Here is a 72,089-nt window from a genome sequence, read left to right as displayed (position 1 = left end):
TGTATTTGCGTAATACGGAAGAGCATGTTTCTCACTTGCGGTTGGTACTGCAGACTCTTTGAGATGAGCAATTGTACGCCAAGCTGAGCAAGTGTGAGTTCTGGATGGATAGAGTGGTTTTTCTTGGCCATATCATATCCAGGGAGGGGATTTCTGTTGATCCAAGCAAGATTGAAGCGGTACTTAATTGGTCGCGTCCGACGACAGTTGCTGAGATCCGTAGTTTTCTGGGTCTAGCAGGGTATTATCGTCGCTTCATTCTGAACTTCTCTCAGTTAGCTCGACCGTTGACGCAGCTTACCCGCAAGGGTGTGGATTTTGAGTGGTCCTCCGAGTGTGAGGAGAATTTCCGTGAGCTTCGACGGCGGTTGACTTCTGCGCCGGTGTTAGCATTACCGTCAGGATCTGGAGGGTATGTAGTTTACATGGATGCTTCTCTTCAGTGGTTAGGTTGTGTCCTGACTCAGAATGGGCATGTGATTGCATACGCTTCTAGACAGCTGAAGCTTCACGAGGACAACTACCCAGTCCATGATTTGGAATTAGCAGCCATTGTGTTCGCTTTGAAGATCTGGCGTCATTATCTTTTATGGCGAGAAATTTGAGATCTTCACCGACCATAAGAGTCTCAAGTATTTGTTCACTCAGGCAGAATTGAACATGAGACAAAGACGTTGGATGGACTTGCTTAAGGACTATGATTGCGAGATTAAGTACCATCCGGGAGCTGCTAATCTCACCGCTGATGCTTTGAGTCGCAAGGTGCGACTATCCGCACTTCAGACTTGTTCGATGTCTAGTGCGATCAGTGACTGTTGTACTTCAGGTTATACCTTCAAGCATAAGAAAGGTATGCAGAGTATCCAGATGTTTGCGATATTATCTGAGTCAGCCTTGTATTCGCGGATCCGAGATGCTCAGATGTCTGATTCAAAGACCCAGCGTTTAGCTCGTCTAGCTAACGAGGGTAGCTCGTCTGGATTTCATTATCAGTCAGACGGCTTTCTGTGTTTGTCTGGTAGGCTTGTGATTCCACAGGATGAAGAGTTGCGAGAGGAGATTTTATCTCAGGCACATCGCACTAAGTTGAGTATTCATCCTGGGAGCAACAAGATGTACAAGGATCTACGTACTCGTTTCTGGTGGAAGGGAATGAAACGCAGTGTTTATCAGTTTGTTTCGAGATGTTTGGTGTGCCAACAGGTCAAGGCAGAGCACCGACGACCTGGAGGATTGCTTCACAGTCTGCCTATTCCTGAATGAAAATGGGAGTTTATCACTATGGACTTTGTGACCCATTTGCCGGTATCCCCGAGGAACTGTGATGCTATCTGGGTGGTGGTGGACCGACTCACCAAGTCAGCGCATTTCATTGCCTATAGCCGAGAGTACTCTGTGGATCGCATGGCACGGATGTACATTCAGGAGATCGTCCGACTTCATGGAGTGCCTGTGAGCATTGTCAGCGATCGGGACCCCAGGTTTACTTCTAGATTTTGGGGGAGTGTTCAGCGTGCGATGGGTACTACTCTCAGTTTGAGTACAGCCTATCATCCGGAGACTGATGGTCAGTCAGAGCGCACTATCCGTACGTTAGAGGATATGCTTAGAGCGTGCGTCTTGGATTTTGGTTCAGCCTGGCAGGATCATTTGCCGTTGATCGAGTTCGCTTACAACAACAGCTATCACACTAATATTGGGATGGCACCTTTTGAAGCGTTGTATGGGCGACGTTGTCGTACTCCACTCTTCTGGGAAGAAGTGGGGGAGAGACAGGCTGAAGGACCGGAGTTTATCCAGCAGGCGATAGACATTGTTGATCAGATCAAGAAACGGATTAAGACTGCCCAGGATCGTCAGGCCAGTTATGCTAATATCAAGCGTAGGCCTTTGCAGTTCGAGGTCGGGGAGAAAGTGTTTCTGAGAGTGTCACCTTTCCGCAAGATTCTCAGATTTGGCCTTAAGGGCAAGTTATCTCCCAGATTTATCAGTCCGTTTGAGATCTTGGAGAGTATTGGCGATTTGGCTTATCGACTAGCATTGCCACCGCATCTATCTAGTATTCACGATGTGTTCCATGTATCTCTGTTGCGACGGTATGTGGCGGATGAATCTCATATTCTGCAGCGGTCTGAGGTTCAGGTAGACAAGGATTTGACTTATGTTGAGAAACCTCTTCGTATCCTGGATTATAAGGATAAGGTTTTACGGAACAAAGTCATTCCTTTGGTTTTAGTTCAGTGGCAGCGCCGAGGCACTGAAGAAGCTACTTGGGAGCTAGAGGACAGGATGCGTAAAGACCATCCTGAGTTGTTTTGATTTCATTCTTTAAGTTGTATTCAGTTGCAAACTCTGTAAACGTTTGATTTGAATAAAGAATGTTTCTGATTTCTGTATTTGCATTCGGTACTTAAGATCTGATTTCGAGGACGAAATATCTTAAGTGGGGGAGAATGTAGTAGCCCGTGCCCTAATTGAGTAATTAAAGGATTAATGCTAATTAATTGAATTAGGTATCGGACGGATCGGAAGCTCCGAAGGCACGATCGGAAGCTCCGAACAGGATCGGAAGCTCCGATGAGCGATCGGAGGCACCGATGTTATTACGTCAGGCATGACGTGTGGTTGGATCGGAAGCTCCGATCAGGACCGGAAGCTCCGATCACCCCTATATGGAGTCATCAAGTGATATTTTGACACATGGCAGATCAGGATCTTCGGAAGCTCCGATGACAGGATCGGACGTTCCGATCGAGGTTCGAACGTTCCGATCAAGGATCGGAAGTTCCGATCGTTGTCTATAAATAGAAGGCCGAGACTTCACTTTCATTTGCCAATTCCGAGTTCTCCTTTCCTTTCTAGTCCTTTTGGAGTTGTTCTAGTCTTCTTAGGCTGGGTCCGGAGGTCGGAGAGGCGTTCGGAAGTCGTAGCGGAGTTGTGCCCAAGTTCTGGAGGCATCGACATCAAAGGGCTAACGACGGACGAAGGTATAGCTTTTGCTTCCTATAAATATTTAGGAGTATGCAATAGCTTAGTTAAGGCTTTTAGAGCACTTTAATGATAGTAGTATCATTTGGCAGTGTAGAGCAGACTATAGGCGTGGACCTAGAGTTGGTAGAGCTTGCACTGTTTTGAGGTACGAAAGTACTGTTCGAGATATCCTGACTGAGTATGCATGTATTATGTGACCGCATGATTTATATGCCATGATATTATGCTGCATTCATTTGCATCTTGCTGTATCTCCTTCGAGATGTCTGTTAGTAGGGTTGTACCCTATCCTGTTAGTGGATGGACTTCCATCGATTTGGGTCCGGCGTTTCCACGGTTATCTCGGTATGGGAGCCACCTCCTGAAGCGACGGCACAGCGTGCTACATACCAGGGCCCGGTCTGTCTCTGTTATCTGATCCTTGACCTCGAGTCTATAGGGAGTTCACTTTGCATGCATGTATACTCATACTCTCGCACTGAGCGTTTTATGCTCACGTCTCGTACTCTGTATTTTCTGGACACCCTATTCCATGGGGCAGGTTTGCGATTGGACGAGGAGGGTGGATCCAGGAGGGGCTAGTCAGTGGTTGGCCAGCTGGAGCTTCGTCTAGGTTTTATTACTGTTGTTTGGGTTTATACAGCTATTCGATTTGGTTGTATAATGTTATTGGATTCCGCAGTTTTATTCTGATATCTGTTTAATTAAGTTAATTGCATGCCTAAGTTCTGTTTAGTAGGTGATCCGGGTAAGGGTCACTACACTGATGTTTGCCGCTCTTGAAGCTGGAAAATATTTCTCTAAGAAAATCCTCTTCAGTGCCGTCCAAGTGGTGATGGATCCAAAAGGTAGGTAGTATAGCCAATCCTTTGCAGTGCTCTTTAAAGAGAAAGGAAAGGCTCTGAGTTGGATTTGCTCCTCTGTCACTCCATGTGGTTTCATGCTGGTGCATACGACATGGAATTCCATCAAGTGCTTGTGCGGATCCTCACCTGTAAGACCAAGAAAAGCATGCAATAGATGTATCAGTCCAGATTTTAATTCAAAATTAGCATTATTTTTTAGAGTAGGAAAAGTAATACATAAAGGTTGCTGAGTGAGATCAAAAGTGCCAAGTTTTCGAAGACTCAGATTTGCATTAGCAGCCATCTCTTCTTCTTTTGGAAAAGCAGCTCGAGCAGCGGCTTCTTGTTGTTGCCTACGGAGTTCTCTCCTTCACCTGTGCAAAGTTCTTTCAATCTCCATGTCGTAGGGGAATTCTTCTTCAGAAGATTCTCCTGTAAGCATTAACAAACCCGAAAACCACTGGGGAAAGAATATAAAATAAAAAATAAAAACAAGAACACAAATAAACTAAACGTCTTCTCCGGCAACGGCGCCAAAATTTGGTAACGCTTAATCGTGTCACTTCCAAATTACCCAACTCAATCAGAAAATCACTAAAAATGTAGTAGTGTGAGTAGAGATCGTTCCCACGAGGAAAGGGAAATTTAATGCGTTCTAAATAAATAAAAAGGGGTTTTGAAGTTTGGAGTAACTACTAAAAATTTAAGCAATTAAATATTTAAATTATCACTATCATGCAAGATTGAAAATTAAACTGAAGAAATCAATAAGAGACGAGACTTGGTATCGGTTGACTACACCCTTGATATTCATTCATTCAATCATCGATTCCCTAAAAATAATTAATCCTATTAAATATTCTCCATTGAAAATCAAATTTCTGTCTCACCTTAATTTTAGTTAATTAGAAAACAGCATTCTAGATTAACCCTTACCCATAGATTAACCCAGATAACAGCAATCTAGATTTAAATCTACGGTAGCATTCAAACTAGTAAAACTGACGAACCTAGACAACATAAACACCAGCGGTTATATTTAGCCTAGTCAATAATTGATCCTACAATTTAATAAATTCAACAGCAGAAAATATCAAACGTAGTTGCTTCGCAAATTAGTTCATTCAAACAATTACGGATTTGAATTCTAATTTAGCTATAGCTTGCAAAACAAAATCCTAAGATGGCCAATCCTAAAATCTCGCATACAAACATGAAATAAACCAGATCAAATATTGATACTTAACAAGAATTAAACACTACGAATCGAATCTCATGAATAAAATATATCAAGGTTTCGTCTCCCTCAACCAAGTTCTAAAGTTTAGCCAACAATACTCATGAATTCTCTACAAAAATTCATGAGAGAAAATAAATTTAAGAAAAGATAGATGAAAACCTAGCCGTCCAGAGAGAGTTCTTCGCGTTCTAAGCATGTAGAATAATCTGATAATCTCTCCAAAACCGAATTAAAAGTCTAATAAAAGTCTAGAGCCTTAATTAAAAGAGTTTTCAAAATTACAAATTTCTTCCCGCAACAGACCCGCGCGCTCGATCCGGGAAATTTCTAGGATCGAGCGGGCGATACTGGGCAACTTTTTGCCTTGAAAATTCCTTGGGCGCACTCGATCCGGGAAGAATGTGCGATCGAGCGGGAGAGTTGAGGCAGCCTACTGTCTTGAAAATCTCATGACCGCGCTCGATCTGGGAAAATGCCAGGATCGAGAGCATGCTTCTGTGATGAAAAATCTGCTCTGCTGCTTTCTTTGGATGCATGGACGCACTTCGATTTTTTTAATCAAAACATGGTAATTCCTACACAATAAATCAAAACTAAGTTAAGAAGGTCAATGCATGACATAAAATAAAACTAGAATAAAACATGAACAATGACACAAAATGCATGCAAAACACTTAACAAAATGACACTAAAAATGCAAACAAAATAATACTATCATTTTGGTTTTATTTGAATTCAGTTATGAACTAAATTTTTATAGTCTAGAGGTCGGATGGAACCTGGAATAAACGCTTTTATGAATTTTTGATTTGATTGAATTGAGTTTCTTCTAGATTTATTGTTTTTTCTGGAATTGATTGTCTTTTCAATTACCTGATCAATAACTGATTTGTTATATTTATTTGAAATCTGGCACTCGAGAGATGAGATTTTGAATAGGACCAGTAGAAAATACACTGTTAATTATTTATATTGTTCGGGAGAGTGTATAATTTTAACAGAGCTTTTAAAGGAGAACATTGTTTTGAATTGATCACTACAAGTAGATTCTTAATAGGGATATTGGAATTGAATTGTAGTTGATATATTTTATTCGGCACTCGGGAGAGTGAATAATACACTTAAGTGTTCTTGGCTATTAATTGACTGGAATTCATGAAGATAAATTAATTAGGATTGATTGTTGTTAAAACCAGGTGAAATCTATACCTCTAGACCATTTTTCTCTGATTGATATTTATCTGAAAGTTGTGTGCTGCTATTAAAAACTCATTTAATTATTTTATTATGCAAAATTCTCTGTTATTGATTTTTCTAGATAAAGTTTAGACTATTTTAATTACGAGTACTGAATATTTTCATTTTACTCTCTGTAGGAACGATACTTGGTTTTTCACTATATTAAAACTTGACACTCGTACGCTTGAGAGTATTTTTCACAACAGTTTATGATTCTCATGGTTTATCACGAAATTGACAACGTAAAGAAGAAGTGTAAATGGATTTTCTTTTCATATGTTTTAAGGGGAGTTAATGCTTTCAAATTTGATAACTTTCGCATATGCATTGTTCATTATGTAATTCTTTATGTAGAAAACATACATAAATTTTATTTTCAAATTATTTACTTTCAATTGAAAAATCAACTATTTCAGACATTTTTTAAAGCTTCGTGAGTTGTTTTTATGGGTTGTTGGTTTTTACTAGTTCTATCAATTTGAGTTTGGCTCATCGATCCATCTCGCACCGTCATTAAAAAATGGCGGGTTGAGCTATGTTTTTACCGGCCTGTCAGAAGGCGGGCGGGCCAAAACGGGTTGACCCGTTTGGACCGTGGGCGGGGCGGGGCGGGGCGGCGCGTCAATTTTTTAGATTTAAAAAGTTTTTATTATAATTGATATTATAAATATTTTATGTATGATTGACAAGTTTTAAATAATTTATATTATTTAAAATATTTTATAGATGATTATAAGCTCTAAATGATTTATATCATTTATGATAATTTATGTTTAATTGATTATTTTTAAAATATATATTATTTATAATGAATACTTTATTGTTAATGGGTTTTTAAATATTTATATCATTTATAATAATTTATGTATGATTTTTTTTAATTTTTTCATATTTTTTAAAAAAATTTTGAATTTTTTTTATTTTATGGCCGGTTGGCCCACCTAACCCGCAACCCATGGGCGAGGCAGATCGGTCCAAATTGACAGCCCTAGTTTTGACCCGCAATTATTTTGGAATCACATAACTGAGATCACCACTAGACTGCCTGACTGCTTGCACCGCCAGTAGTGAACCCGAAGAAATACTCGTCCGTTTGAAATCTTTTTCTTGAACGATCCTAAGCCCTTCTTTGATTGCAATAACTGCCCTAGAACTAGGGGTGTTATCGAGCCGAGCCGAGCTCGAGTAGCACACTACTCGAGCTCGAGCTCGAGCTCGGTTGTAGTTTGAGTACTCGAGCTCGAGCTTTTATATTATATATATATAAAAATTAAAAATATATAAATAAATAAATAAATAAAATATTATATTATATATATTATAAAATAAATATATATATAAATATAATAAATAAAATAAAATTAATTAAATATTATAAATATTATAAATAAATTAATATATAAATATTATATTATATTATATATATTATATTTATATTTATATATATTTATATTATTTTTTAACATATATATATGTGGCTTATCGAGTAGCTCGCGAGCTACTCGATCACATAGTTTCAAAGCTCGACTCGAGCTCGATTGTATGCTCGAGCTCGAGCTCGAGCTCGAGATCGGTCAAATCGAACTCGAGTCGAGCTTTGACCGAGCTTTTCGCGAGTTGCTCACGAGTAGCTCGGCTCGTTTACACCCCTACCCAGAACAACTGAATTCGCCATCGGAATAAATTTTTCAAAAACCACAATAGGTTGACTCTCATGATTACGCACTACCCCTCCAATGCCACAACAGTTATCACCCTCATTTATGATGCTTATTTATTATACATGAGCATTTCATAGCGACTATTTTGGTGTGTCATAGTGAAACCAAAATTTCCTTACGGTTTTACTCTTGCAAAATGTTTGATACATAATTTGATATTGTGGCCTTATTATTAATCTTAATTCTTATTTTTTTTTTCCAATTTCTCCCTATTTTATCTCAAAGTTTAAATGCTTTTTCCTTTCTTATATATATTTTTAAAAATATTTATTTATTCAAAAAATTAAATTGTGTGAGTGGGTAAACCACGTGAGATGATTTCTACTACTAAACAAGATCATGTATAATACATGAGATTATAAATAAAGATAATTAAAGCTCTCTACTATAATAAGATAGTAAGATAAGTGAAAAGTATAAATAATAGTAAGTGAAAAGATTGTGGGGCTCATAAAAAACTTGTTGGAGGTTTATGAGTGCAATAGTGCATATGCATAATATATTAGTAGTTGGGAAAATTCGACCCTACCCCATGGGGTAGGTGTTCCACATGATATGCACCAATTAAATATTGTCACCTACCCTATGGGATAATACCCATGGGGTAGGGTCGAATCAATCCTAATAGGAGATAATGTTATACAGGATGCGTGTATTCCCTTCAAAAATCAAAGAATGAATTCGCTTTTTATTTTGGGTTTAAAAATGAAATTTATTGATTTTTTAAATGGAAATGGGAGGTGAGAAAATTAAATGCAAAAAAAAAAAAAAAAGTTGGTATATGGAAATGGATGGTTAGATTTCGGATTATAAAAACTTTCACCATTGTACCAAATTTAATTACTAAAGGGATTTAACTTTAATAAACATCAACGGTCGCACGTGATTTTACGTTCTCGATAGTTTTATTATTTTTTTTATTTTTAAAAAACGTAAAAAAATTATCACGGTGAAAAAATATGGGAGTTTTGATATAAAGCAGAGATAAATTGTAAAAAAATATTTAGATAATTTAATAAGAATTGATGATGAAATTTGAAAAAAAAAATATAGAGATAAAATAAAATAATGATGTTAAAATTGATGATAATTTAGTAATTAAGATTTAAAATAAAAAAGAGGTGTGTTAAATTTAGTGGTGAGTTTTCGGTATACCGTATAAAAAATATTGGTATGAAAAAATTCATACTGGTACCGATATCGAAATTTCGAAATTCTGGTATAAAAAAAATCCATACTGATACCGTGCAGATAACGAAAAAAAATTCGATATACCAAAAAATGTCTATATATCAAAAATATTTCGGTACGGTATCCCGAAAAGTCGATATTTTGGTTTGGTATCCCAGCCCTAGTTAAATTTAGAGGTAAAATGAGAAGAATTTTTGGTGTGATTTGACACACAAAAAATGGTTAGTATAATTGATGGAACTATTATATTATAATAATATTATAATATAAGAAAAATGTTATTTGCACTCCAAAAATTGTTAAAAACACTCCACTTTATTTAAATAACTAGTATTTTACCCCGTGCGATGCACGAAGTATTAATATTTTAATAAATAAAAAATTATTATTATTTTTTAGAATATATATCATAAAAAATTTATATCAAGTTTATAATTAATATACATATAAAATTGATTTACTAACAATGAATATACCAAATATTCACAACGATACTCTTTTAAAAATTAAAAAACGTAATATTATATAAATTTTTTTATATATTTAATATGATAAATATTAGTGATAACTAAACATATAAAAATAACACAACACTCAAAATAATAACATAAATTGAATAAAATGATACATCATTGTATATATTTTAATGTATCCTATATTTTTCAGGTGGGTCCAGCCATAACATCGATTATCTTAAGCAAAACCTAATTATCATTTATAGCATTTATGAAAATTTTAACATATATAGGGGCAAAAAAATTTAACTGAAATTAATTGAAATTTACACATATACATGGTTACAAAAAAAATTAGCAGAAATTATAAAGTATTAATAGCATCCTTTGAAATTTCAATATTTAAACCAAAAATTGGTACATTATTATATATAAAATTTACAATTTTTTTTTTACATATTTGACCAAAAATTAATTGAAATTATAAAGTATTGATAACATACAAACATCCAATCAAATTTCAAATTTGAACAAAAAATTGGTATATTATTATATATAACATTTATGAAAATTCTCACTTATATATATGAACATAAAATTTAACTGAAATAAAAAAAACGGCGATAATATACGATCAAATTTCAAATTTTGAACCGTACATTGGCACAATAAAAATTTTTAAATTTTGAATCAAAAATTTTAAAATTTTGAAACATCAGATAAATTTTGAACAAAAGATCATGATATAAAAAAATTTTTGAAACCTAAAATATTGAAACATTCAATAAAATTTTAAAATTTGAAATATCCAATCAAATATCAAATCTTGAACTGAAAAATATATATATACAATTAATGAGAATTTTCACACACGTACATAATTCACTGAAATTAAATTAAAAATATTTCAAATAATTATTTTAAATTTTATTGATAATACTTATTTATTTAATGAATTATAAAAATTCTTAAAGACGGGTCAAATTATTTATTACAATTTTGTTATTATTTGTTGTATAGCTGGTAGTTATTATTGATAACATGTATATGTTGATCACGTCCACGCATGCAAATATATTAATATTATTTTGTTTAATATTATTTCAAAATCAATATATTCACATAAATATATGAGAAATAATTATGAATGTATTATTTTTTTTTAAAAAAATACATCAATTAAATAACAATAATAATAAGAAGGAAAAAATCGATAAACCTAAAATAAAAAAAATTAATGAAATATTATAATCGATGCAGATATATTTAAAGTTATTTTATATTTTTAATGTTCTTAATTTCAATCTCAATATAAATTTGGAAAGTTTTGAAATTAATTTTATATTTGGTAGGTGAATATAATTAATGGAAAATTTTGCATATATATAGGCATAAGAAATTAACAAAAATTATCATATATCTATATATATATACAGATTTGATATTATGAGCACCCATAATGTCCACTTTTATGTGCACCGCTGACGTGTCATCATTTACATCCAATAGGTGAACGCCACATCAGCAGGTGCACACATAAGTGCGCATGATAGGTGCTCACCATATCAAAACTCTATATATATATATCATTTATGAAAACTATATGTAAGCATATATAAATGTTTTAGGTTGTGTCGTAAATTTTTTATGATTAATTTGACATATATATACACGATATTTAAATTATTTACGATATTTTTGGTAAGATTAATTTGTATATGGACACAATAAATCAATTGAAATTAAAAAACAAACATTGATAAAAGTAGTAAGTATAATTTTTTTTTTTTACAAATTTAATTAACCAAAAATATTATTAGTATTATTTGAACCGAATACATTATCTATAACCCTAATCATCATAGTATTATTATTATTTGAACCGAAAACATTATCTATAGTTTTAACAAAATTTCATCCATAATTTTCATTTATTGTAAGTATGTTTTGGCGGAAAACTGCTATATTTAGTAAAAACTCTGCTTTTATATATATATAGATATAGTATTAGACATGATTATCCTTATAAGATCTTTTCTTATATAATAAAATATTTTTTGACCTTAAAACCATCAAATTAATAACTTTATATGTCAACAACTTAAAGTTTAAAATTTTTAAAAGTTTTTAATAATATTTTATCATATATAAATAAAATAAGAAAATAATTTAGTTTGATCATAAATTATTTATAATTGATCCCAAATGTTACTCTGGTTATACAAAATATTAAACAATTTTTTTTCACAAAAATATATGAAATAAGGATGTAAAAAATTTTGATTTGCCAAATTTTTTTTTTTTTTATTTATTTTTTGAATCTACCAAACTTTTATTTAAATTCGATATATTATACACATTGTCTTAACATAAGATAAAACTAAGATTTCTATGTTATTTTATATATTTTATATTTTGTAATATATCCGTTGGTGATTAAAAACTTGATTTTGTAGTATAAAGATATCATTTGAATTTTATTTACGTTATGTAGATAAATACTAATATTTGTTATTTTTTATTTTTGTTTTTATTTTTTAAATTAAAATTTTAAATACACAAATATATTGACTATGACTATTATGACATTTGAAAAATAAATTTTTTTACACATTAGTACTTTTTTTGAAGATATTATGCTTAATTAATTTTTTTTAATTTTTTAAGATATAATAAAAAAATTACAAAGATATGTAATAAAAATTTAAAAAGTAAAAACGGAACATCATTTGTTACAAAAATTTGATAAACACCGTCAATATTTTTTTTATTAACATATATAAATTAACAATAACAATTAGTTTTAATTTTTTTTTTAACTTTTGCGTTTAATGATTAACTAATTTAACCATAATTTTTTGAGTAATTAACATTCTTGATAATTATTTTAGGAACTTCACATTGAAATCATTAAGGATTTACTAAAAATAAAACCAATCATTTAAAGGGTATCATTGTCAATTTTTAATATAAATATTAAAGATGAAGTGTAATTAACAAAAAAATGGAGTGTAAATAACACTACTCATAATATATATATATATACACAGATTTGTATACATTATGGGTGTGTTTACTTGGCTTGATAACAATAGAATAAGCTTATTAATCCAACTTCATCCATTGTTTACTCGCAAAAAAAAAATCAAATATCTCAAAATTCAAGGCCCGTCATTCAACCCTAATTCATGATATTAGACATCCTTAATTACACAAGGGATAACACATCTTAACCCATATTTGTGAAAAAAAATACATATAAATCCTAATCTACCCTCCTTCAATTATTTTGTTTCCCTCCCAATTTCTTTCGGTCTCTTTTTTTTTTATTTATTTATAACTCAATTTATCAATTTTATTATTTTTGAAAAAATACATATTTTTATACTTAATAATTTTGATAAATGAAAATGCCTTCGTGTGAATCAATAATAATTTAATTAGTCAAAAATAAATCAATCCAAATTATATGAATACAAAATCAAGCATAAGATTGTATATCATAAGTGGGGGTAAACTGTCTTTCATCATTCAATCAGTATTTCAATCCCAAAATTAATAACTCGAAGTAAACATGTTATTGTTTATCCATCATTATTTTAAATCTTTCAAAATCATTTTAATAATCCTAATATGATTTATTCATAGGTAAAAGCAGCCTATAGATTTTAATATTTTTAAATTAGTATCGTTTGTTTTTTCCAAGAAAAATTAAAACTATAAAATAAGAATTATCCCATTTACTTGCTAAAAACTGGGAATCTTTCAACAAGAGAATTTGACGGTAAAATTTTGAACCACAAAGATGGCGTCTGGAGCGATTGGCGGAGGAGCGGGAGTGGAGTGGCATCAGAGGCCGCCAAACCCTAAAAACCCTATAGTATTCTTCGATGTCACCATCGGAAACATCCCCGCTGGCCGAATCAAGATGGAGCTTTTTGCTGATATCGTCCCCAAAACAGCAGAAAATTTCAGGTAGCGTCATCAATAAAATTCTAATCATCCCCCTTAATGTTATTGAAATATATGAATTCAAATCCATGTAAAATATTCATTTATAGATTTCATATTTTTGTCTTTTGGGAAGCTCTTAAATTGATTCTAAGGTCGAGAATTCTAGAGTGGACTACGAAAGATATATATTCATATGTGTGTATTGTGAATGTGTGACTTACAAGCGTGTTATGGATGAGGCTTAATTAAAAACTTTGATTTAGTAAACCAACGTTCTCACATTTCCATGTTTATTCAAATAAAAATGAAACATTTAATTTTCTGTTTGAAGTTTTACTGACCACTGCCCTTTTTCATAATTTATTTTTTATCTCTGAAATAACACAATATTTAATAAGCAAAATTTTCTTTTTATTTGGCTAAAGTTTGGATGTTGTTTGATGGGTTTCTTTCCTCCTTTTTGCGGTTTGAATCCCTCTGTTTCATGCCCCAACCCTCGCCTCGTCTAATTAGTTTCTCATACAGACAATTTGGCATTTGGGTAGAACATAGCCTGGAATCAAATAGAATGAGCTTATTGGCAAAAGTTTCCGTCTTTAGTGCTAGTGCTTGGGAATGGTGCTTGAGAGAGGGTGTGAAAGAGGAAGGCCATGAGGGTTGCCCCACCCTCAGGTTTGAGGGTCTACTTGCGCTTGAACAAAATGTTGTTTGCCACACTTACGGAAGTCCAAAAACCTATCAATTGCAACATTTTGTAAATATGAGCAATGAAATGACTCATAGTTGTTAAAGGCGAGCGCCTCTCGCATTAAGGCAAGAGGTGCCACCAGGCGACCCCTCTGCGAGCCTACCAAACCCTAGAATAAAATAAATGGGCTAAGGAAAGTCATATATTTTCCTTTTTTTTTAATTTTTAATTTTTAATTTTTAATTTTTAATTTTTAATTTTTAATTTTTAATTTAAAGAACATCTAATTGAGGTTCTATTTCCCAAAATATTTGAAAATTACATTTATAGATAAATAACAACTATAAACTAGGATCTAAATTGTCAATCTGTGTTAAACTAGAATCTAAATTGATTGATTGGCAAACTAGTAGAGAAAATCCATACACTTATTATGGTAAAATAGAAAATTAAAACTAAAGAAAAAGTCTGCTAGGAATAGCAGATTTCTTAATACACACGTCATACTAAAAATAAAATCTCAGTATTCTATATTAGAAAACTAAAAGTAACACAAAAATATGCGAAGAATGAAAGATTTTCGTGGTATGATATATTTTTTCTTAGTTTAATTACTTCAATAATAGCTGTATTGTCATATAATAACATTAAATAAATATATTTTTCTGAAAAATTAATAATGCGCCTTGTTTTGATAAGGCGCGCGCCTCAGGCTCCAGGACCCCTTTGCGCCTTAGTGCGCCTTGCGCCCTTAACAACTATGAAATGACTATTGGATATTATTAATGAAATTAGAGGGAAAAAAGAGTTCAAACTACTTGAACATAGTTGTTTTATGATTTTGATATTGATATTTTTGCTGATTTCGAATGTATTAGCAAAGTTGTAAGAGCTTTCGTTTGCTCCCATAACTGAAGAGAACATTAACACATTTTTGCATCACATAACTTCATTGATCCAATTTCTTTGTTTTCCTTGACATAAATCTCATATGATCCTATCATTTTGTTGCCAGATGGTTGGCTTAAATCCGTTTGAAAATTGCATGATGTTGCTGGAATTATTATTATTTTTTTCTTTTTTGCCCCTTTATGATATGCTATTGTTGTCTCCTTGCATGGTTTAATTCCACTTTTTGACAACTGTGTTTTTTGTTCTTTTTCCCAGGCAGTTCTGCACAGGCGAGTACAGGTTTAGGCTCTCTAAGTTCATATTCTTATTTTCATGTGTTCATAAATCTTTTTATCTGGATTGTCTTCCTTTATTATTTATGTTACTTGTCCTTGACTCCTTGTGGAATGTTGTTCGCCTTTGCATATAACATATCACGATTCTTGTAGCTAAGTACTTACAATATTTTAGTCAAATGCTTGTTTATGGCTTTTAAATGAGTGATCTATGGTTAAAATCAGTGTTCTAAAAGGCGCCGCCTAGACCCGCTGCGGTTGCCCACCGCCTCGCTTTCTTGCTAGGCTATGCCTCTAGGCGTTGCCCGCCTAATCTCCCGCCTAGGCGGCTTGGGCGCCGCCTAGGCTGACACATAGTTGTCAAAAGCGCAGAAGTGCTTGGGCGCCGCCTAGGCTGACACATAGTTGTCAAAAGCGCAGAAGCCCTCGCTTTAAGCGCAAAGCGCAACGAGGCGCAATGCCTGCACTTCAGTGTGCTTCAAATTATAGAAGTCGTGCGCTTTTTTGCGCCTTTTGCGCTTTTTTTGCGCTTCGGAGAAAAACAGCTTTTTTTCAAATTTTTTTTTTGAGAGAGGTGAAATTGCCTTTTAAAGTGCAATTTACCCTCTATTTACCCTAAAAAAAACATAGAAACCCCGACATCACATTGCCTTTCCTCTTCAACGCCTCTGCCATTGTGTCATCTTGTCATTTGACCTCTGCATTTTAATATTTGATATTCAAAAGATGAAGATTATGATGATTTCAAATGTGATGTCTTATGTTTCATAAATTTTATTTAAAAAGTGATTTTTATTTTATTTTTTAAGAATAATTTTTTATTGCGCTTTACTTCCATAAAGCGTGCGCTTCACTTTGCCCGAAGACACTTGAGCGCTTTAATGCGCCTTGCACTTTTGACAACGGGCTGACAGAAATCCGCCTAGGCGGGCAGTTACTATTTTTTATTAAAAAAAAATTAAAAATAAAAAACTAAAAGAGAAAAGCGAAGCGAGAAACAAACACAGAAAGAAAAAAGAAGCGCATAAAAAAAAGTCAAGTAAAAAATTAAATCTCATATTACATATTAAGACTTGATATCTATTAATATTTATATTGTTGTTGTTGTTGTTGTTGTTATTATTATTATTATTATTGTTAAAATTTTATAAGATTTTCATACAAAAACTGAAAAACATAAGATATAATAATTATATTTTGTAGTAAAACTAATGAATATTTCAAGTTATTTATTATTTAAGTTTTAAGAAAAAACCGTTTAGTCCCCGTCTAGGGGTTAGGCAGTGGGTCGCCGCCCGCCTACCGCCTAGCGCTTTTTAAAACATTTGTTAAAATAAGTCTTCAATATGTAAAACCATCAGTTTTTTTCTTTACAAGTGTAAAAGTAGAAAAAGGTTAATACTGCCTTGAGTATTATAACCGATTACAAAACTCTTAAATAGAGTCTACAAGGAGAACCTAAAAAAGGAAAACAACAAATCTGTACATAATTAAAGGAGTAATCAAATCCCTTAAATATGGTCCTATTTTAACTACATAATCTTCTATACAATAAACAATATCTATTCGACACTCCCCTTAAGCTGGCTTGTAGATATCATCCATAGCTAGCTTGCTCCTTAACACTTTGAACTGCCCTTTGTGTAATCCTTTGGTCAAGATGTCAGCAACTTGTTCCTTGGTAGAGATGTAGGGAATAAAAATCATACCACTATCAAGCTTTTCCTTGATAAAGTGTTTGCCAACTTCAACATGTTTCGTTCTATCGTGAAAAACTGGGATTATGTTCAATTGAAATGGCAGCCTTGTTATCACAATAAACCTTGATAGGAGAAGAAACAATCACTTTTAATTCTTCAAGGAGCAGTGTTCTATATGGCGGTCGAGGTGGCCGCCTAGGCGGTAGGCGGCCCTCGACCGCCCCTCCTTGGCATCAGGCGGCCCCAAGCTGTCCGGCTGGCGAGGCGGGCGGCAAGGCAGTCAAGGCGGCGGTGGCGGGCGCTCGGGCGGGTGAAAATACTCAATAGAATTTTCTTTTGTTGTCGTACGGACAAGTGTAATGAGTGTTGTCTCATTTTCAAACACTTGCTGCCACCCACCAATTAATTCTGCCAGCTTACTCCATTTGACAATTCAAACCAACATTTCTCCCATTTGGAGATTTGATTGAAAATCTAACACATCTCCACGCATCCTTTCAATCTTGCCATTCCCGCTGCTTACGTTCCTGCTAGGCCACTTGAGGATCTACACCATTCGAACTTGTATGTGCTCACTGGCTTGGTCAGAATATCAGCTATGTTATCCTTTGTATGGATATTCTACATATCCACACTTCCTTCCTCTACTACTTCCCGTACAAAGTGAAATTGTACTCCAATATGTTTAGTCCTGGAATGAAAGGCTGGATTCCTTGCAATGTGCAAGATATTGACTGTCTCAAAACAGAGGAATATTTTTTTGTTTGTGTCCAAGCTCCTCCAATAACCTTTTAATCCATATTGCCTCCTTGCAAGCTTGAGTAGCTGTCATGTATTCTGTCTCCGTTGTAGATAATGCCACAACTGTTTGCAGTTTTGAAACCCAGCTGACTGCACCTCCTGCAACTGTAAACACATAACCAGTAGTAGATTTTTTTTTATCTGGATCACCTGCGTAGTCTGAATCCACATAGCCCCTGAATGTAAAATCTGATCCTCTAAAACATAATGCAGCATCCGAGGTACCCTTAATGTATCTAAGGATCCTCTTAACCGTGCTCCAATGCTCCTGTCCAGGATTTGCCATATACCGACTGACTGCTCCCACTGCTTGTGCAATGTCTGGTCTTGTACAAATCATAGCGAACATCAAATTCCCCACTGCTGATCTATACGGTACTTGAGACATCTTCATTTTCTCTGCTTCACTGCTAGGACACATCTCAGAAGATAACTTGAAGTTAATAGGAAGAGGGGTTGTAACTGGCTTACTATCTTGCATGTTGAAGCGCTGCAAGACTTTCTTCAAATAATTTTTCTGGGAAAGCCAAATCTTCCTGTTGCTTCTGTCTCGGGGAACTTGCATCCCTAGAATCTTGTTTACTTGTCCCAAGTCCTTCATATCAAATTCCCTAGCCAACCGTGCCTTCAATTCTTGGACCCGATCTTTGTTGGGGCCTGCTACCAACATGTCGTCCACGTACAACAGCAAATGATATAATCTTCATCACCAGACCTCTTGAAATATGTACAAGGGTCTGCACTGAGTCTGTTGTCTCCAAGGCTCATGATATATGAATCAAATCTCTTGTACCAACACCTCGGCGCCTGTTTAAGACCGTACAGAGATTTGTTCAACCTGCAAACCAAGTTCTCTTTGCCTTTTTCTGCAAAACCTTCTGGCTGGAGCATATAAATTTCTTCTTCAAGATCGCCATGAAGAAATGTCGTTTTCACATCTAGCTGTTCTAGATGTAGGTCAAACACCGCACACAATGCCAATACTACCCTGACTATTGAAATTCGAACCACAGGAGAAAATATCTCATTGAAGTCAATACCTTCTTTCTGAGCGTACCCTTTGACAACCAATCTCGCACGATACCGCTCCACTTGGTTATTGCCATCACGTTTGATCTTTTAGACCCATCTGTTACCGATAGCTTTCCTCCCTCGTGGTAGTGGTAGTGTAATAAGATCCCAAGTTTTGTTCCTGTCCAATGCTTCCAATTCTTCCTGCATCGCTGTTATCCACAGGGACACATCCGAGCTTTGAGTAGCCTCATGGAAACTCGATGGCTCACCATCCTCTGTTAATAGACAATATGCAATGTTGCTTTCAGTGACATAATCTGAAAGCCAACCTGGTGGTCTTCTCTCTCGAGTTGACTGCCTCACTTTGGAAACTTTTGACTCAACAGGTTCTTGTACCTCGTACTCTGGTACTGCTTCACAAGAAACTTGATCTTCGTCTGTCTTATTTTCTACCTGAATGATAGTAGTTTCTGAATTCAGTGTGTCTTTGTCTCCCTTCACTTTATCTTCCTCGAAGATAACATCTCTGCCGATGATAAGCTTGTGGACAGTGGGATCCCACAAGCGAAACCCCTTTACTCCATCAGCATAGCCCAAGAAGATGCACTTTCTGGATTTGGAATCCAACTTCGATCTTTCTTGTTCATTGTACATAACGTACACCGGACTTCCAAATGTATGTAACCGATAATAATAAGCTGGCTTGCCAGTCCACACCTCCATCGGAGTCTTCAAATCAATCGCCACTGAAGGAGAACGATTGATGATATAAGAAGCGGTTTTGACTGCTTCTGCCCAAAATGACTTTGGTAGACCCGCAGTACTCAACATGGCCCTTGTTCTGTCCAACAAAGTTCTGTTCATCCGCTCTGCCACTCCATTCTGTTGAGGCGCATAAGCCGTTGTGAACTGTGTTTTGATGCTCTCGTGCTGACAAAATGCATCAAACTCATCACTGGTATATTCTCCTCCATTGTCAGTCCTCAAACACTTGATTTTCTTGTCAGAATCAAGTTCAACTCGCGCTTTGAAAACTTTGAAGACTTCAAAAACATCTGACTTCTTCTTGATTGGATACACCCAACATTTCCTAGAGAAATTATCAATAAACGTGACAAAATATCTCGCTCCTCCTAGGGATACCACCGGTGCTTGCCAAACATCAGAATGAATCAGCTCCAATATGCCTTTGCTTTTGGCAGTAAATGTGCCAAACATTAATCTGTGTTGTTTACTGATAACACAATGCTCACAAAAGGGTAAAGTCACTTTTGTAAGCCCCGGCAACAGCTTTCGTTCAGAGAGAATCTTCATTCCTCGTTCTGACATATGCCCAAGCTTTCTATGCCACAACACTGTTGATTCTTCTCCCGAACCAATTGATGCAACAGCTAGTTCCGCCTCTTTGTGTGTTTCTCCCATCAGTACATACAGATCTGCAGCAACCTTTTCCGCCTTCATAACCACAAGCGCGCCTTTCACAATCTTCATGATCCCTTTCTCGATACGGGTTTTGCACCCAATATCATCCAATTGCCCCAAAGACAAAAAATTCTTTGTCAGGCCCTTCACATGTCGTACCTTCTGTATGGTGCGAATAGTACCATCAAACATTTTGATTTTAATGGTACCGATCCCAGCGATTTTCAAGGCATGATCATTTCCCATGAATACAGATCCTCCTGAGATTGGTTCATAATGATCGAACCATTCTCTCCTTGACGTCATGTGCCACGTCGCTCCTGAATCCATAATCCATGCATCACAAAATTTGTGTCCGCCTTTCGCAACTGTTGCTAGGGATGTAAACGAGCCAAGCCGAACTTTTGAATGTTCAAGCTCGGTTCATTTATAAAAGAGCCGAGCCTGAGCTTATTTAACGAATATATTCATGGCTCACGAGCTTATTCGAGCTTTTATCGAGCCTAAACGAGCTTAATATATTTAGACTATAAATTTAAATATTCATTAAATTAATTAAAAACTAAATTATATATTTGAAAAAATATAATATTATTATTAAAATTTGTAATTTTATTCTAATAAATTAATTTTTATAGATTTTTCAATATTTTTCATAAGTAAAGTGTAAATTTATAAATTAAATATCAATACTATTATTTTTTCGTCTAAGAGATGACTTACGAGCTTGTTAACGAGCCTGTTAACGAGCATGTTCGCGAGCTAACGAGCCGAATATTGTAAAGCTCGAGCTTGGTTCGTTTGCCTTAACGAGCCTCATTAAACGAGCTCGAACGAGCTTTTAACGAGCCGAGACCCGAACAGTTCGTGAACTGTTCGTCTCATTTACATCCCTAACTGTTGCTGCTTCGCTGAATAGTATTTCACCACTTCCTGAATTACTGACCACATTTTCTTGAGATCCCTTTTCGATGCTCTTCGTACAATCTCTTTTGAAGTGCCCTTTACCGCCACATTTAAAGTAGTAAATATTCTTCTTATTACTTCTTGACTTGAATCTACCATATCTGTGGCTCCCACTGGAGTCAGGCTCCGTTAATCTTCCTCTCGTCATCGGTAAAGCCTCTACTTGCTTCGACGTTGCCAACCTATCTTGTTCCTTTGACGACTCTCTTCTCCAAGAACCGCAGTTAAGACTCGAATAGAATCTATTTTTGCTACAGAAGGGAAAGTCTCCTGATAGTCAATGTCGTAAGTTTGCGTAATGCCCTTTGCCTCAAGACGTCTTGTATCGCTCCACACTTCCATCTGCTTTACACTTAATATTGAACAACCATCTACATCCAACAGTACTTTTTTCTTTGGGCAAGTCAATGATCTCCCATGTTTTATTTTTATCAAGTGCATTCATTTCTTCCAACATTGCCGATTTCCAATTTTGATCATCTAGTGCTTCCTGAATATTTCTTGGAACAAAGAACTGAGATATATTTGAAGTAAAAGTTTTATGATTAGGGCAAAGTTTATCCTATGATAGGTATTTGGCAATCGGGTGTTGGTTGTACGTTGAATGTTCAGTGAGTCATTAATCGGGTCCTCTGATTGGCCATGTTCGGTTGCAACAATAGGCTCTTTATTTCTTTGACAAGTCTTTTTCCTGCTATAAACTAGATGCTCAGGATTTGATTGTTGCTGAGAACTAGGAACAAGTTTTCTTGTTTCTAGAATATCATTTCTTGGCCAAAAATCTCAACATTCAAGTTACTTGCATGTGAGACAATAGGTATGGGTAGAGAATCTGTGGGAGAAGTCTACCAAAAATTTTGTTCACCATCTTTCTCCCCCTGAATAATTTTTTTTTGAAAATAAGGATTAAGGCTGAGATTCAACGAAAGTAAGGTCCATACTGAAAAAATATTTTCTTGTTATGGGGTTGAAGCATTTGGAACCCTTTTTATGCGAAGCATAACCAACAAAAATACACTTGCCCGCACGAGGATCCAATTTAGACCTAAATCTGCTAGGTAGAGATGAACAATAACAGTGCAACCAAATACTTTCAAAGGAAGGTTAGAATAAATAAGAGTGTTTAGAAAAAATGATTTTAGACAATTCAGAGGTGTCACATGGTGAAGGACACGAGTAGCCATTCTATTAATCAAATATGAAGCTGTTAAAACCGCATCTCCCCACAAATACTTGGGAACATTCGTAGAAAACATAAAAGGCACGATAAACTTAAAGCAAATGTTTATTCTTTCTCTCAGCAATTCCATTTTGTTGAGGAGTGTCAACATATGTGGATTGGTGAAGAATTCCCTTTTCTTTTAAAAAACTCCCTAAAATTCCTTTTAAGTATTCAGTGCCATTGTCATTATGAAGGATCCCAATTTTTTTTGAAATTGATTTTCAGTCATCATATAAAAATCTTTGAACAAATTTTCAACCTATGATTTGTCATTCATCAAGTATACCCAACACAAACAGGGGTGTGATCATCAATAAAAGTCACAAACCATATTTTTCCAGAAATTGTTGTCACCCTAGAAGGACTCCAAACATCACTATGGATTAGATAAAATGGGTTTGATGCTTGATATGGTCTAAGGAGATAAGTAGTACGATGACTTTTTGATAAAAAAACAACTCTCACAATAGAAAGATGAAAAATTTAATCCTTTAAACAAAGTAGGAAATAGTTTATTTAGAAAAGGAAAACTCGGGTGTCCTAATCTAAGATGCCATAACATAATTTGTCCTCTAGCAGAGTTAGAACTAGTACTAATCAACCCTTGAGCTGTTTTATTGTTTGAAATGTCATTGTCAAAGTAATAGAGGTCATCTATCAACTTAGCACTGCCAATCATTTTCCCCGAGCTCTGTTCCTAAAATTTACAGTGAGATTAAAAAAAATTGGCAAGGCAATTAGGATTCTTGGACAATTTACTGTCTGACAAAAGGTTGCAAGTGAGCTTAGGAACATGAAGAACGGATTTAAGACTGATAGCATTGGACAGCTGAACTAAACCTGTGCCTGCTATGGAGGAATAAGAACCATTAGTTGTCCTAACCTTTTTAGAACCATAACAAGGTGAATATGATTGAAAAAAATGGGGACAATTTGTCATGTGATCAGATGCTCCTGAATCAATTATCCAAGGAGCACCAAGAGATTTGGAACGGCAAGTATAGGCTTTAAAGTGGTTACATGTTTGAGCCAAAGAAGCATTAGGACTACCAGATGATGAATTGGATCTCGATAGTTTCAGAAGATAATCCACTTGTTCTCTGTTGAAGGGATGAACCACTGCTTCATGAGCTGTTGGGTTTCGATTGAATCAGCCCTTTTGCTTACTTTCCCGATTTGCTGGTTTACCATAAATTTCCAGCAAGTTTCATGAGTGTGATAAAGCTTTTCACAGACATCACAGTAAATAGAAGGGTTTTCATCTCTTTTCTGACCTGCATTAGCCTCACATGTAACAAGGGCAGAAGTCTCCATATTTACAGCTCCAGTTGATACTTTCCAAGCATTACAAGTCTGCGACTTTCCTCTCGTTGAACTTCAGAAAAAACCTCACCAATTGATGGCAGCGGTTGACTTCCAATGGTCCTGCCTCGCACTTCATCAAATTCAGCATTTAGCCCAATAAGGAATGTGAAAATCCGATTGTCTTCTACCATTTTCTTGTAGTGTTTGCCATTCTCGGGTGATTTCCACTCATAGCTGCTGAATAATCAAGATCTTGCCACAAATGTTTTAAGGAATTAAAATATTTTCTAACATTATCTTCACCTTGACGAATCTGTCCAAGCTTCAGCGTCAGTTCATAGACTTGGGACTGATTTCCCAAATCGGAATACATTTGGTTTACATTGTCCCAAAGTTCTTTAGCTGTATGATAACACATATAATTGACACTGATTTCTTCAACCATTGAATTGACCAGCCATGTCACGACCATCGAGTTTTCTGCATCCCAGGTGGCGTATGAAGAATCATCGGACTTTGGTTCCTATTTTTCTCCAGTCAGGTAGCCGATTTCCCCTCTACCACGGATATACATCCTTACAGATTGAGACCAGCGCAGAAAGTTCTCCCCATTCAGTCTAATAGTTGTAATTTGGACCGAGTCAGTGTTGTAAATGGCGGGAGGCGGTGGCGGTGCGGTCCGTGACCGCCTACCGCCTTAGCCGCCTAGGCGGTTGAATTTTTTTAAAGCATTTTTATGGGTGGTGGGCAGCGGCAGGCGGCTGAGGTGTGTGGTGGAGGGTGGGAGAGCAAAAATGAAAAAAAAATGGCTAGTGTTTTTGAAATGAGTCAAGATCTAGGGTTTTAAAATATATAAACTTTGACTAGGATTTTAAAATGTATTGACTTTTGACTAGAATTTAAAATTAGTTGACTATGGACCTTGACTCAATTTAAAAAGCTTTGGCTGCCTCAACCGCCTCGCAGCTTGGGCCGCCTGAAACGACCGCCTCATGTCGAGGCGTGGCGGTCGAGGGCCGCCTACCGCTTAGGCACCGCCTAGGCGGCCGCCTCGACCGCCATTTAGAACACTGGACCGAGTGCTGGTCAGAGAACGGGACTCGAGTTTCGGCGGCTTTTGTTCGGTGCACAGAAGGAGATCAAGACCCAGATTCAGTTCCCGACATGGTGAGCAAAGGCTAGGGCTAAGGGCCGAGGTGTCAAAGGAGAAGGGATGAGATACGCAGGCTGGGCAACAAAGGCAGTGCAGTCACAGGCAAAAAAATGCGATGTGTTGAGCGGCGGAGGCCAAAAAACAAGATATAGGACGGGGGCGGACCCAGAAATTTTGTTCTGGGGACGCGATCAAGGGCGCGACCATGTGTTGCTCCACCTAGTGGTTGCTTGGGTGACAGTTTTTTTTCCTATTTTTTATTTTTTATACATTAAATTTATTCCACTTTTTTAGTGTCCCTAAAAATAAAAGATACAAGTTCAACGCATAAAAAATAGAGAACTTAGAAAATTTTCGTTCGGGTAGAAATAAAAATTTGGCTCTGTTATTGGATACAATTCATAGAAAATTGCGAATGCGTAATTTATATATCAACTAAAAGACGACCAGAAAAATTATAACATTATCATCAATTCATAATAATTCATGATATAATTATTTAATAATTTGCTAAACGCAATGTTGTAAATGGCGGGAGGCGGTGGCAGGGGCGGTCTGTGACCGCCTACTGCCTCGGCCGCCTAGGCGGTTGAATTTTTTTAGCAATTTTTAATAGGCAGTTATGTATAATCATGCTATGTAATTACAAATAGTCAAATTTTTTTGTGTAATATATGTAATTAAATAATGTTTATGCCTAAAGAAGCTTCATACAATATATACAATGTAGACAAAGTGCAAATAAATATATAAATGCAAACTAACAAGATAATTAAGGTGGTGGTAGATGGCGGAGGGTAGATGGAGCCGGTTTGAGGGAGGTGGTGGCTAATGGTGGAGGACATTTGAAACCAAAAATAAATTCAAAAGAGAGTGAGAATTGTTTTTGGTATATCTAAGGTTTTTAAAATTGATTGACTTTGACTGATTTTTAAAATTATTTGTTTTTATAGATGATTGGTATTTTAAAATCATTGACCGCCTCGACCGCCTTCTTGTCCACCACCGCCTCCGCCGCCTGCTTGCCCGCCTCCGCCGCCGGATGGCCTTGGTTCGCCTGCAGAGACCGCCTTAGACTAAGGCGGGGTGTTCGAGGGCCGCCTATTATTGAATTAAACGATACAAATATACAATAATAATTTATAAAAAAATGAGAAAAGGGGGGGGGGGGGGAGAGAGGTGCGGGCCCCCCTAGACCCTACATGGGTCCGCCCATGGAAAAGGATGGGCTTATTGCCTTATAACTGATTACAAAACTCTTAAATAGAATCTACAAGGAGAACCTAAAAAACGAAAACAACAAATCCGTACATAAGTAAAAGAATAATCAAATCCCTAAAATCTGGTCCTATTTTAACTACAGAGTATTCTATAAAATCAACAATATTTGAAACAAGAGTTGAATGAAATATTCTTGCTTTATTAATTATGAAACTTTGTACAGAATATATACACACTCGACCATATACAGAGGCACCTAACTAAGGAAAATCCTAATCAAGAGAATCTCTAATTGATACATCAAAATCCTGCTAATTCTACTTTCCAATAATGATAAGTCAACTAAGGAATATTTACAATTAGAATATAATTACAATATATTTGATATATCTACAAAATATCTCCAACACTCCCCCTCAAGCTTAGGAATAAATATTTTTCATTCCAAGCTTGATAAGTAAGCTTTCATGATTTGGCTTAGTGAGACCTTTCGTGAGGATGTCTGCTTCTTGTTCAAGCGTAGATATGTAACATAAAGTGATTCCTCCTTCCTCAATTTCATTCTTGATGAAGCTTCGATCTATTCTTACATGTTTCATTCTATCATGTTGAACTTGATTCTTCACAATGCTAATGGCAGATTTGCTGTCATTATGCAACTTGATAGGTTTCAGAATAGGGATTTGCAAGTCTTGCATGAGTCTTTCAAGCCATATGACTTCACATACTCCTTTAGCAATAGCCCGAAACTCTGCTTCAGCACTACTCCTTGCCACAACTGTCTGTTTTTTACTCCTCCATGTGACCAAGTTGCCCCACAGTTTGGTGCAATATCCTGAGGTCGATTTGCAATCTTCACTTCCTGCCCAATCAGCATCAACATATCCTTCAATACTTCTGTTCTCATTATTAGACCTCTTCCAGGAGTTCCCTTCAAGTATCTCAAAATATGATTTACAGCCTCTAGATGTCTTTGAGTAGGTGAATGCATGTACTGGCTCACCACACTCACAACATATGTAATGTCAGGTCGTGTAAGAGACAAATAAATCAGCCTACCAACCAGTCGTTGGTATCTTCCTTTGTCCACATGAGGTTCATCATCTTTGATCTTGCTCTTCCAATTTCTTTCAAAAGGGGTTCCTACTGGTTTGCATCCCAATTTCCCGGTTTCTTCCAGTAGCTCAATGATGTATTTCCTTTGAGAAATGAAGATGTTTTCTTTACTTCTAGCAACTTCCATGCCTAGAAAGTACTTCAAAGATCCTAAATCTTTAATCTGAAATTCTTCCTTTAATTTCTCCTTGAGCTTCTGAATTTCAACGATATCATCTCATGTGATTATGATATCATCAACATACACAATTAAAATTGATGTCTTGTCACCTTCACCTTTCTTGATGAAGACAGTGTGGTCAGCCTTGCCTTGAATATTCCCTAGTCGCATGAGGGTTGAGCTGAACTTAGTAAACCATGCACGTGGAGATTGCTTCAAACCATATGGTGATTTCTTTAATCGACACACTTTGCCCAGTTCTTGTTCCAACTCAAATCCTGGTGGAATCTTCATATACACTTCTTCATCAAGATTTCCATTCAAGAAAGCATTCTTCACATCTAGTTGGTGTAGTTCCCAATCTAGATTAGCTGCTAAAGACAATAGGACTCGAATAGAGTTGAGTTTTGCCACCGGAGCAAATGTTTCTTCGTAATCAATTCCATATGTTTGTGTAAAGCCTTGAGCCACTAAACGAGCCTTATACCTTTTTTCTTCTCCATCTGTCTTGTATTTCACCGTAAAAACCCATTTACTTCCTACCACTTTCTTATCCTTTGGTAAGTCGACCACTTCCCAAGTTCCGCTATCAAGTAATGCTCTCATTTCTTCTTGCACAACATCCTTCCACTTTGGATCCTTCAAAGCCTCATAAATATCTCTTGGAATTTTAACACCATCAAGCTTTGCTGTAAAAGCTTTAAAAGTAGGCGACAACTTTGAGCAAGATATAAAGTTTGAGATAGGATGTTTAGTGCATGTTCTTACCCCTTTTCGATGTGCAATTGGTAACTCCAAGTCATTGTTCATAACAGGATCCGATCCTCCTTGGTTCAATGATTGGTTTTGCTGAGGAGCTTTTGTCCTTCGACTATAGGTATGAAGTGGTTCCAGAAGTCTTAGACTTGGATTCGAATGGGCAAGTGGTGTAGAGACATGGGCATTTGCAGGTTCGACATCATGTGTTATGGGAAGTGATAGATTTTCTGAGATAGGAAGTGACACAGTGGGATCCCAATGACCGTCTTCATCAAGATTCTCCCCTTGGAGACGAGTATAGGGATAGAACATTATATTTTCAAAAAAGGTCACGTTACACGTAACAAAATTTTTTTTCAGAAGAGGCGAGTAGCATTTGTATCCCTTTTGGGTAGGAGAATACCCCACAAAGACACACTTAAACGCCCGAGGGTCGAGTTTGTTGCGGTTGGGTTGTTTGTTGTGGGCGTATACTGTGCATCCAAACACCTTTGGTGACAAGGAATTAAATATGTTGACATGTGGGAAGTGATCAACTAGAGTACTCAATGGTGTTCTGAATTGAAGCGTCTTGGAGGGTAAGCGATTAATTAAATAGTTTGAAGTAAGAATTGCCTCCCCCCAATAAGAATTTGGAACACAACTTGTGAACATTAGAGACCGGGCTACTTCTAACAAATGACTGTTCTTTCTCTCGGCAACCCCATTTTGTTGAGGTGTTTCGACACAAGAACTTTGATGATGTATTCCGTGATCCCCCAAATATTTACAGAATTCATGTGAAAAATATTCCCGCCCATTATCAGTTCGGATTTAGGACAAGTTTATGAAATTGTGTGAACCAATGAAATGCCTCAGATTTATCTTTTATCAAGTACACCCAACAAACTCTGGTATGGTCATCAATGAATGTTATGAACCATTGAGTTCTAGTCAAATTAACGGTACGAGAAGGACCCCAGACATCACTGTGAATTAACTGGAAAGGTGAGGGTTTGTATGTGTGAGGGGGATGACTTACTCGTGACTGTTTTGCAAGGACACAATTCTCACACTGAAACAAAGTTTTTTCTTTATTGATAAAAGATTTGGATACAAAATCTGCATGTAAGAAAAACTAGGATGTCCTAAACGCTTGTGCCATAACAAAATATCAGAACTAGAAACAGCTGACAAAGTCCTCTTACGAGGTGAAGGAACTGGCGCAATGGTAGAAAGGTAGTAAATACCATTTTTCTTTTCAGCAATGCCAATAATCTTCCCCGAAGAACGGTCCTGAAATTCACAATGAGAGGAGAAGAAAGTCACAGAACAATTCATATCTAATGTTAACTTGCTGACTGAAAGCAGATTACATTGCAAGGTTGGCACAAATAGAACTGAATTCAGAATCATATGTGGTAAGCAAACCGTGCCCTGACCCATGGCAGGGGATATTTTTCCATCCGCAACCCACACATTTATTATGTTATTGCACTTGGTAAAATCTTCAAGTACATCCAAATTTCCAGTCATATGATCAGAAGCCCCAGTGTCTACGATCCAACAATAAGGCTGCTGCGACTTTGAGAAAAAACCATGAGTAACAGTACCTGTTTGTGCCATTGCTGCAGCAGAAGGTTTAGAGTTTGAACCAGCAACCTCGGTTGAAGTTTTGGTGTGGATGAGGAATTGTCTCAGCATTTCCTCGAGTCCAGCCTGTGTGCTTGAATCCGATTCAGCCATATGGGCGGATCTCAGGGGCCTGCGTAGTTTCTTTGGCTTCCAATCAGCCGGCTTTCCGTGCAAGTCCCAACAAGTGTCACGAGTGTGATTTGGTTTTTGACAGTAATCACACCGTATCCGGTCTTGTTGATTATTTCGCCAACTGTCTTGTTTATTGGTTGCAAGGGCAGAGCCCTGTATCTCCAAGGAGTTCGTCTCTGGTTTGGAGGTATGCAACATAACACGTTTTCGGCTTTCTTCGCGTCGAACTTCAGCAAAGGATTCACGGAGTGTGGGAAAGGGCTTTACACCAAGCAGTCTTCCACGCACTTCATCCAAATCCGGAGTCAACCCATGCAAGAAATCAAATGTACGCTCTTTTTCAAGCAATTTGTTGTATTTTTCAGCATCTGTAGAGCACACCCATCCAACATCGTAAAATAAATCAATTTCCTGCCATAATTCCACAAGAGAATTGTAATATTCAGTGACCGTAAGGCCTCCTTGTTTGGTGTTGCGGAGCTTCGATCGAATTTCGAAACATTGAGATGTGTTTTCGAGATCGGAATAGATTTCTTGGACCGCGTCCCAAATCTCCTTGGCAGTCTTGTAGAATAGATACGTACGTCCAATATTAGGTTCCATAGAGTTTATAAGCCAAGCCATAACGATTGAATTATCAATCTCCCAAGTGCCATAGTTGGCTGCGGTTGTTGAAGGAGCTGGCATGGCTCCTGTCAAATAGCCAATTTTTCCTCTTCCCTTGACGACAAGAATCACCGACTGAAACCATTCACAAAAGTTCAATCCATTTAGTTTGTGCTGTGTGATTTGCAGAGAATGGCTATCAAACGATGGGGTGGTGGCTTTGGTTGGTGTTTTTAGGTTTTCAACAGATGATGATGCGTCGGATGTCATCTTCGAAAAATTTTTTTTTTTTGAAAAAAAAAATTCAACGATGCACCAGAATTGCTGGCTCTGATACCATGAAACAAGAGTTGAAAAAAAAAAATCAACGATGCACCAGAATTGCTGGCTCTGATACCATGAAACAAGAGTTGAATGAAATATTCTTGCTTTATTAATTATGAAACTTTGTACAGAATATATACACACTCGACCATATACAGAGGTACCTAACTAAGGAAAATCCTAATCAAGAGAATCTCTAATTGATACATCAAAATCCTGCTAATTCTACTTTCCAATAATGATAAGTCAACTAAGGAATATTTACAATTAGAATATAATTACAATATTTGATATATCTACAAAATATCTCCAACAATATTCTATTCAACAGTAAAGTATATAGGTACCTCCATGTGATGTAGTTGCTCTGTGATCTCTTTTGGACATAAAGTTTTGACTTTTCATCTATATCTATTATCTATATATTGATAATGTGACTTCAGCTTTACATGCACATGAACCAAGCCTGTAGTTCATAGTCTTTTGTCCATACATGTTTGGTTTGAAGAAAACCATTCCCTGATGTTGCTTTGCCACTGGTCTTCTTCATTCTAAAGTCTAAGCCAATCATCTATTTGATGCTGAAAAGTTGTTGGCTTATATCTTTTGTTGCTTTATACTTACAGGAAAGCTGGACTACCTGTGGGTTATAAGGGTTGCCAGTTCCACCGAGTGATCAAGGATTTTATGATACAAGCTGGTGATTTTTTAAAGGTTATTCACCATTTCTCTCCTTTCTCCGTCATTTCATTGGGTTTGTCTTTTGTGGTGAAGAAGTTATTGCATTATCGAGAGCTTCCTTATAAATAAAATTATTAGAAGCGGAGCATACTCTCTTGATTTCTGTATTTAGAATGTTTAGAACTTTCTGCTGTTGTGTTGTTTGTAATGGAATTATCTGTCTAGAAGTTAGCCACTATCCCATGTGTTCGTAAGGGACCTATGTATGTGAGGCTTCCTCTTTTTTAACTCTAGGTTCTACCTGCTTATGAATGGCGAGTCAAATAATTCATTTCAATCATCACATGCGTATCTGTGTGGTTGGACCACTTTAGAGACCTGAAGATCGTTTATTTGAGTTGGCAGTTAATGCCTTAAATATCGGACTTTATATGGTATGCCATTAGAATAATCATAGCACTACCATGAACTGCATTTTTTAGTTGATATTATTGTCTTATATAAGCTTCCTTGGCAGGGTGATGGTAGTGGATGTGTATCTATTTATGGAAGTAAGCTTGATGATGAAAATTTTATCGCTAAGCACACTGGACCCGGTCTACTATCGATGGTATGCTGTTTTAGCTTTCAATAGAGTTTATGGTCTTTTCATAATTATGGTTGCTGCCGCAAGATAATTTAAACAAACTTCAAAGTATTTATGTTTAACTTGATGTTTGTGAACTAGTATTTTTTTTTATAAACTCATGTTAGTTTTCTAGTGCTTTAGATTTCAATTTATTCCATCTCTTATCACAAGGTAATTACAAGTTTTGGATGAATAAATGTGCTCTTACACATGCAATCTGTTTGTGCACAGCTGAATAGATTATTGGTAACATTCGCGTGCTTCTGCTTAATGATTATTGAGAAATTTTTGGTTTTAGAACTCCGATCTTTAAAATTTTGAAAGCTTTTGGTAGCAATTGTAGTTTTGAACCCATGGTTTATCAATCGTCCATGAAAATAGGTTTTTCTCCCCGTAAATTTTGCACTTATTTTAAAAGTCACCTACTTATAAAATGGAGATTTTTGTTGACTTTTATGTACTTGGCATAGGAGTCTTGAATCCATTTGATGTTAGAGTGAATTTAAGATTTATTTTGATGAGTTGTCTTTTGACAAGTTTTTGACAGCTGCCCCTATTGTGATCATATATGGCTTCGTTGGTGGTTAAAAACTTTTCCCTTTATTTGTTTTCATTTTCTTTCCCTCGTATAATGTGTTCGAGGAAAAAGTTGTGAGAATTTCTGCTTTTCTTCTTGCATTTATTTTTTCTTTTTGTTATGATGAAGAACCTTAAATACTAATATCGTACCTCCGCACATATGTAATATGTTTGACCAATTTATTTTAAATTAATTAAATCATTATGTTCGAGGAAATGCTTGCGAGAATTTCTGCTTTTCCCTCATTTATGTTGCTTCAACGCGTTGAGTAGCAGAAACAAGGAACGACGAGCGAGAATTTTCGGTTGGGACAACAAAATACAGTAGTTGCGGAAACACAATGGGTGTAGAATATTTGTAAAATCCTAATTTTGTGAAATAAGGAGAGATGTGGCAGGTGGGGATTATTGAGGGCCCAACATTAGTCGCAGTAGGAGTAGATCATTTGCAACTTCAACATTGGTAGGAGCCCTTTTAGCATCTCCACATGCAGCAATTGCAATGGCGTCACAAGAATTCTTGTTTTTTAAATTAATGAGAGATTCTGTGTTATTGAAGTTGCATTACAAACTTTGGGAAGATGTCAATTTTTTATTTATCAAAAAATTGATATCTTGCTCTTCCTACGAAATTCCTTGTTTTCCCAGGTTATTTTTTTATTAATTTTTTTTTTAAAATTTAAAACTAGTGCAAGTGGTGGAGCTTTACAGTACTACTCCATGAATAGCGGGCGCCCCTATAGGCCGTGGAGGACTTTCTTTTTTTCTTTTTTTTTTTTACTCAAGGTCATGTTATCTTATTTAATAAAATGAGACTTGAGGTCGTATACCAAACATACTATTTTCAGTAATTTGAAAGACAAATAATTTTAAAAAGTATGTCTATTGTGAGCCAGTCTCACGGATATTATTCATCAGACGGGTCAACCATATCCATATTTACACTGAAAAATAATATTTTTAACATAAAAAATGATACTTTTTCATGGGTTGGGTTGGGTGGAAGATACGTCCCAATAAACTAATCCGTGAGACTGTCTCATTAATACCCCCTCACAAAGACTTACCCTTTGAAAATTATTTCTTTCAAATTCGTCTAACTCACATGTTTGGTCAGTGACTTCAAGTCCCATTTTATTGAATAAGAGAACACGAGCTTAACTAAAAAAAGGAAAAACGAAAAGAAGGTTGTCTACTATCCATGGTGGAGTTTACTGCAAAACTGTCATTTGCATTAGTTTTAGATTTTTTAATTTTAAAATTATGAATATAAAAAGTTTGTTTTCCACCATGGGCTGTCCGTGACTATTAAATACAAAGAATGGTGTTTGGCAGCCCACGGTGGAAGAAAAGGAACAGTTAGGAAGGGTAAGATATTCGTTTTTCCAGGCATCGAAAATTGTCAATTCTCAAGATTTGTAATTCAATTTCAATAGCAAAGGATATGTCGTTTACTATGAAGAACAAAAACTTTTGTGGGTTCATGACCATTGCCATGGATTATGGAGATTCTGAGACGGTTCCAACCCGTTTAAACCTATTCTCAACTACATAGCGATATCCTTCCAAAATATTCTGGGCTGTAAGTTTCGAGACATAGCATTTAATTATTGAGTTTTTCTTCATTTTTAGTTTTAATTTTCGTTTTTGTTAACTTAATTGGCATCTATGCAATTGTAGACTGATTTGCTAATTTTATTAGATACCAAAAATGCCATTGAGACGAGAATGCAAGTTGATATGATAAATTTGGTCCTCGACAATTCTCCACCTTTCACTTTATCTCATTATTTGAGGATATCAAGATTTTGCAAATGTTTTACATATATTACTTTTTCTCAATTATTATATTTTGCTGGTTCAACCGAAAAATTCTCATTATTTATTTCTCATTCGCGTTGTTCACCACGTCTAGTGTTGGAGCAACTTATGCGCAGTCATTCGAATCTGTCGAATTGAAGCATGCCTCCACCAACGACTGACGTCCATAATAGTCTGACACCAACAAAAAACTAAAGGAAAAGAAAAATGTCTATTGGATCTTTATTGAGACATAGATTGGTAACGAGGGCAAGGGACATGCACTATAGTGAAGAGATTGGCTCTTCATCTCAAAGAAAGCGTTCTTTTTACACTTAAGTCGTATGTACGTTGTAAATCTGATCGTATAAGTTTATGCGGTGCGTTATCTCATGTACTCAAATGTTGCTGGTCACTTCTGCACTTCCCTATAACTGAGGTTGCATGTGATTTGATGTGGTGTTATCTATACCACATTTTGGATTATCCCACAATATATATATGGCAGTCTCTGGTATCAGAGCCCTGGGAGTAGTTCTTATAGATCTTTGATTTCAGAGTTATAAAATTTGGGTCTAGAAATTTAGGTTGTCTCGAGTGTTTGTCTAAGAAGGTCTGGGTAGTAGGTCCTTAAAAGAAGGCTGTAAAAAGAAATAGTTATAGAAGACTTTGACAGATGAATTGACAATTGGCAAATTCCTGTAGTATAAAGGTAAAATTAGGATCCATACAAAGCCATGATTTTCAGCCTTCTTGACAAACCTAAAATTCCAAGAAAGGTAAAAACTCTTTTACTACAAACAGATGAAGATCTAATACGGTGATCCCTAAACCCATTCAATGGAAAGATATCACACTTCTAGAAGAATGAATTATAGAATGTGTTGCAAAACCTGAACCAGAAGAAACGTTGGAACCCAACACCCATCTTAATGAATAACCCAATACCTAGACGGAAGAGTCAAGCTTTCTTTTGATAGAAAAAATTATTTTAATAGTAGTATATCCGACGACTACTCTATTTCAGATACTATAGATCTAGGAAGAATATCACAAATTCACTCGGTCACAAATTCTCCATATAAAACTCAACCTAGGTATCTACTTCAGATATACCAAATTCAATATTGAGACATGTAGATTATACCTCGGAAATACCTAGATCTATATATACCAATAATAGGTTAGGAGGTTCTTCAACTCAAGCTTATGAAAACTCGAATACCGGATGCTTGTTCATGGCTTTTAACAGTAAGAGGGACTGGTTTTGTGAGAGTGAAGATGCCTCTCCTAACAATATTTATAGTCCAATGCTTGTTTCATGACTTTTAAATGAGCGATCTCTGGTCTTTTTATTCAAACATGCTGGAATTTGACGATGTCAAGTTTTACAGTAGTGAAATTCTTGCTTTAGTTAGCTCTAAACATATTGTGCTAATGTTTTGACAGGCAAACAGTGGACCAAATTCTAATGGGTGTCAGGTAACAAATCAAATTTATTTTACAATTTTACCGTATAAAATCTGCTCCGAAGAAACTTCAAAATATTATTAGTACCTGAAAGAAGTAGAACTGTATAAAACAACTTGTGGTTTCTATGCAAATGAACTTCATGTAACTTTACGTGTGTATTTTAAATGAATGCATAAATATCAAACCTCAAATTTCATTAATGAAAATGAACTTGCGAATCTAACCTCAAATTTTGTTGGAGGAGAATTACCGCTTTAGCTGCTTTTTTTTGGGCCCTGTGACATTTTCTGTTGTTTCTTATGGTGCACATTTTTGGTATGGCAGTTTTTCATCACATGTGCCAAATGTGACTGGCTCGACAACAAACACGTCGTCTTTGGGGTATGTATTATAATGTTGCGTTGGTTCCTCAACTTCATTTAAAAAAAAAAAGAAAAAGAAAGATATGCTTCCCAGCAATGCACTTAGTTCCTCGATATAATGGTTTTGAGAACATGTAAATTATTATGCTCTCAACTCAAGAGCCAGACAAAATTACCTCTCTCAATTATCGTTTTTGGTAATTTATATATTCCGATCGTTTTTGTCTACAGGTTCTGCTGGGTGTTTGTATTTTTTTTGGGTTGGAAATGTGGAAAATTTGATTTGAAAGGTCTAGCTAATAGCTTTTTACTACTTGTTGAAATCAATAATCTTCTTTCCCGCTTTCCCTCTTCCTCGAGTAAATTAGGTGTCTGCATTTTAGAAGCCAGATGACTATTGTTTTCTGAGATGTCATTTTTCTACACAGCGTGTGCTCGGAGACGGCCTTTTGACTGTAAGAAAGATAGAGAATGTAGCAACTGGAGCCAACAACCGGCCGAAGCTCACCTGCGTTATTTCCGAGTGTGGAGAGATGTAGTAGTATGCGACATTGAACCAACGGTAGACTCATAGTATAGTTCATGAACACAGCTGTGATACTTCGGTTGTGAAATAGCATTCTCTTTGCTTCTCTTGGCTAACGCATCACCAATTACATCTTAATTGCTCGTGACATGAGATTGATTCACTAGGATTTGCTCATATAAAATCAACTCATGAATGATTTGAAGTCCTGTAAAATTCCTCCCAATCCGAGGTTATACATCTGAAGAAAGCGGAAAAAAAATGGAAAAAAGAAAAGAAAAGAAAAGATGTTGAATCAGATTCGGAGTCATCTGAGAAAACATCAATGCTGTGTGATTTTTTCCGACCAAAGAAAAACACTTTCTTATGTCATCTACACATGACTAGGCGTAGACTTCGGGATTTTGTTCTGTTTATCGTGGAATTGAGAAGCCTCTGAATCCTTCTTGTGGCACAGTATCCTTATAAGGGTCTTCGTATCAGCACCAAGTTTACCCCTGCCACCCCGCGGTTCTTTCTCACCGGTAGATCTCGAGTCCTCAGTCAGTTTGACCCTACCAAGACACTTCCCTTGTACCTAGCCATGTAGATTTATAACTCGGCGAACGCATGCTACTTGATTTTTTTACCCTCTTTTAATGAAAAAAAAAATGTAGGATGCGATATAAGTTTGAACAAAAATGCAGCTACAAGCACTTTAGTATAATGAAAGCGAGTTTATAGTCATTCTCATTAACTGGTGAAAAACCAGTAATTTACAAAGGCCAGATTGAAATAGTATGAAGGAAAAACAAGGAAATCTCAAAATACACAAATAGTGTATCAACATCCAAGTCTTCTTCCAGTTGCATCAGCTGAAGTGGATAAAAGTTGTGGACCTCCATCTAATATTACTTGAAGTAGGCCAGCCTGGAAAATAAAAGACGATGCCAAATGATAGATAGAGTTACTAACAACTCTTGCAACAAAGATTGAAATGCAAATGACAAACCAGTGATGCCTGAAGAATTCCTGTTACAACCCGATCCCGAATTAGCTCAATGATGATAGCATACAACTGATTGAGTACCTATAGCAATATTGAAGCAATCTTATATGCATGATCATTGACAAACAGTTTTTTATTGTCTATAATATTATAATATGTTTGGATACATGATTTGGATGAGGACAAAGAAAATAAAATAGCCAAAAAAAGTTGAAACTGATTTCCTTTGCATTTTCATCTGCAGCGAATCAAAATTCAATTTCATATTGTATATTTTGTATAATTGAATAGAGTAAATGGAAGTATGACCAGCTGAAATATACTAGCAAAACACATTTTACCAAAATTTCAATCACATTTTACCTAATCACAGAACAAATAAAAAACTTGCCCCAAATGAGTTCAACCGACACATGCATTCTTACTCGTGTGTTATACGATTTTTTCTATGGACCTCATATGTGAGAATACAATCTTAGAGTATACCATGAGACTAGTCGTTAACCAACAAATCCATACATAAACTTACTAACCTGATAAGATTTTTAACTATGCATGGTTGCATTATTACTCTACAAGGATAAGAATGCATATACTCAGCCATGGCTACTCCAGTATACTCCTAGCTAATTGAACCTTGCAGCTCCTTGAACAAGATTTGAAAAGAATATGACTTGTTTTGCAATACATAAATTTCTTAAATATATTTCCCTATTTTGATAAAATTCTATTTATGAGTTTTGCCTTTATTATACTTATAATTATCCTTATAATTCAAAAATATGATTCCTTGTGTTTAAAAGTTTTTATTTCCTAATGGAATTTGTTTCCTTCTTGTGTATGAATCTATTTCAGGAAACCTTTCAAAACTAGGAGTCTTTGCTATAAAAAGGGATGTTGCACGTAGAAGAAGTAACCAATCAAAATAGAGAGAAAAGAGTGCAAAACATATGGAGAGCTTGATCGATATTTTACTGAAGAATCATTGTAGTTGTTCGTTGTGGCTTTAGCTGTGTTTGCCTTGGGTGTTGGGGACATTGAAGACAATATCGTGCAAACGTGTTGTTTGAAAATCTTTTTGTTTCTTCAGTTCTTGGGATCAGGTGAGTGTGTAGAGGAAAGGGGGAAAGGAGGGCGGGGGAGGGGGGGGGGGGGGTGTTGTTCTCAGCATAGTTATTAAAAGCATGTGCCTGGTTGCGTCGAAGCGTTTGTGTATAGAGGAAAGGAAAGGGAGGGGGGGGGGTTCTAATTTCTAAGTCTCCCCTTCTTCCACACATGAAGGAATTCACTAGAAGACTTTGGTTATTACAACGTCTTATAACACACCCACTCTAATATTATAATTTATCCAATGCCTAACTCGGAACTTCTAGTGCACCACGAAATAATATTTTAGTTCTTATCAAAATTTCACAAAACACAGCTTTGTTTGAATCTACAGATTGAAACTGTCAAACTCTTCTTCTCAAGATTCTTGTCTGAAACGGTCGATGAGCTTGAAAAACCCTTGGTTGATTTTTGAAGATCTGATAACTTTCTTGATAAGTGAGGTTTGATGTCAGCAAATTAGAAAAGACGTTTGTGAGTGCTCAAGTAATATTGCTAGCAGAGTGAGATATTCAAGTTGCAAAGATAAAACTTCGGTGGTTTTTTTTTTTCTCTTTAAACAATCTCTATTTGTAGTGTCCTTTGCACGGAGAGACTCAACGTTTATATGAAGATCATTAATTCAAATGTACCGTTGACGTTTTATTTTCTTGAAATGCAGTACACTTTAATAAATGCAAGATTTGGCTCTTTTCAAATCAAGAAGGCAACGGTCGCAGACAGTCTCTGAACATAAGATCACCAGTGAGAATTTTAGGAAATCATTATGATTTTGTTGATTTCTTGTTGATTGTGCGTTCCATGACAAAATACTTTTACTGAAAAGAAAAGAACAGCTATGAAAATTTATTTCTTGAATCAGAAGACATTCCTTAAAGTCGTTGAAAAAGATATTCTTAAACAGTGAACGGACGAGAACTTTCTGGACCAGACAAGTAGATCTTGTTATGGTGGTCAGTCGAGTGATTTGTATTTTAAGGCCAGGAGAGTTTTGACAGTTGCATGCAACGAGGCGAGTGACTTTAAATGACCAGGCAAGTGCAGATTGTCATACACAACCAGGTGAGTGACTCTAAGAAATCAGGAGAGTGCTGACTACCACACACAACCAAGCGAGTGACACTGAGCGATCAGTCGAGTGGTCTTCAAGAAAAGCAGTTGATAACCTATTTTACATAAAAAGGAAGCAAGATCAATAATGATTTATTGTTTGTTATCATAAAAAATTAGGGATTTAAAATTTTTTCCTTTCTGGTGATGACAAAACCTATGCTCGAAGAAAATCAAATATGCGAAAGAAAATTGTAGCGACCCTACCCGGATCCGCTACCTAATCAGAGTTAAGAGCATAATTAAACATGCATTAAATAAATTGCTGCGGAAGGCTTAAATAAAAACAGACCGGCAGAATACAACCGATTAAACCTAATCAGTCTGTACTTACGTACCTTTCTACAGGCAGTTTCTAGCAGTCCCGCTCTAGGTTCCAAGCCTATATCAGCTCTACAATGAAAATATCCATGCATCAATAATTAAGCTCTAAAAGCCTTAATTAAGCTATTGCATACTCCTAAATAATTTAAGGAGACCATGACTATACTTGCGTCTGTCGTCAGCCCGCTGATGACAATTTGTCTCAAAACTAGACCACAGCTCCGCTACGACGCCTGGATCGCTATGCCACTTCCGAATTCCTCATTGGATGCCTAGATCTCCCTAGATCTGAGTTAGAAGGCCTAGGAATTGAGAGAGGAAAAGGAGATGTGCGAGTTGAAAATGAAATTTCGCACCTCTATTTATAGGCGAAGTTCGGGCCGTCCGAACTCGACTTCGGATCCTCCGAACTGGTTCGGATCCCCCGTTCCTGACTTCGGAGCTTCCGTTTCCGTTTGGAGCCTCCGATCCCGACTTCGGATCCTCCGAAGTCCCATCAATGATGTCACCCATGACGCATTATCTTCGGAGCCTCCGATCCGAGCTCGGATCCTCCGAACCCATTCGGATCCCCCGATCTTTTGGTTCGGATCCTCCGATCCAGTTCGAAGCCTCCGAACCATCCGAACCCTCGGAATCCCGACCATTTTCGAGTGTCCTGAATCCATTTCTGGACTCCGTTAATCCATTTGGAATTTTCTTAATCATGTTTCACTTAATCTAAACATGATTACACGATTAATTATTCATTAATCGTTAATTCTGGATATGGGTCACTACATTCTCCCCCCCTTAGAAGATTTCGTCATCGAAATCTAGGGTAAAACCTCGAGAACGTACAAGAAACCCTTGTTCGAGTGTCTGGTCGAAATATTCTCCGACACACTCAGACTCCCGTCGAATTCTCTGCAAGCTTCATTAATGCTGAACCGCATTAACATTTTCCCAGCTGAAAATTTCTACGCTACTGCTCGACAATCGAACTCCTCTAGCACTCGCATATCACAACATTGATACGTCTTCCAAACTGACCCCGATCTCTCTGGTCACGAAAGATACCAACACCCACTTGATCGAGATTATCGTCTCAAATCTTATACTGACGAAGACCAAGTCATAACCTGATTGACTTACGACAATCGTCGAATCACTAATCAAAATTAACTATCTAATGATTCCAAAAGTTCTCGGTGCTCAACACCTCTAGTTAGGAAACACTTTTCCCAACACTGTGCCGACACAACAAAACTCAAATTTCTCCCCAAGAGAATCTAGTTGACACAAGGTCATACTACAACATAACTGCTTAACACGATTCTATAGACTGATTATCCTTCCCATGCTGCTCCGAAGCAAAACAAGCTTCCCCAGCAATCACTGGGAACTCAGACCATCCAGTCTAGTACCAATCACAACTCATGTTTCTTAGTATAACTCAACACTGTGCTCTGATGAAAACTATCATCACTTGCAATTTATGACGCTACGTCATCTCCTAGCCATTGGCCTGCGAAATCGTGCCTACATTGCAATGGAAGTCATCACGCCTCTGATGATCGGCATCATCTCGATCATAGGTTATTCACCTCATGAATTTAATCAATAAACATCCTTCTGATAGTTATACATAATCGCAACCACTGTACACACATCAAGACTAAGGCAAGCTCCCACCAATATGCTCGACTGGGACATTCCACAGTGCACAGACATATGGAAACGCTTCCTATTTCATCTCGAAACTCGACAATAATTTCACTTAGTATTTCTCATCATGGAATTTCTTATGATACCATCATAGCTCGTCCCAACCTCACAAGGTCGAATCATAAAGATCCTGGAAACTAAATTCCAACGGATTCTCAATAGTCAAACCGCTCCCTTGCTGAACGCATCAGTCTCAGCACTGAACGAACTAATTCGTCGATTCCCTAGTCGATCCTGGAAAACACTTGTGCTCGAAGTAACTTGCCACCCGATGCACATCCGAATATCTTCCATTGCTAACGCGCAATATTCTTGACAAAACAATCCGCATAGATGTGACTTACTGACTCGAAAGAACAATTTCGATCCGTCATGATCTTGCGAAATCTTCGATCCCAAAGGCAAACCTCGTTGGCTACTAAGTCGACCCTTGACTATCTCAGTCACACATCGCACATCACTCGCTGAAAATTAATGACACCCTCTGCCGGACCTCAAGAACTAGATCCCGGTTAATGTCACACCCCCCAATCAAACAACTGATGTCCATAGAAGCATCCAATCCTTGTTGGATCCTAAACCCAACGGCATACTTAAGACATCATGACAAGAAAGCTATCCAGGGAGTTACCAATTCCTTCGCTTGTCTCCACCGTCAAATTATCACCTAACTTGACCATACAAGTCAATTGCAATCTTTCGATAGATTCGTCTCTGGCAAACCTAGAGATTCTAAATCATCCAAATTGTCGAATGCTCTGAGACTGTACCAAGTACTCATCTCCTAAGCACTAAGTGACAAAATACTACCCCAAGTATTCTTCGATTGCTTTATCCAAATCATCACTGATTGGATTTACCCTATCGATCTCATCGAACTACTGATGTTTGCTCTCATTCGATCAGACAACCACTGATCATCTAAACCTACGTGGCTCAATCAATAACCATGACTCAGCTGCCACGAAGAACTATTTCCAAACATTTGGAATACCAAAATCTCTTTGGTTTCAACACACTCATGATTGATAACCAGTGAATAGCTATTAGTAGTCTATCAACACAATCTCGTGCCTCACTACTGACAGCTACCTCGTATGCTGAACTTAATCAACCTAACTCTGACAGAGTTAGCCAATTGACACTAGTAGTCATTAGCACAGATTCCGTGCCACATCAGCACTACTAATCGTTGTCTTGTTCGCCCAAGGCAAACATCAAGATGAACTAAGCCCATTTCCATCCCATGGAAAATCCTACGCTCAACCTCTAAAAATATCAGACAGTACTTAGCGCAACCACTGGACTCACTATCCTTACCTCGTTCATTCAGAATGAACACCACGGCTCGTCAAGTCCAAGAAGAATAACTAAAGAATCCCAAAGATTTCCACAATCTTCGAACACTCTCCTGATCATATCCCTTGTTAAGATTGTGCAACAGTTCAAGACTAAGGTAGCTTACCTCAATAACCCACCTGGACAACCACCAAGGTTTCACGGTCATAGGCCATGCTTCCCTCACATCTTAAATAGTCATGTACAATCCTCAACATCTGATATAATCCCTCGCAGATGAAGTCATTCATCATGGAGTAGTCCTCACATTCGAGTCGAAGTCTTAGAACAACATCCTATCCAAGTTCTTGGATAACTCCTATTACAGGAAAATTCTAACCACAACCCTGATGACAACCCATAGCCATCGCTGGTAGAATCCATCCACCTACTAGATCCGCATGTCTAGCAGTAACTTAAAGGTTAAAATCTAACTGCTCAGAATACACACTTATCAAGAAAATCCCTCCAAGACTGGTTCCCACAACAGAACATAATCAATATCTCTGGCACACCAGACGATATCGAACCATCGATGTCAAACCTGATATCTAATCCAAGGTCATACCTCGTCGTGACTGTCACCAAATCCATAGACTGAGTAACCTTCCCACCGCCATCTCCTGAAGCACAAGGCTCCCAGGTAACGCTGGCATAGGATCGCGCCCCATCACGTCTAGTCCTGGTCATAGTCCACAACTCTCGGCATATACTGGACCTGGTATCCCGATGAAAGCCCATCATCACAAGTCTACAACCACCAAAGGTCAGGCAACCTACTATTCTAAGGAGACAACTTAGAATAAAGCCCAATGTTCTAAACCGAACAATACCCTTAATGCCTCTAGATGAGTCCACTCATCGCTGGCACTAACATAGTCCATTGACTAACTAGGTCAATCCTAGGAAAACGCCTAGACTAACCATAAGTCAAACAGTCACAGTCGGCCCACTCAAATCCCATGAGCTACAGCAGTTGAACACTAATCAACTAAAACAATGCCAATCCTAGAAAAATCACTCGCAATCATTCACAAATTGCTGGATAAATAAAACATGTATCATTGCTTCCATTTATGTACAATTTCTCAATTACAATCCCATGTAATACATACAGTATTCAAAATACAATGAAATGTACAACCAAACTTGAAATGATACAACTATAGTATGATGATTCTTTACAACTGAAATACTGTTTACAACTACAACGATATAGTATTTAAATCATCGTACTAGTCTTGTTCCTTGAGCATGAAGCTTCTAATCGACACACGCATCGATGCAAGCATACTCCCGTCCAAGTCTCTCTACATGTCCTCCTATGAAGAACTTCGGAGAAATGGCTCGTGATAGCTAACCAGCTATGCTCTGCAGCAGTGCATGTCAGTCGACCCCTTCTGCTCACGATCTACCATCAGCGTTCTTCTTGTATTCATATCATGCTTTTGAACATGAAGTTTCCCGTGTGCCTATCGAACGCATCGGTACAAGCATACCGGCAAAACTATGTTCCGCATGAAAATCTCTCCAACTACGACTGGAGAATCTTCAGAGTAGTGTCATCATGGTAATGACTGTACAGATGCAAACATCAAGTAAGTCCCCACCAATCCTCTGCCACTGCCTCTGGCATCCGGTACTCGATCCAAAGCTAGGATCCACATGAGTAGAAGTCTTGAAAACTCGGGCACGATTCCTCGCTCCTATCCGCACTTGCTGGAATCCCATAATCCAAATCTTTAGAAATATTGCCGATGATGATAGTCTTCGGGAAACTTAATCGCCGTATCATCACCTCTTCCAAGGTCTCATCCATCCTATAAGGATAACCCAAATTCTCAGTACTATATCCCAAGTCTCTTGCATGCATATGCTCTGATACCAAAAAGTGTAGCGACCCTACCCGGATCCGCTACCTAATCAGAGTTAAGAGCATAATTAAACATGCATTAAATAAATCGCTGCGGAAGGCTTAAATAAAAACAGATCGGCAGAATACAACCGGTTAAACCAATTCGATTTATACAACCAAATCGAATAAATAGCCTAAAGGCAAAACCTACAGCTAATCCTGCTGTCTTCACTGGTCATTGGCTACTCCAAGCTCCGGGTGCTCAATCCTGCACCTACACCTACCCCGTCGAATGGGGTGTCCAGATACACAAAAAATACTGGACGTGAGCTCTAAGCTCAATACAAAAGCACTGGGTAAAACATACAAATATGATGCATGCAAATGATAGGGTATCCATATCTGGGATAACTGTATACAAATGCTCAGTAATGGTGCCTAGGACATGAGTGGTACAACCCGGGGAGCAAACCCTGTGTACACTGCTCATTCCTATATCCATTTTGATTTATACAACCGGTTAAATAAAAACAGACCGGCAGAATACAACCGGTTAAACCAATTCGATTTATACAACCAAATCGAATAAATAGCCTAAAGGCAAAACCTACAGCTAATCCTGCTGTCTTCACTGGTCACTGGCTACTCCAAGCTCCGGGTGCTCAATCCTGCACCTACACCTACCCCGTCGAATGGGGTGTCCAGATACACAGAAAATACTGGACGTGAGCTCTAAACTCAATACAAAAGCACTGGGTAAAACATACAAATATGATGCATGCAAATGATAGGGTATCCATATCTGGGATAACTGTATACAAATGCTCAGTAATGGTGCCTAGGACATGAGTGGTACAACCCGGGGAGCAAACCCTGTGTACACTGCTCATTCCTATATCCAGTTCGAAGCCTCCGAACCATCCGAACCCTCGGAATCCCGACCATTTTCGAGTGTCCCGAATCCATTTCTGGACTCCGTTAATCCATTTGGAATTTTCTTAATCATGTTTCACTTAATCTAAACATGATTACACGATTAATTATTCATTAATCGTTAATTCTGGATATGGGTCACTACATTCTCCCCCCCTTAGAAGATTTCGTCATCGAAATCTAGGGTAAAACCTCGAGAACGTACAAGAAACCCTTGTTCGAGTGTCTGGTCGAAATATTCTCCGAGACACTCAGACTCCCGTCAAATTCTCTGCAAGCTTCATTAATGCTGAACCGGCTTATTCCTATGTACACTGCTCATTCCTATAGGACGTGGACTGTGTCCCCAGATGCTAATCACCCATGACCTGTCAGTCACTGGGCACTAGACATCACCCGTCCAAACAGGGCTGAGCGGCCCTACATGGCTCATCTCACAAGATGGACAGGCACAATATGATATGCACATGCTGTATAATAATATGACACACAAATGCAACATATAAGCATGCAAAACCCGCTGGTTATCTCAGTCTGTACTTACGTACCTTTCTACAGGCAGTTTCTAGCAGTCCCGCTCTAGGTTCCAAGCCTATATCAGCTCTACAATACAAATACCCATGCATCAATAATTAAGCTCTAAAAGCCTTAATTAAGCTATTGCATACTCCTAAATAATTTAAGGATACCATGGCTATACCTACGTCCGTCATCATCCCGCTGATGACAATTTGTCTCAAAACTAGGCCACAACTCCGCTACGACGCCTGGATCGCTATGCCACTTCCGGATTTCTCATTGGATGCCTAGATCTCCCTAGATCTGAGTTAGAAGGCCTAGGAATTGAGAGAGCAAAAGGAGAGGTGCGAGTTGAAAATGAAATTTCGAACCTCTATTTATAGGCAAAGTTCGGGCCGTCCGAACTCGACTTTGGATCCTCCGAACTGGTTCGGATCCCTCGTTCCTGACTTCGGAGCCTCCGTTCCTATTCGGAGCCTCCGATCCTGACTTCGGATCCTCCGAAGTCCCATGAATGATGTCACCCATGACGCATTATCTTCGAAGCCTCCGATCCGAGCTCGGATCCTTCGAACCCGTTCGGATCCCCCGATCTTTTGGTTCGGATCCTCCGATCCAGTTCGGAGCCTCCTAACCCGGTTCGGAGCCTCCGAACCATCCGAACCCTCGGAACCTTCCCGACCATTTTCGAGTGTCCTGAATCCATTTCTGGACTCCGTTAACCCATTTGGAATTTACTTAATCATGTTTCACTTAATCTAAACATGATTACATGATTAATTATTCATTAATCGTTAATTCTGGATATGGGTCACTACAAAAATAGAGACAATGAATTCAATGAGAAATTGAATTTCATTAAGAAAACAGTCGAGGAAGGAAAACAACATATTACACCTATTGGAAGAAATAAAAAAATCCCAAGAACAACTACCTTCTAAGCCAACTACTATCTTCGGAGCCTCCTCCTCGTCCCTTCTCTTTTTCTTGTTCTTTCTTTCTCCTTGCCTCCTCTATTCTCTTTTCATGAGCCTGTTAGCCTCCTCCGCCCCGCGACGCTCTTCTTACCCCTTTTTGGCATCTCCCTTGGACAGATGATCAAGTAAATCATTAAGTTTTGTCCCAAGGGCTATTTGTAGCGTATCAATGTGAACATCAATCTGAGCTCCCAAAGCTACATGGAAAGTATCGATTCTTGAATTCATATTGGCATCAAGGAGCTGCTCTGTATGAGTCAATTGGCTGGAAATGGTGAAGATAGAATTTTTTGTTTTCTTGTTGGTGATCTTAATATGCTTCGTGCACCCTTCCACCTCTTGAATTACAACAGAGACTTTCTGCAATACAACTTTTCGGGAGTCGGATACTCCGACATTGGTGGCAGTCAGATGAGCATCCAATGAAAGCATTACCTTTTTATGGCCTCCATGTGGTCATACACAGCGTCCGCCAGTGACTTACTAGAGGTGGCAGTGGTCTGATCTTGAAAGGTAATCTGAATGTTCTTAGCTTGATCAGTAGCGTCATCATCATCGAAGATTGAACTGGAGCTATCGTCATCCTGTTCCATATCCTGAGCACTTGATGTGCCTTTGTTGGTGGGGAGAACAAGAGATGATCTTTAGTTTCCTTTGTTTCAGCTGGTGGAGGAGATCAAGGAGATTGAGAAGTGTCAAGAGGAATATATTGAGAAGATTGTTGAGTTGGAGGCGGTGTAGCTTCTATAGTAGTAGTGGTAAGAATGACATGTGGAGTAGCATATGAGGTCTCAAGAATGATCGGGCGAGGAGATTGGTTTGGTGCCAGTCTTCAAAAATTGTCTCTGGAGATGGGCTCTTGAGACCATTACCATCCTCTATTTCCATGTGAGTCTTCTGGTCTTTAAAGATCTCAAATTCCGTCATAGACTTGACCACCTCATCCATCGTGGTTAAAGAAACTTCTGGTAGTGGTGTCTCAACAGTAGTACCTGCATCCATTCTAGGAGAGGTGGGAGTGAGAGGTACCTAGTGAGGAGTGCTTGAATGAGTACCAACAGTCATAATGACTGGAGCAGTGTGAGAGACAACTTGAGAGGATGAACCAGCTGTCGAGGGAGGAGGTTTTTCACATCCTCCTTGTTGTTTTGGAGATATTTTCTTTGTCTTGCCACCGTAATCTTTATGACCAAGGAAATGTCCTTCCTCAGGTCTCAAGACCGCTTCAGCTTATTCGCCTTCTTCCTTAACACCCATGGTGGAAAACATGTCTATGGTTTCTTGCACATAGGCATCCACAAATGCATCAGTCAGCAAAGAGTCCATCTCGAATTTCACTCGCCTATCATGCACAACTTTAGCAGGCATGATGGCACTGTGCTTAGTCTTTCCAAGGTTTCGAAGTCATCAGGGGCAGTCTTGCTATCCTTATAAAAATTATGATCCCTTTGCATGATTATGTATATACGTAGAATTTCTATAATTTGAATGTCAATGAGTTGTCGTCTGCCCAGAGCTGGCTCAACACTATCTGTTTCTGCAAGTTTCAGCATTTTATTTTCCAATTTGTCCAAATTGGCCAAGAATTATTCCTTCAATATCTGAGAGTAGTGGACTTTTTTTCTATAAAAGAACCAGTCCTCAAATTCTCGTAGTCCCCATCTTACTGCATGAAGAACTTGGGAGAGGGTGAGGTTCACCTCTATGTAAACAATAGGAAACCTGGTGGTGGATGAATCCCTCCTTCAACAATTTTAATACCAGTCTCCCATCGAATGGTTGTTGTTGTAACACCCGGAAATTTTAATACGTAAATTCGCATGCATAATTAGGGAAAATAATTATTTAAAAATTTATATTTGGTTTAAATGACATTTATGTGTTAATATGTGAATTATATGCATGATTTAAAATTTATTTTAGCATTTAACCCGTAATTATTGTATTTTTAGATTTTTGAGTAAATAAGTTATTTGATCGCGTAGACGGGACCGTGGACGGACGATATACCAACTTTTGAGCCAAAAATATTTTATGAGTTTTATGAGCCTTAAAATATTATTTTAAGGTATTTTGTCAAGAAAATTTTAGTATTTAGTTATATATTTATTTAATAATTTATTTTTGGCCAAAATAAGTCATTTTATTGACTTTTATTAATATTTAAAAATCTCTTAAGTCTTAATTTCGGGATAATGGTTTTTAGTATCAGATTATTATTATTTTTAAGAGTTTTAAAGATTTTGCTTAAGGTATAATATCTTTATTTTGAGTAATATCTATTATTAATATATTATCTACCCAAAATTTAAACCTAAAACACTCCCTAATCTATTCCAAACCCCATCAGACGCCTCCACCCTTTTCTTCAACCCCTTTTCACGCCTCTTAGCAGAAAACTCATCCCCCATAGCCGATCAAGCTCTAGTTTTGAAGATTTTGGTTCGTTCGTCGTCCCGGGGACCCGTATACGCATCCACTTTCGTCAATCAATTAAAAAGGCATGTTTAATTCCTTTCCTTTACCACCATATAAGCTACTACTCACGTTTTTATAAGAATGTATGAGTTTGACACTGATTTTTATGAGTTCATGCAAGAATTTAATGGTTTTTCCTTTGATTCATGAGTTTGCTCTTGTTTGATGCATGTTCATCACGTTTTTATGGTATGGGTTCGAACCAACTGCTGGTCCATGGTTCAGAGGGTGAGTAAGGGTCCCTAGGGTAGAGCTAAGTCGGGATTTGAAGCTGAGGTAGGCTAAAATCGAAGATGGAGTTTTCTGCACAGGATCGCAGATTAGGGTTTTGGGGAAGAGAGCTTCGTTCTCCTTCCTCAGACCACGACTTGGGGTAAAGCTTGTTGGGTTAGAACCTCCTAGATGTTTTCTAAGTTTTGGAAGTGGTTTCACGGTCTTTGGTTGTCGGAGGAAGCCGCACGAACAAAAGTTTGGCGACTGCTCAGTCTGCGCGCGAGGAGGAGGAAGGCATCTGGTGCAGAGCTTCGTTCTCACTCCTCAGGAAATGGTTTTGGATGCGGTCTGAAGGGTTTGAACCCCATAGATGTTGGCTAGGATTGAGAAGTGGTTTCATGGAACAATATGGCCGGGGTAGGGAGAAAGATCGGATTTACGGCAGCCGCTCAGGGCTGGACGCGAGCTGGGAGAACAGCCTGTTGCAGGGCTTCGTTCTCCTTCCTCGAACCACCGTTTGGGCTGATTTTTAGCTTGATGGAAACTTCTTGATGTTAGCTAAGTGCTAGAAGTGGTTTCATGGTCAAATATTGTCTGATCAAAGAGAAAGAAAGGAATTAGTACAGCTGCACGGAGTTGGTTCTGTGCAGAAATATGCTTGGGTTAAGTTTTGAACTTCTGGGTTTTATTTTGGGCTGGGCTTGGGCTGGGTGGTCCGGGTCGGGTCTGGGTTGTCATGGATCGGGTCAGTAGGGTCCGGGTCCGGGTTAGGTGGGCCGGGCTCGGGTATTTTAATTTTTAAGTAATTACGAGTTTAATTGGTTTTTGGGTCAGTTTAATGTTTAGAAAATTATTTGGGATTCCAAATAATTTTATTTGGGCCTTAAATATTTATTTAAGTTAGCCCAATGATTTTTATGGGTTTGGGAGCCCATGGGAATTTTTGGGCCAGTAAGTGGATTTTTGGGCCAGTCTAGAGTTTTATTGGGTTTAATTAAGTTAGTGGGCTTAAATATTTTTATTTAGGCCCAGTTAAGTTTAGTTAAGTTATTTGGGATAAAATATGATAATAGGGCTTTTATTTAAGTTTAATGGGCTTTGAGTGAGTGGTCAGCAGTCTGGACCAACCCATGAAAATTAACTAAGTCCGGAATATATATTTAATTCTTTTTTTTATGCATGAAGTTTATTTTAAGTATAAGTATATTTATTATTAAAATTAATTAAATATATATTACGGACATATTTTAAGTGCATGCATACATGAAATATTTTATGATGTGTTTATGATTAAGAATTGAGCATGAAATTTTTTTTTATGGAAATTGAAGTGATGTGACAGCATAGAAGGGGTTTTACCACTGACACAGAGGTAGTTCTACTACCGGCATAGAAGTGGTTTTACCACTGGCACAGAGGTAGTTTACTACCAGCATAGAGGTGGATTTATCCACCGCCACGTACGATGATTCTTTAGACTGATCAGTCGGCACGGTTATTAGTCACATTCATGGATATGACCATACTCAGTTTTTATGTTTATGACATGCTCAATTATGTTATGTATGATGAAAAAAGTTATGTTATGTTTATGATTTATGATTCAGCATTTATGTTATGAAAAATGTTTCCATGCATGCTCATGTACATGTATATGTATTAGTATCTACGTGATGCATTATTTTTAACCTTGTTATAAAGGATTAGACATGTTGAGCCTCTAGGCTCACTACGCTTATATGGTGCAGGTGAGTATGATGATGTCTATGTAGCTCCTACCGGTGGCGAGAACGTATGAGCGAGCATGGCAGTGGACCCCGTGACCGTCGCAGTTATTTAGATTATTGCATTGACTTTGAAACATGATTTATTTTACTATTGTTTCCGCGTATGAGATTTTTCAGCAGTATTGTTTATTATTTTAAATTGATGCATGAAACATTTTTAAGGATTTATTTATTTATTTAATATTTTTCAGGTTATTTAAGAAATATATGTTATTTTTATATACATATATGTATGGGCGTATATGTATAGTATTATTTAAAAAAAAAAAAGTTTTTCCGCATTTTATTAGTAGTAGGCGTTTCAATTGGTATCAAAGCGCGGTCCTTGGAGGGTGTCTTCTGTCACGTGAAGCTCAGAAATCCTGCTACCGGTTTGTAAGTTTTAAATTTTTTCTTATGAATTATAAGAATCATATGTAATGATTTAAGATTTTCATGTTAGTAAAGTTTTAGAACCATTAAGTTATGCATTGCGATTTACGTTTAAATAAATAGATTTGGGAAGGATAAAATATTTTGTTTATCAGAGTGCGCAACAGAAGCATGACTTTTGGGATACCGAAACTTGGGAACTAGATATGTAATAGTGGATTTAGTAAATTGGATTTTTTAGAGACTTCGTTATTAGAATTTGATGAGTCAAATTTCGAGGACGAAATTCAATTTAAGGGTGGGAGAATTGTAACACCCGGAAATTTTAATACGTAAATTCGCATGCATAATTAGGGAAAATAATTATTTAAAAATTTATATTTGGTTTAAATGACATTTATGTGTTAATATGTGAATTATATGCATGATTTAAAATTTATTTTAGCATTTAACCCGTAATTATTGTATTTTTAGATTTTTGAGTAAATAAGTTATTTGATCGCGTAGACGGGACCGTGGACGGACGATATACCAACTTTTGAGCCAAAAATATTTTATAAGTTTTATGAGCCTTAAAATATTATTTTAAGGTATTTTGTCAAGAAAATTTTAGTATTTAGTTATATATTTATTTAATAATTTATTTTTGGCCAAAATAAGTCATTTTATTGACTTTTATTAATATTTAAAAATCTCTTAAGTCTTAATTTCGGGATAATGGTTTTTAGTATCAGATTATTATTATTTTTAAGAGTTTTAAAGAATTTGCTTAAGGTATAATATCTTTATTTTGAGTAATATCTATTATTAATATATTATCTACCCAAAATTTAAACCTAAAACACTCCCTAATCTATTCCAAACCCCATCAGATGCCTCCACCCTTTTCTTCAACCCCTTTTCACGCCTCTTAGCAGAAAACTCATCCCCCATAGCCGATCAAGCTCTAGTTTTGAAGATTTTGGTTCGTTCGTCGTCCCGGGGACCCGTATACGCATCCACTTTCGTCAATCAATTAAAAAGGCATGTTTAATTCCTTTTCTTTACCACCATATAAGCTACTACTCACGTTTTTATAAGAATGTATGAGTTTGACACTGATTTTTATGAGTTCATGCAAGAATTTAATGGTTTTTCCTTTGATTCATGAGTTTGCTCTTGTTTGATGCATGTTCATCACGTTTTTATGGTATGGGTTCGAACCAACTGCTGGTCCATGGTTCAGAGGGTGAGTAAGGGTCCCTAGGGTAGAGCTAAGTCGGGATTTGAAGCTGGGGTAGGCTAAAATCGAAGATGGAGTTTTCTGCACAGGATCGCAGATTAGGGTTTTGGGGAAGAGAGCTTCGTCCTCCTTCCTCAGACCACGACTTGGGGTAAAGCTTGTTGGGTTAGAACCTCCTAGATGTTTTCTAAGTTTTGGAAGTGGTTTCACGGTCTTTGGTTGTCGGAGGAAGCCGCACGAACAAAAGTTTGGCGACTGCTCAGTCTGCGCGCGAGGAGGAGAAAGGCCTCTGGTGCAGAGCTTCGTTCTCACTCCTCAGGCAATGGTTTTGGATGAGGTCTAAAGGGTTTGAACCCCATAGATGTTGGCTAGGATTGAGAAGTGTTTTCATGGAAAAATATGGCCGGAGTAGGGAGAACGATCGGATTTACGGCAGCCGCTCAGGGCTGGACGCGAGCTGGGAGAACAGCCTGTTGCAGGGCTTCGTTCTCCTTCCTCGAACCACCGTTTGGGCTGATTTTTAGCTTGATGGAAACTTCTTGATGTTAGCTAAGTGTTAGAAGTGGTTTCATGGTCAAATATTGTCTGATCAGAGAGAAAGAAAGGAATTAGTACAGCTGCACGGAGTTGGTTCTGTGCAGAAATATGCTTGGGTTAAGTTTTGAACTTCTGGGTTTTATTTCGGGCTGGGCTTAGGCTGGGTGGTCCGGGTCGGGTCTGGGTTGTCATGGATCGGGTCAGTAGGGTCCGGGTCCGGGTTAGGTGGGCCGGGCTTGGGTATTTTAATTTTTAAGTAATTAAGAGTTTAATTGGTTTTTGGGTCAGTTTAATGTTTAGAAAATTATTTGGGATTCCAAATAATTTTATTTGGGCCTTAAATATTTATTTAAGTTAGCCCAATGATTTTTATGGGTTTGGGAGCCCATGGGAATTTTTGGGCCAGTAAGTGGATTTTTGGGCCAGTCTAGAGTTTTATTGGGTTTAATTAAGTTAGTGGGCTTAAATATTTTTATTTAGGCCCAGTTAAGTTTAGTTAAGTTATTTGGGCTAAAATATGATAATAGGGCTTTTATTTAAGTTTAATGGGCTTTGAGTGAGTGGTCAGCAGTCTGGACCAACCCATGAAAATTAACTAAGTCCGGAATATATATTTAATGTTTTTTTTATGCATGAAGTTTATTTTAAGTATAAGTATATTTATTATTAAAATTAATTAAATATATATTACGGACATATTTTAAGTGCATGCATACATGAAATATTTTATGATGTGTTTATGATTAAGAATTGAGCATGAAAAATATTTTTATGGAAATTGAAGTGATGTGACAGCATAGAAGTGGTTTTACCACTGGCACAGAGGTAGTTTACTACCAGCATAGAGGTGGATTTATCCACCGCCACGTACGATGGTTCTTTAAACTGATCAGTCGGCACGGTTATTAGTCACATTCATGGATATGACCATACTCAGTTTTTATGTTTATGACATGCTCAATTATGTTATGTATGATGAAAAAAGTTATGTTATGTTTATGATTTATGATTCAACATTTATGTTATGAAAAATGTTTCCATGCATGCTCATGTACATGTATATGTATTAGTATCTACGTGATGCATTATTTTTAATCTTGTTATAAAAGATTAGACATGTTGAGCCTCTAGGCTCACTACGCTTATATGGTGCAGGTGAGTATGATGATGTCTATGTAGCTCCTACCGGTGGCGAGGACGTATGAGCGAGCATGACAGTGAACCCCGTGACCGTCGCAGTTATTTAGATTATTGCATTGAGTTTTGAAACATGATTTATTTTACTATTGTTTCCGCGTATGAGATTTTTCAGCAGTATTGTTTATTATTTTAAATTGATGCATGAAACATTTTTAAGGATTTATTTATTTATTTAATATTTTTCAGGTTATTTAAGAAATATATGTTATTTTTATATACATATATGTATGGGCGTATATGTATAGTATTATTTAAAAAAAAAAAAAGTTTTTTCGCATTTTATTAGTAGTAGGCGTTTCAGTTGTAGTAACCCAGAACCCATTTTAAGATAATAATATATTAAACATGGTTAAGGGTTAGTAATTCGAACTTCAGAATTAAGAATTGGACCTCCAAAGTTTTGGGCCAGTTCGGACGGTCCGCAGTGGACTTCGGACAATCCGAACTCAGCAATCCGGGGGCTCCGAAGAGGGCTTGTTGACTTTGGAGTTAAGGCACGTTCAGATGGTCCGAACCACGAGAAATGGCCCGAACTTCCTCATGCCAAGCAGGCAGGATTACTCAGCCATGAATTTTAACAAGTGTCAGATTTAGAACACTTCGGACGACCCGAAGTGGTGATCGTATGGTCCGAACTCAACGTGTTCTGTATGTAGACTTTGAGCTGGATCGGACAATCCGAACTCGAGTTCGGAGGGTCCGAACATGACCAAAAAGTTTCCTATAAATAGGGGTCTTCAGATTCATTTCAGATTACTAATTTCCGAGTTTCTTCCTTCAGTTATATAGTATGAGTTATACACTTGAGGGCCCTATCGGTTATTATAGAGGTTTTGGAATAACCAAGGTGTGGTTATAGTCATCCGAGACTAGCGACTCCAAAGGGCTTACTACGGACGAAGGCTTGGAACCTAGGATCCTACTAGACTTGAACTAGCCTAGAGGTACGTACACATTGACTGAGATTGCCAGCGAGTATACATGTTTATGTGTTGCATTTATTTGGCATTATTATATGGCATGATATATGGCTTACTGCTTTTCATATTCATATGTCATGTGCATATACACGTTGAGCCTATACCTTGTTATACCTGATTATAGAGCCGCTCAGTTCTATACTTGTTAGTCTGACACTGAGGGTACCGCGACGGCAGGGACATTTATGTCTGACTACTCTAGTGTTCTAGACGAGTATGGTTGTACCCAGAGGTTGATCCGTGAGGTTACAACACTCATGTGGCGTCGGTACTGAGCATGACTTATCAGATGATCCTTTACCAATCATCACGGTTGCATGCATCATATATATATGTTTACTCATGTTTATGTACTAGACGTTAGCGCTCACGTCCTAGTTTATATCTTGGACAGGGATTCCACAGGGCAGGTCGCAGGATGGACGGAGCCGGTAGTTCGAGGCAAGACTAGAGAGCTGGAGCATTTTTATGGGATTTTATACAGCAGGATTTGTTTAGCTGTATAATGTTTTAGACAGTTGTATTTTAAGCATTTCAATATGGTTGTATCACTACTATAAGCCTGGATATGTTTTAAGCTGATATGTAAATTATGGGTTATGTTTCCGCATGTTTTACTCTGTTAAGTATTCATGCTTTATTAAGCATAATACATGCCATTAGTTTCCAGTTAATAGGTGATTCGATGCAGGGTCACTACATTTTTGGTATCAGAGCATGCATAGATTTTGGGATTAATACTTGGGATTTAGCCTAGTATTGAATGATTTTGCGCATTTGGGATGTTAATGTGCAAATCTTTTAATATAATGGCTGATGGAGGTAACGAGAGTCATGGCAGTGTTGGCCAGGAAGGCGATCATCATCATTGTCACCATCGCCATCATCATGAGGATCTACATCGTCCTCACGAGGATAGACGTCGCTATACTATCAATAAGTTTATGCAGGTAGGACCGAAACCCTTGTTGGGGGGTGAGAATCCTGAGGAAGCAAGGAATTGGATGGCCAGGATCGAGAGTGCTTTTTGTGCTTTTGAGTGTACTGAGGAGCAGAAGATGGAGGTTCTAGAGTTTGTTCTAGATTGGCATGCACGTTTATGGTGGGATGCCAAGGATGCTCAGGCGCGTACTGAGAGAGGACGGGTCACTTGGGAGGATTTCCGTCAACAGTTCCAGAAATTATATTTTACTCCAGCTTTCCATCAAGCACGATCGATGGAGTTGCTTACGCTGAGACAGGGATCTATGACTATTGATGAGTATTAGCAGCGATTCATTGATCTGCTACCTTATAGTCCCCATATCAATGAGAGTGATGCGTCCAAATATGATATCTTTTTGCAAGGTTTGAATCAGGATATCTATTCACATGTTGTTGTCTGTGATGATCCGACATCTTATGAGACTCTGGTTAATCGGTGCCGTCAAGTGGAGAACAACAATAGGCGGGCACTACTGATGATGCCAGGACAGCCTAGTGGATCTCTTGGGCCTAGGGCTCAATCTGTTGTGCAATCTGGCACTACGTCTTCTTCTACTACTACTTCATCTTGATCTCGTGGTTCACGAGGTATGTTCCGATTCGGAAAGAAGAAGAAGAAAGAGGAATTTTGCAGTCACTGTGATGGGAAGAATTCTGAAGTTTCTTGTCGGAAGGCTTCTGGTGCTTGCTATATTTGCGGTGAGCAGGGACATCTGCGGAGAGATTGTCCTCAGCGTATGGGAGCTGCGAGTGGATCGGGATCACAGATGGGATCTCAGGCTTCTACTCATCCACGTCAGCAGCCAGCACCACCTAGTTCTTCTAGTTTCCGTCCGCACACATAGGGGCAGGTGTTTTCTCTGTCTCAGGATTAGGCTACTGAAGGAAGCGATCGCATGTTGGCAGGTACCTTTCTGTTATGTGGTATTCTTGCACTTGTTTTAATTGATATTAGAGCATCGCATTCCTTTATTTCTAGCCGTTTTGTTAAGAGACATATATTACCCTATGTATCATTAGACTTGGATTTAGTTGTATCTACTCCGCTGGAGCAGGAGGTAGTAACTAAGCGTCTAGTGATGGGTTGCCTTCTAGAGTTTGAGGGTCCGTGTTGTCTGCTAATCTGATGATCTTAGCGTTGGCAGATTTTGACTGTAATTTGGGAATAGATATGCTGACTTTATATCACGCTACTGTGGATTGTTATCAGCATCTGGTACAGTTTCATCCGAATGAGGGTGATAGCAGGTACTTTTATGGTGAGGGAGCATGACCTCCTATGCCACTTGTATCGGATCTGAAGGCATGTCATGTCTTAGAGTCAGGTGGGGAGGGCTACCTCATTTATACAGTTGATATGTCCACGAGTAGTTCGGGTATTGATCAGTTACCGGTTGTCAGCGAGTTTCCTGATGTATTCCCTGATGAGATTCCTGGTTTTCCTCCGGTTCGAGAGGTTGAATTTGGCATTGATTTAGTACCAGGAACAACGATTATATCCCGAGCACCTTATCGTCTGGCACCGTCAGAGATGAGGGAATTGAAACAGCAGTTGCAGGATCTGCTTGATATGGGATATATTCATCCGAGTGTTTCTCCGTGGGGACCACCCATTTTGTTCGTCAAGAAAAATGATGGATCGATGCGATTATGTATTGACTGCAGGCAGCTGAATCGTGTCACCATCAAGAATAAGTATCCTTTGCCACGAATTGATGATCTATTTGATCAATTATAGGGTACTTCTGTCTACTCCAAGATAGATCTGAGATCGGGATACCAACAGATGTGGGTACGAGACTCAGATATTTCTACGACTGCTTATAGAACCAGATACGAGCATTATGAATTTTGGTGATGCCATTCGGTTTAACAAATGCACCGGGAGTATTTATGAATCTGATGATCAAGTGTTTCGTGAATATATGGATAGATTCGTCATCGTCTTCATTGATGATATTCTTGTCTATTCTCATGACAAGGATAAGCATGCACAACATCTGAGGATTGTTTTGCAGACGTTACAAGATAAGAAGTTGTATGCAAAATTAAGCAAATGCGAGTTTTGGCTTGATCGGGTAGTATTTCTCGGTCATGTGATTTCAAGTGAAGGAATATCTGTGGATCCAAGTAAGATAGAGGCAGTGCTGAACTGGTCTCGTCTGATGACGGTTGCTGAGATTTGAAGTTTCTTGGGTCTAGAGGGTTATTACCGTCGGTTCATTGAGAATTTTGCACAGTTGGCCAGGCCTTTGAATCAGCTTACATGGAAAGATGTTGCCTTCACATGGTCCTCGGATTGCGAGGAATCATTTCACGAGCTGCGTAGACATCTTACTACTGCACCTGTGCTAGCTTTACCTTCTGGATCAGGAGGTTATATTGTCTACACTAATGCCTCTGGTCAGGGTTTAAGATGTGTTTTGACACAACATGGACATGTTATTGCCTTTGCTTCTCGACAGTTGAAAACACATGAGGTGAATTATCCAGTGCATGATCTCGAGTTAGCAGCCATTGTATTTGCGCTCAAGATTTGGAGACATTATTTATATGGCAAGAAATTTGAGATATTTACGGATCACAAGAGTTTGATGTATTTATTCACTCAGTCGGAGTTGAATATGCGACAGAGACGCTGGATGGATTTACTGAAAGATTATGACTGTGAGATCAAATATCATCCAGGTTCTGCTAACCTTACTACTTATGCCTTGAGTCGGCAGGTGAGACTTTTTGCACTTCATACTAGTGATTTATCTCATCTGATTCAGGAATGCTGTTCACTGAGTTTTACACTCAAGAACAAGAAAGGGAGAAATGGAATTCGTTTGTATACTATTTTTTCTGAGCCAACATTGTACTCTCGGATCAGAGAAGCTCAGATATCGGATGTTAAGACTCAGCATTTGACGCGTCTAGCCAATAAGGTTAACATATCTGGATTTCATTATCAGACAAATGGTTTATTATGCTTATCAAATCGAGTGGTTGTACCTGATGTTGCGGAGCTCAAGAATGATATTCTTTCTCAAGCTCACAGGAGCCGATTATCAGTTCATCCTGGAAGTATGAATATTTATAAGGACTTGCAAACTAGATTCTGGTGGAAAGGAAAGAAGAGGAGTATGTATCAGTTTGTTTTTAGATGTCTGGTTTGTCACAACCAGGTGGATTACTACAGACTTGAGATTCCCGAATGGAAGTGGGAGCACATGACCATGGATTTTGTCACCCACTTTCCTATGAATTCACGTCAGTGTGATGCTATCTGGGTCGTTGTTGATCGATTGACAAAATCAGCTAACTTTATTCCTTACAATAGGGAGTATTCTTATGATCGCATGTCACGCTTATATGTCCAGGAGATAGTGTGATTGCATGGGATTTTAGTGAGCATAGTCAGTGATAAAGACCCGCGGTTTTCCTCACGTGTCTGGGGTAGTTTTCAACAGGCGTTGGGTACCACTATGAGTTTGAGCACTGAATATCATTCGGAGACTGATGGTCAGTCGGAAAGGACGATTCGTACGTTGGAGGATATGCTACGTTCATCTGTCATGGATTTTGGTTTATCTTGGCAGGATCAGTTAACTTTGATCGAATTTGCCTACAATAACAGTTATCATCGTAGTATTGATATGGCACCTTTTGAGGCATTGTATGGTCGATGATGTCGTACTACGTTATTCTGGGATGAGATAGGAGAACGGCAAGTTGAAGGTCCCGAGTTGGTGCAGAAGATTGTAGACAAGGTAGATTTGATCAAACGGAGGATCAAAGCTGCTCAATATCGACAAGCCAGTTATGCTAATATTCACCGCAGGCCACTTCAGTTTGAGCCTGGTGAATATGTGTTCTTGCGAGTGTCACCTTTCAGGAAGGTGATGAGATTCGGTCTAAAAGGCAAGTTGTCACTGAAGGGGATCGGTTAACTCGTGCCCGGAAACGCAGCGGAAATATAAAATTTTTAATAAAAGAAATCCGAGCACTTGTGTAGTATTCAAATATTAAACAACCATAGGGTGTTTAGAATTTTACCTATCAATCTAAAAGATTGATTTATGGCTCCAACCAAGTTGATAAACAACTAGGCTCTTGAAAAATGGTAGACTCAATCTACAAGCTTCCAAGAGCACTCCTTGCTCAAAATGGATTCAACTCTTCGAGCCTCTGAATTAGGTCCACGACTAGACGATCTAAATCCACTCTAAATATGCACTAGAATATTTAGAGGATTTTTCATTGAGATATCATTTTAATTCTCCCTCAAAATGAAAGAAAAATTTGGAGAAAATATTCAAGGAGTGTTCGGCCACTTCAAGCATGGAATTGGAATGGAATGAATTGTGTATGTGTATATATTATTCCAAATAATATATTAAAGGAGAGGGATTAATGAGTACAATTAAGCCATGCATGGAAAATTGCAAGGCATGCATGGAAAATTGCAAACCATCTTACAACCCTTCAAATTCCATACACACACATATATATATCATATATATATATATATATATATATATACACGCCTATATATATATACATATATAAATATATATATTTAAATGTAATTTGAACTTATTTTTAATTAATTATTAAACCTAAACCCATTTAAGTTTAATCAATTAATTAAATTTAACTTGAACCCATTCAAGTCCACTAGTATCAATAATTATACAACACTATATTAATTTGAGCTCTACTAGACTCAATAGTGTTTAATTAATTCAACACTTGAATTAATTTAATTATTTGTACATTAAAATGTCTACTAGTGTTAAATTAATTCAACACTTGAATTAATTAACTAAGTTCAAAATAATAGTTTAGAAAATCACCATTTTCATAAACTAATTATTTTAAGTCAACTTTTAATCTTGGAACACATTCACAATTAAAAGTTACTTATTCCATTCATTCTCCAATTTAGAAGTCAAACTTCTAATTTATTTTACTTATAAACTCCTTTATAAGTTGTTCAACACATTGAACTTATTTTAATCTCAACGGGATCTAGAAAGCTAGTACTTGTGTGACCCTCAATGGTTCACTGATACAACTAGCAGTGGGTTCACATCTCCATGTGATTCAGGATCAACAAGTCCCTTATATGAGCATACCCTAGATAGCTCCATTCTTATTAATCAACACATTGATAATAAGAACGTCAGAAAACTCAAGTCTGATAGTACCCAACCAGTCATGTAAACATCTAGCAGCATTGCTTACATGACTCCCTAGGTATCAAATGATAGTGCCTGCAAGAACCAATCAATTATGGTTAGCGTACAGTACGGTCCCTTCAACTCATATATCCCGACCGATTCGACAACCATTGGTTTATCGAGAGTTGTCATTGAATCGATAACTATGTGTCATGCCGTAGTTGCATCGAAAGTGTAATTCAAGAAACTCCTTTCTTAATTACCACTTACTCTGATCAGAGATTTCAAGCTACGTATGCATGATATAACATAGGATATCCATACCCGTAGGTAAGCGGTGAATCCCCGACTACAATGCATTGACTCCTATATGTTTCGTCACAACACCCAACATTGCCACCTGATGACCCCAGATGAGTTGGTAAACAAGTCAAAGTGAAGCACTAGCATATAGAGTCTCCATGTTGTCCAGGGTTATAGGACTAATGGTGTACAACCATAAACTAGGACTTCTCCACTCGATAAGTGAGAACCACTTGGAAAATCCTTTAGGGAGGGTTGTTCAGTGCACTCTACAAGGAGCACCTATTTGCATGCTTGGACATCTCCATGTCCCCTACCAATGAAACATGGTACTCACATCGCAAATACTAGTCTCAAGCTCGAGCGACCTTTATCCTTCTTTATGGCGGCTGAATCGACTAGGAACAGTTTAGAATATACAGTATTCCAAATATGAGTTTCATGACAGTCATCACATGACCATCTCATATTCTTTCTACTATTTGTATATTCAAGGGCTTTATCTATGCAACATGCATGGGTATAAAGATAAAGATGTGCCAAATTAAATAATGTCAAATATTATTAAAACAAAGATTGTCATACAAGAGTTCTTTCAAGGACCATCGGCCAACACATTGGCTCGACGGGCACCTACTCTAACAATCTCCCACTTGCACTAGAGCCAACTACCCATATTCTTCAAACTCATTGATTCGCGATGCTTTTCGAACAATGGTCCTGGTAAAGGCTTAGTTAGTGGATCAGCAACATTATCTGCGGAGGCGACTCTGTCTAACAAGACATCTCCTCGTTCCACAATTTCCCGGATGATGTGGTATTTTCTCAGTACATGTTTGGATTTCTGATGAGACCTTGGTTCTTTTGCCTGAGCAACTGCACCAGTGTTGTCGCAGTACACCGGGACTGGATCAACTCCATTAGGAATAACGCCCAACTCTTGGACGAAATTCCTAATCCAAACAGCTTCCTTTGCAGCATCGGATGCAACAATATATTCTGCCTCAGTGGTTGAATCCGCAGTGCTATTTTGCTTGGAACTCTTCCAACAAACAACAGCACCATTGAGCATGAATATAAAATCGGAAGTTGACTTCGAATCATCAACATCGCTTTGGAAGCTAGAGTCGGTATAGCCTTCCAATTTTAGTTCTCCACCCCCATAAACCAAGAACATATTCTTAGTCTTTCTCAAATACTTGAGAATGTCTTTCACAGCTTTCCAGTGTGGAAGACCAGGGTTCGATTGATATCTACTTGTAACACTAAGTGCAAAGGCCACGTCAGGACGTGTAGATATCATCGCATACATGATACTACCAATTGCAGATGCATATGGAATGCGTGTCATCGTCTCTATCTCTGCATCATTTTTGGGAGACATGGACTTGGATAGAGACACGCCATGACACATTGGTAGATGTCCTCTCTTAGACTCATCCATCGAGAACCTCTTCACGATGGTATCAATGTATGTGGACTGGGTGAGACCAAGCAATCTTTTCGATCTATCCCGATAGATTTGTATTCCCAATACAAAAGATGCTTCACCCAAGTCCTTCATCGAGAACTTACTCGATAACCATACTTTAGTTGATTGCAACATTCCTACATCATTCCCAATGAGTAGAATGTCATCAACATAAAGTATTAGGAATGTCACAGCACTCCCACTGACCTTCTTATACACACATGGTTCCTCAGGATTCTTAGTAAACCCAAACTCTTTGATTGTACCATCAAATCTGAGGTTCCAGCTCCTAGATGCCTGTTTGAGACCATAGATAGATCTCTGAAGTTTGCATACTTTATGCTCACTTCCGATAGATGTGAACCCTTCAGGTTGAGACATGTAAATTTCTTCCTTAATATCCCCATTAAAAAAAGCTGTCTTCACATCCATCTGCCATATTTCATAGTCATACCATGCGGCAATGGCAAGCAATATCCTTATGGACTTGAACATTGCGACTGGAGAAAAAGTTTCTTCAAAGTCAACTCCTTGCCTTTGAGTATAACCTTTTGCCACCAATCGAGCCTTGAAGGTCAGAACCTTCCCATCCGTCCCAAGCTTCCTCTTGTAAATCCATTTACACCCTATAGGAACAATTCCTTCAGGTGGATCCACAATATTCCACACTTGGTTCGAATACATGAAATTCATCTCAGATTCCATAGCTTCAAGCCACTTGGATGAATCGGAATCAGACAATGCTTCCTTGAAGGTCCTTGGATCACATCCATGGTCAGGCTCATCTTGGCCCTCTTCAAGAAGCAGACCATACCTCATAGGTGGTCTTGAGATCCTCTCGGATCTTCTAGGAGCTAGTGTCTCCTCTCTTGGCTGTTCGGGTGTGGGTTCCACAATCGTGGGTGTTTCTCGAACTTCTTCGAGTTCTATCATCTCTCATTTTCTATCCAATAGAAATTCCTTCTCCAAGAAGGTTGCATTCCTAGAAACAAACACCTTTGTTTCTTTGGGATGATAGAAATAATATCCAACCGAATTCCTTGGATATCCCACGAAGTAGCATAAAATGGATCGAGCATCCAATTTATTTCCCACTATCTGCTTCACATAAGCAGGGCATCCCCATATTCTTAGATAAGAATACTTTGGAGATTTTCCCATCCATATCTCATATGGTGTCTTATCAACTGCCTTTGAATGGACATTGTTCAACAACAGTGCCGCTGTCTCAAGTGCATATCCCCAAAAGGATGGCGGCAACTCCGTGAACCCCATCATAGACCGAACCATGTCCATCAAAGTTCGATTACGACGTTCTGAAACACCATTCAACTGAGGTGTACCAGGAGGAGTCCACTGTGAGAGAATCCCATTCTCCCTAAGATACTCTTGGAATTCAGTACTCAAGTATTCACCACCTCGATCCGATCGAAGTTCCTTGATGCTTCGTCCCAATTGTTTTTCTACTTCATTTCTGAATTCTTTGAACTTTTCAAAAGCTTCAGATTTGTATTTCATCAAATACACATACCCATACCTAGAGAAGTCATCGGTAAAGGTAATGAAGTAAGAATGTCCGTGCTTAGTGGTGATGCTAAGTGGACCACACACATCTGTATGGATCAAATCCAACAGTCCCTTGGCTCGCTCCACATGGCCCTTAAAGGGAATTTTGGTCATCTTTCCTTTTAGACAGGGTTCACAAGTAGTAAGAGAATTAATATCAGACATATCAAACATGCCTTCTCCCACTAGCTTGTTCATCCTTTTAAAAGATATATGACCTAATCGAGCATGCCATAAGTGTGCTGGATTTAGAGTATCTTGTTTTCTTTTGGATGTTGTTGATATCTCTTGGACATTATACATAGGAATATCTTTTAATTTTAAATTATAGAGATCATTTTCCAATTGTCCTGTACCAATTAAACATTCATTCTTGTAAATATTGCAAACACCTTTGCCAAATAAACAAGAATATCCATCTTTATCAAGCATAGAAATGGAAACAATGTTTTTCACCAAATCTGGTACAAACAAAACATCTCTCAAACATAATTTAAAATCATTGTCCAACAATAAGTAAACATCTCCAATAGCTTTGGCTGCAACTCTTGCCCCATTGCCCATCCTTAAGAAGGTCTCACCATCTCTGAGTCTCCTACTTCTTGCCATCACCTGCAAATCATTACAGAGATGTGAGCCACAGTCGGTATCCAATACCCAAGAAGAAGAGTTAAGTGAAATGTTTACTTCAATGTAGAACATACCTTTTCCAGAACCATTCTGGTCAAGATATTCCTTGCAATTACGCTTCCAATGTCCAGGTTTCTTACAGTGATGACAGACGTCATTAGTCTTGTTAGCCTTAACTGGTGTGGCTTCCACAATGGGACTCGGAGCTTGCCTCTTCAAGGGCACGTTCTTTTTGGGAGCTTGGAAGGAACGCTTCTTTCCTTTCCCATGTGGTCTATTCTTTGAACCAGATGAAGATCCCACATAAAGAACCGGCTTCTCTTTCTTGATTGTGGATTCAAACGTAACAAGCATGTTAACCAACTCCTCAAGGGTTGGATCTAACCTGTTCATGTTGAAATTCACCACAAAAGGATCAAGTGAGCTAGGCAGTGACAAGAGCAACACGTCTGTGGTCAACTCAGTTGGTAGCATAAGATCCATGCTAACGAGTTTCTCCACGAGCCCAATCAACTTCAGGCCATGCTCATGGACCGAAGCCCCATCTCGCATGCGCAAAGTGATTAGCTCCTTGAAAATCGCATGTCGAAGTGGGCGTGTTTGTTCACCAAAGAGTTCTTTGAGATGCAAATGAATGTCAGCAGCATCCTTTGCACTCTCAAAACGTCGCTGAAGCTCATCATTCATAGAAGTCTGCATATAACACTTGGCTTTCAAGTCATGGTCACACCAATCCTTGTAAGTCTGTAGCTCCTCAGGGCTACAATCAGTCGGAGCCGTATCAGGGGGCGACTCATCAAGTGTGTATGCAATCCTTTCCGAGTTCAAGATGATTTTCAAATTTCTTAGCCAATCGAGGTAATTTGGACCGGTCAGTAAATGTTTGTCGAGTATTGCAGACACCGGATTGCGAATTGATGACATTGTCAAAACTTTGTACTGAAAAATAATAACAGATAAATGTCAATGACTATTTTAAAATATTTAATAAGATATAAAGTATGGACTTTAACTTTATAAATATTTTACTCCCACTGTTTTGACATTTTTACTACCCTCTAGTAAAAACGGGAAACTCCTTTCCTCAGTAGGTACATAAGGTCCAATTAGCCAATTACGATCCCGAATAATATCAGCCAATCATAATTTCTAAAAGGTATTTTCCAATTGCATCTCCATGCAACCCTTACGTAAACTTTTGTCTCACGCTTGATTAGGACCCAATAATATGACGTCGTTCATCTTTACGTGTCAAGCCTTACCCATCGATATCGAACCTTAATGGACGGTCGCCATGAGTTCCCCCAATAATATGAGCCGAAGTCATGGGAGTTCCACGTAGTTCACATCACCATGTCAATGGATGTCACAGCTTTCCGGCATCCAAGCCCCCCCAATAATATGAGCCGAGCATTGAATACGGGTAGCGTTCATCATGCATCCATTGTCGATGGAAGACATGGAAATTATAAACAAATTTATAATTCCCCTTTTCGGGCTTGATATAAATTTTGAATCTAATTCAAAATGAGGGTTTTTTAATTTTGAAAAGGTCTCATCATTAATTTTAAAGATCGCCATGTTTGATCGTATGTTTGCCGGATTCATGCAACTTTGTTATTATAAAATAATAACGCACATACTAATTAATAAGGATGATTAATCGCCCCAAAAACTATTTGGCCCGTGTGAGCCAAACACGGGCCTAGGTCCAATTCCTAGGGAATGCATGAGATGCAAATGCAACAATTACATAAGCTTCCAATATTTACATGTCTTGAATCTTCATAATTCATCATGGCCCACCATCTTCCAATTTTGAACTTCCGCTATTAAATATTTTACATGAAAATATCCATGGCAAATAGGGATACATCTCATGGGGTGGGAACGGGCCATAAACCAAGCCCACTTTGTAATTTGATAATTATTACAACCATTCAACACAAAATATCCTAGCATACACCTAGCAAATTGGTATTGGGCTTTTAATCATCCTTCATGCACAATATCACATATCATACACCATCAATTAATTATCTCAATAATTAATTGATCAAATATTATATATCTTGGTCCAATCACTAACCACCACAATTATAAAATAAATTAACAAAATAAACAAACACCTTTGTTTACTTTCAAATTAATTTATTTATAATTGAATTTCTTGTAAATCACAATTTACTATAAATAATCAAAGTCACACTTTAACTATTTATTTTATGAGAAAAATCACATATTATAAAGTTTAATTTTTCATAAAAATCAACTATAATATATTTAAAAATTTAGGGCCTATGACACATGATATTCCAAAACACCTTTTGAAAAACTCAAGTCGTCATAGTCGTCACCGAAACTCCGTCGCCGGATTGCGGCCAAATTTTTTTTTTTTTTTTTTAATAAAAATATGGGGCAGCCCACGGCTGCCCCTAGAACACCTTCGGGCAGCCCAAGGGCTGCCTGAAAATAAAAAATAATTTTTATATAATTTGCCCTAAAAGTTAAAATATTGATTTTCTCATGCGGTTAGAAATTGACCTCAACATAATATCCAACAAATACTACACAAAAGAGTAACCTAGGCTCTGATACCACTGAAGGGGATTGGTTAACTCGTGCCCGGAAACGCAGCGGAAATATAAAATTTTTAATAAAAGAAATCCGAGCACTTGTGTAGTATTCAAATATTAAACAACCATAGGGTGTTTAGAATTTTACCTATCAATCTAAAAGATTGATTTATGGCTCCAACCAAGTTGATAAACAACTAGGCTCTTGAAAAATGGTAGACTCAATCTACAAGCTTCCAAGAGCAATTCTTGCTCAAAATGGATTCAACTCTTCGAGCCTCCGAATTAGGTCCACGACTAGACGATCTAAATCCACTCTAAATATGCACTAGAATATTTAGAGGATTTTTCATTGAGATATCATTTTAATTCTCCCTCAAAATGAAAGAAAAATTTGGAGAAAATATTCAAGGAGTGTTCGGCCACTTCAAGCATGGAATTGGAATGGAATGAATTGTGTATGTGTATATATTATTCCAAATAATATATTAAAGGAGAGGGATTAATGAGTACAATTAAGCCATGCATGGAAAATTGCAAGGCATGCATGGAAAATTGCAAACCATCTTACAACCCTTCAAATTCCATACACACACATATATATATCATATATATATATATATACACGCCTATATATATATACATATATAAATATATATATTTAAATGTAATTTGAACTTATTTTTAATTAATTATTAAACCTAAACCCATTTAAGTTTAATCAATTAATTAAATTTAACTTGAACCCATTCAAGTCCACTAGTATCAATAATTATACAACACTATATTAATTTGAGCTCTACTAGACTCAATAGTGTTTAATTAATTCAACACTTGAATTAATTTAATTATTTGTACATTAAAATGTCTACTAGTGTTAAATTAATTCAACACTTGAATTAATTAACTAAGTTCAAAATAATAGTTTAGAAAATCACCATTTTCATAAACTAATTATTTTAAGTCAACTTTTAATCTTGGAACACATTCACAATTAAAAGTTACTTATTCCATTCATTCTCCAATTTAGAAGTCAAACTTCTAATTTATTTTACTTATAAACTCCTTTATAAGTTGTTCAACACATTGAACTTATTTTAATCTCAACGGGATCTAGAAAGCTAGTACTTGTGTGACCCTCAATGGTTCACTGATACAACTAGCAGTGGGTTCACATCTCCATGTGATTCAGGATCAACAAGTCCCTTATATGAGCATACCCTAGATAGCTCCATTCTTATTAATCAACACATTGATAATAAGAACGTCAGAAAACTCAAGTCTGATAGTACCCAACCAGTCATGTAAACATCTAGCAGCATTGCTTACATGACTCCCTAGGTATCAAATGATAGTGCCTGCAAGAACCAATCAATTATGGTTAGCATACAGTACGGTCCCTTCAACTCATATATCCCGACCGATTCGACAACCATTGGTTTATCGAGAGTTGTCATTGAATCGATAACTATGTGTCATGCCGTAGTTGCATCGAAAGTGTAATTCAAGAAACTCCTTTCTTAATTACCACTTACTTTGATCAGATATTTCAAGCTACGTATGCATGATATAACATAGGATATCCATACCCGTAGGTAAGCGGTGAATCCCCGACTACAATGCATTGACTCCTATATGTTTTGTCACAACACCCAACATTGCCACCTGATGACCCCAGATGAGTCGGTAAACAAGTCAAAGTGAAGCACTATCATATAGAGTCTCCATGTTGTCCCGGGTTATAGGACTAATGGTGTACAACCATAAACTAGGACTTCTCCACTCGATAAGTGAGAACCACTTGGAAAATCCTTTAGGGAGGGTTGTTCAGTGCACTCTACAAGGAGCACCTATTTGCATGCTTGGACATCTCCATGTCCCCTACCAATGAAACATGGTACTCACATCGCAAATACTAGTCTCAAGCTCGAGCGACCTTTATCCTTCTTTATGGCGGCTGAATCGACTAGGAACAGTTTAGAATATACAGTATTCCAAATATGAGTTTCATGACAGTCATCACATGACCATCTCATATTCTTTCTACTATTTGTATATTCAAGGGCTTTATCTATGCAGCATGCATGGGTATAAAGATAAAGATATGCCAAATTAAATAATGTCAAATATTATTAAAACAAAGATTGTCATACAAGAGTTCTTTCAAGGACCATCGGCCAACACATTGGCTCGACGGGCACCTACTCTAACAGTCACCACGTTTCATTGGGCCTTTCCAGATACTGGAAAAGATCGGAGATGTTGCATATCATTTGGCGTTATCACCATATCTTTCCAGTATACATGATGTTTTTCATGTGTCGTTACTTTGACAGTACATAGCTGATGAATCTCATGTTATCGAGCTTACTGATGTTCAGCTAGAGCCAGATCTGTTGTGTAGTAGCCCGTACCCGAAATCAGTGATTAAGTGCTAATAAATTCATTAATCCTACTAGTTAAGAGTAAACGTGATTAAGGGAACTCTTAATGGGTTAACGGAGTCCGTAATTGGATTAAGAACACCTGAAAATGGTTTGAGGGTCATCGAGTTCGGAGGCTCCAAAGTCAAGGTTCGGAAGGTCTGAAGTCAGGGTTCGGACGATCCGAAGAGTGGTTCGGACGCTCTGAACATGCTGCCGACAGTGTCATGGATGACTTCATTGTGC

General features: G+C 37.6%; 1 protein-coding gene across 2 annotated transcripts; it reads left to right on the top strand.

The window, feature by feature from the left end:
• Positions 1-13,444: 13,444 nt before the first annotated feature.
• On the top strand, positions 13,445-37,373 carry LOC140891499 (peptidyl-prolyl cis-trans isomerase CYP22). Of its 2 annotated transcripts, XM_073300021.1 has the most exons (8): positions 13,445-13,657; positions 15,492-15,515; positions 31,653-31,740; positions 32,225-32,317; positions 36,164-36,196; positions 36,512-36,568; positions 36,781-36,839; positions 36,978-37,373. In XM_073300021.1, exons 1-7 carry the CDS (start codon positions 13,488-13,490, stop codon positions 36,829-36,831), a joined length of 516 nt encoding a protein of 171 aa, XP_073156122.1. In that variant the 5' UTR covers positions 13,445-13,487; the 3' UTR covers positions 36,832-36,839; positions 36,978-37,373. The 2 variants fall into 2 exon arrangements, with proteins under 2 accessions (XP_073156122.1, XP_073156121.1); XM_073300020.1 differs by lacking the exon at positions 36,781-36,839.
• The last annotated feature ends 34,716 nt before the right edge of the window (positions 37,374-72,089 follow it).

This window comes from Henckelia pumila, chromosome 3, assembly GCF_033568475.1.
Source record: "Henckelia pumila isolate YLH828 chromosome 3, ASM3356847v2, whole genome shotgun sequence".
Classification (NCBI taxonomy): Eukaryota; Viridiplantae; Streptophyta; class Magnoliopsida; order Lamiales; family Gesneriaceae; genus Henckelia; species Henckelia pumila.
This window is presented reverse-complemented; position numbering and strand designations above follow the sequence as displayed.

Excerpts from the sequence above, each read along its gene's own strand:
- LOC140891499 (XM_073300020.1), top strand. The coding sequence starts at position 13,488 with ATGGCGTCTGGAGCGATTGGCGGAGGAGCGGGAGTGGAGTGGCATCAG. Across the intron at positions 32,318-36,163 it reads GACCCGGTCTACTATCGATG|GCAAACAGTGGACCAAATTC; the intron begins GTATGCTGTTTT and ends ATGTTTTGACAG. Across the intron at positions 36,197-36,511 it reads CAAATTCTAATGGGTGTCAG|TTTTTCATCACATGTGCCAA; the intron begins GTAACAAATCAA and ends TTGGTATGGCAG.